The sequence below is a fragment of the Gallinula chloropus genome (genome assembly GCF_964237585.1).
Source record: "Gallinula chloropus genome assembly, chromosome: 1".
Lineage (NCBI taxonomy): Eukaryota > Metazoa > Chordata > Aves > Gruiformes > Rallidae > Gallinula > Gallinula chloropus.
Window position 1 is genome coordinate 7460281 of NC_140085.1, and position 58987 is coordinate 7519267.

Sequence of the window (58987 nt, forward strand, 5' to 3'; positions counted from 1 at the left end):
TGATTCGGGAGGACCTGCACTGATGGCAATTCAATGCCTACATTGACCATCCAATGTTGGCCAACCCATTTGAAATCCTTCCTCATTTCTTGGCTTAAATGACCTTGTTGGTGGTGCAGTGTCATTAAATCAGCTCTCCTCTTCCTGATGTGCCTGCATGGCAGGGCCTGGATGATAGTTATCGAACTTAACAGAGGACTGAAGGAATGTTGGAAACATAAGATTGTATTATTTTCTCATATGTTGTGCATCCCTTAGTGCCCTCAGCTGCTCTGCATGTGCCATTCCGTGATCAATGTGGCAACTGCTATTACCAAAGGGCTGAGAGAAGCGATGTCGTTGCCTGGTGGAGGGGAGATGCTGGAAGGAATGTATGTAATTCTGGGTCTCAGATGGATTCCATATGCTCATCAGATCTGACGGATGCTCATCATTTCTGACTGATTCTCAGGACCTTGTCCTGACAAATCTGATAGCCAAATGCTTTATTGGAGACATCTGTCATGGAGGATTTAAAGATGATGGTTCCAAACAGCTTTTACAAATTTGTCTATCTTGTTGACATCACCTTTAAGTGTCCTCCCACCACCCCATGCAGAAGCTCACTGCTGGATGGGGGGGGATGGATGAATTTATTTCATCTCAGCCACAGGATGTGATTTTTTGAGCTAGGTGACATTTGCTGGTGCTGCAGGCTCTCAGGCACAGAAAACAACCTTGTTCCCCTAGATGTCCATGGAAATGAGTCCAAGACCAGTTTTTTTTTGACCAGACTGTCCATGTTGGAGAAATTCCAGATCGGTGGTGCTGGGGATCCCACCAGTGGCCGGTACTAGTGTGGTCCATAAGACTGGGGCAGTGAAGAGAGAGGTTTGTCTGAGTGTCTGCAGCTGAAGAGCTCTTAACCATTCGTTATAGCCTGCCTGAATTCAGGTGGCTTTTCCAGAGGAAATAATAGATTTGATATAAAAATGCTCTCATCAGCCTCCAGCTCTTTGCTCTGAAGATGGCAATGGTAAAAAAAAAATCAGCAAATAGAGAAAAACAAAATGTTTTTCATTTGCAGAGATCGTTGACAGGTTGGAAACTATTTTTTCCACACGCTGAGGCAGAAGCCAGCACCAGCATGAAAACTTTCAACCTGAACTGTGTAAATGCTGCAACTGGAAGAGTTGTAAAATCACCGCTCTCCTGACAAGCAGTGCTGGTTTCAGCTGCATTTATACAACCCATTTCTGGAGGCAGGAATTAGCTCTTAATCTTGTGTTCACGGGGAACAAGATTTTTGTGTATGTGGAGAACCATAGATTGTAATCCTAAAACTAGTGTGGATGACCTATATATGCTCAAGGGAACAGAGATTAGGTTTTAAGATGCTTCCTTTTACTAGAAAAAGGTTTTCTTTGCTGCCAGCTTCTAACATGCTACATCTATGGGTGCATGTAGCCATTTCTAACATCTCTGAAACAAATAATTCAAAGAGAGCATAACCCATGACCTGCTTTCCTCCAGCAAGATCTGCTTTTCCTGGCATCAAGAAATGGGAAAAATAATTTATTGACATCAGCCTGTGACATTCCCTCTTCCTTATCTCTTGAGGACAAGTCTCCAGCTAGCAGAGTATGTCAGAGAGAATGGTAAAAGAAATATTAGAAGGAAGAAACTGAAGCAGTTGTCCCATTCCCATGGAAATGCATGGGAACAGTTGAAGCAAACATCCCTCCACAATGTGGTAATGTGTTTGTCCTCAGATGGTGAGCAGAGATCACACGTCTCATCCTCTCTGTCATCTGCCCGGGTTTTACTGGCATGGCAGATCAAATAAATCCCTTTTTCCTCAGAGGCTCTCTGCTTTTCTCTGGACAGGAGATGTGGAACAGAAATGTCATCTGTGATATAAATAAGCAGGCAGGACAACCTGCTGCTCTGTGATTTTTCCTCCTCCCCTTCTTGCCTGGTCCAGCCCTTCCCCTGTGTGCCCCTGGAAGTTTAGTGCAAAAGTCTCTCTGTCCTCCTCCCAAGCCACTGGTGATCCCACAGGAGCACCCCTGCCCATTGGAACCACCCTTACCCTGAGATAGGGTGAAAAAGCGATGAAGGAATTAGACTGTGAAGGTTTGGAGAGGCATGACCAGAAGGTTAAGGGATGTGATTCTCTCCCTCTACTCCACTCTCCTGAGACCTCACCTGTACTGCGTCCACCTCTGGGGTCCCCAGGACAAGAAAGACATGGAGCTGATGGAATGAGTCCAGAGGGGGCCACAAAGATGACCAGTGGGCTGGAGCACCTCTGCTGTGAGACAGGCTGAGACAGTTGGGGTTGCTCAGCCTCAAAAAGAGAAGGCTCCAGGGAAAACTTAGAGCCCCTTCCAGTACCTAAAGGGGCTAGAGGAAAAGTGGAGAGGGACTGGTTACAAGGGCAGAGAGGGACAGGACAAGAGGGAATGGCCTTAAGCTAAAGGAGGGGGATTTAGATTAGATATGAGGAAGAAATTCCTCTCTGTGAAGGGTGGTGATGCATTTCTCCACTGACAAGCTATAGATGCCTCTGGATCCCTGACAGGGTTTAAGGCCAGGTTGGATGGGGCTTTGGGCAACCTGGGCTAATGGAGGGTACTCCTGCCCATGGCAGGGGGTTGGAGCCAGATGATCTTTCAGTTCCCTTCCAGCCCAAACCAGTCTGTGACACTCTCATTAGATGAATAATATGAAATCATTTTCAATCAGGCTGCTGGTCCCCTCCTACTCTATGAATTCATGAGACAACCCACATGCTCCCTCGGTACTCTGTGGGAAGCTAATGAGACGCCTCCAATGCCATTCTTCTGCCCAAGGTCTCATACTCATGGAGCAGATTTTCTCTGCTGAGTAACAGGCAGTTTAAAGGCCTGCTTCCAGCTGTGGGCCCAGGACTGTCAGGGAGGCTGCAGGCAGAGAGGACAACCCTGAGCGTGTGGGCTCCAGCACTGACTCAGCTGAGCAAAGCCCTGGCAGAAGAAAACATTCCCTTTGGAGCTCGTGTGAGGTATACACGGGCTGGGGAAGAGAAGCAGATGACAGGGCAGATACTTACAAATTTCACAGGCAGGATTTGACTGAATACTGTAAAAATTATGGTTTGGATTAGGGCCTATCTGCTAGAGTAAACAGAATAGAATAGGGAAAAAAGAGTTGTCAAAAAAATCCTCTCTGTGCTCCAAAAAACTTGTCTACTCTAAGTGATCACTGAGAAAACACAATGGTTTTCCAGCCCCTGCTTGTATGAAGAGGGCTGGGAGAGCTTCTGGGCTGTGATGCTGCAGGGGCTGGCTTACCTGCCCAAGTGCTTGTCATCCTCCATGCATGGACACAGCAAAGGGATGACATCACCATGGTTTCCACTATGAAGCATCCCCCAGCTTGCATCCTGGTCATATGAGAAGCACCAAATCATAGCAGTCCCTACAAGGGACCTGGGTTTTGTGTGGAGACCTTGTAAAGACTCAATAGTCAGAAAGAGCTCTTCATGCAGAGGAGCAGAAGACACATCCTTGGGCTTTGCTCCAGCCAAGAGTTCATCGGTCTCATCCCTTTTGTTCAGCTACATGTGTTTCTGTGTGAATAAGTGATCCAAATTTCAGCACCTAGTGCAGATAAATCTGATTCACCCTCTGCAAGGAGCTACATCCCTCACTGATGTGCTGGCACCTCCTTTTCCCTGCCCCGTTTGGGCAGTCAGTGATTTCAGAAACTAGAGCAGGAGCCTAAAATCAAGGATCCCCACATTTTCTTACACAGACCTGCCACTCAACTGCTGCATTAAGTGATTTACGTGTGTCTTGCTGCCTTTGCCTGACTTTGAATAGAAGGGGATCATGCAAGGCTTTGTTTAAAGCACTTTAGGGACTACATGTAGGCAGTGGAAATGTGAAGTATTTTGTTGCAGTTGTTCCCAGACTGTGATCTATGGGATGCACTTTGGCAGCTGGTGGCCCTCCAAAACCATACAGTTTTGGGTTCCCTTTTGACTGCCTTCCTTGCAGAAAATATCCTGAGTCTGTAAGAGCAATTAGAAAAGGAGAAGAGGAGCCAGGCTACGTTATGTGTTCTGGATGGTGACAGTGATGGGTTGAGCTCATGTCTTCTCTTCACCACGTTGCCAGGTTGCAACTCTAAAGCAATGCCTCAAGGTCAGCAGCAAGCTTGCTTGCACCACTCCTACCAGAGAAGTGATCACTTAGAATCATAGAATAGTTTGGTTTGAAGGGACCTTTCAAGGTCATCTAGTTCAATCCCCCTACAATGAGACAGACATCTTCATCTAGATCAGGTTGCTCAGAGCCCTGTCCAACCTGAACTGGAATGTGTCCATGAATGTGGCATTCACCAGCTGTCTGGGCTCATCACCATTCTCACAGTAAAGAATTTCTTCCTAATATCTAATCTGAATCCATCCTCCCTCATCTTATGGCCATTCCCCCTTGTCCTATCACAATAGGTCCTACTAAAAAGTGTCTCCATCTTTCTTATAAGCCCCTCATGAGTTTCACATGGGGCCATTTCTGGGTCTTGTCTAAATCCCTCTGAGTGGCATCCCACCCCTCAGGTGTGTCAACTGCACCACTCCTTGTCATCTGCAAACTTGCTGAGGGTGCACTCAGTCCCACTATATCATTGATGAAACTGTACTGGTCCCAGTACGGACCCCTGACGGACACCACTTGTCACTGATCTCCATCTGGATGTTGAGCTGTTGACCTCTGGATGCAACCATCCAACCAATTCCTCATCCACTGAACAGTCCACCCAACAAATCCATCTCTCTCCAAGTAAGAGATAAGGATGTTGGTGGGGACCGTGTCAAAAAGCCTTACAGATGTTCAGACAGACAACATTCATAGCTCTTCCTTTGTCCACCGATGAAGGCATAGAAGGCACCTTCAGCCCCATGGCACTTCCCTGCATGCACATGGTTATATTTTAATGTTGTAAAACAGTTATTCACCACCACCATCACCTTGTTCTGAGAAATGGGTCCTTGTTTCTGGAAAAATTCAGTAAAAAAAGAAATAAAACATATTCATGAAGCTGACAGACAGAGGAGGAGATGTCATTGTGCACAACCAACATTAACATTACAGCAAGCAATTGCCAAGACACTCTCATGAGACAAAACCACCCGGCACCTCAGGAGTGGTGTGATGCCATCAAGCCCACCAACCAAGTCACCAAATCTTCACCCATCAAAAGATGATTCCTTGGAAAGACAGCATCGATCCCGCCCCGCTACATCTGTGTTGTGCCTGCCTCCCCAGGCATTAGCTCAAATCCCACCTGGGAAATGTCCATTGAAATGACTTGATCTGTTTCCCACACAACAGATGCAACTGGAGCCAATGAGCCCTCCCAGCACAGCACCACGTATGCTGGGACACGCTGTCCCACTCACTGTGTTTGTTTTAGGGGATTAGGAACATGCCTAAACCCAAGCACATGTTGGAAGTGATGTTTCACACGCAAAGCAGTCTGGTTTGGAGGGAAATAACAACATTTCTGTGATGAAATGAAAATAATTGGGGTTAAATGGGGAGGAAAATGAAATTTCCTTGCAATTACTTGGATTTATTATAAGAAAGAATTACATACCTTGTCAGTTTTATCTGCTGTCCACAGTTTTCCCTTTATATTTTTTCTCCTACTTTTAGAAATGAATTTGGGCTCTCTGCCTCATTAATGAGAGATTACCTAGCTTGGCAAGAAGTTTTGTGTATTTGAAATGGGCTTTACTGATACAGCTCTGAAACACTGATGTGCTTTTCTGTTCCAAAACCCCCTTCTTACAAAACCCAAACAGAATAACATGGCTGTTTCCTTAAATTACCCTTCAGACATATGGAAGGCCTTCTCAACAGTTCTGGTGCTAAGAAGAAAGCCACTAACATTGTCAGCTCTTCATAAATATACTTTCTTTACTATATGGTTCTCCCTGAACTACTCATGTAGAGATGTCAAATCAGTATGATGCTTGGGATTCAAGAGAAACACCACTGCTTATTTGACGTGTTTTGCTTCATGAACATCCACTTAAACCAAACCAAAACATCTTCCTATTGTAAAGTCTAAGGACAGAAGGTGGTTTCTGGGTGCAGATCAACATCCAAAGTATCCACTTCAGCTCTGGCAAGACATATAAACTTTGCAAAAGCGTAACCAGTGACTGAAATAGCACAACAGAGACTGGTGGTGGTGAAAAGAGGAAAATCCCAAGATTTCCTGTCTGTTTCCTGCTGTCATTCTCCTTTCTCTGTTCTTCTTCACCCCAAAAAATACAGTTGCTCATCATTTGAGGCTACTGTAGTTTGGGGATTTTCCTTGTCATCTCTCACCATACATTTCTTATTTGGTGCTTTTCTTTGCGGTGAAGAATGAGTGACAACCTCCTCTTCATTTCTGCCTCCCAGCCTCATCCACATAGGTCTTTGAGAGGAAAATACTTTGGTCATGCCTTTCACATTGATTTGGAAAATGGATGTCCTTTCTGTGGGTTTCTAGATTAGCTGGTCCCCGAAATAGTGACAAAGTGGGTCTGAAAATCAGTGTCTGTGTCAGATTCTAGGTGATGTATAATAACCAGAATGGATGTAACTCAAATTCCTCCTCACACTTGTGTTTCCTGCCCATACAGCCTCTCCAGTGACTCTCTGGATATTGTCACCAGCAAGGACAGGCAATTGATGGTGACACTTTAAAAGCATTTTTACTTGGGTTTGGCATCCCCTGTTACTTGTTGAGAGGGGTAATTTGTGATCTGATCTGACTGCTAGACCTTATCTCTGGAAATGAAAGACAAAATAACTCACAAGGAACCCACTTTTTTTTTTGGTATTGTACCCAGAGGGGACATTTGGATTTTGCCTTTGGGGGTTTTGTTCCCATTTTCTTTGCAAAGTAACAAAATTCTCACAAAACTGACACAAAGCACAGAATAGTTTACTTTCTTTTTTTCTTTTTTTCTAAGATAGAGAAAGGGGGGAAATGGGAAGAAAATTCCAATCTTTTCATCATGAGACAAAAACATCAACCAAAAGAAAAAGATTTTCAACACTGCATTTGGAAAATTTGTAAGAATAGGAAAGATGCAGCTATATTAACTATACTTTTTCAGCTTTATACAAACACTTATAAAACAGGAATGGATACTAGAGGGAATATTTTTATTAACAAAAACATTAGGACACAAGCTTTTAATACCTATACCAGGAAAAACAGATCATGTATTTAAACAGCAGTTTAGAAACCAGAAACGAACCAAATAGAATTAGTTACTTTCCTATGGATTTAAATTTTGGAGTTAAAAATCTCTTGATGGCTTCTAGGGAAGCCTTAGGTCTGTAGTAATTCTCAGGAAACAGCGTTGCTGACTACAGCACAAAACAACTGAAATTGTGCTGATTCGGTAGGCAAAGCCTTTGAAACCAGCAGAGCTTGTGGAGGAGTCAGAATCTTAAGAAATGCCAATATTATTTCAAGAGGGAGGGGAAAAAAGGGGAAAAAAAAAAGCAGCTCTCTTTCCAAAAGGAGCAAAACTGGAAGGTAATTAAACTCGGCAGCATCCTAGACGCCAACACAAGGCTTAACTTCAGAGTTCAGCTTGGACTGAAGCTCATGGTTGGAAGCTGATACAGGCTTTTCCTTGTGCAGAGACAGGTGAAGCGTGGTCCAGCAAGGCTGTACCCTGAATGTACTCTAGTTTTGGTGCTGAGACACAGCGTGGGCACCATGAAGTGATCTGGTAGCGCGGTGGTTTGCACGTTGCTACTTCTAGGGCCTCACCTCTACTTTGAAGATCATCTGGATCGATCCACCTTGTACAATCCAGGTTTAGCCCTGGTAGATTGTTGGTGTTGCCCAGGGTAGGGCAAGGGCCAGTTGCCCCTGTTAAAAAGTGTGAAGCATATCTTTGGTCTCACACTTGGAGTCAGAAAAACGACTTAGAGAAGGGAAGAAAAACACAAAACCTCTTCTTATACCTTTCTTTCCTTATGGTGCCCTGTTACAAAGGGAAGCTGGTTGAATATCAAGACCCAAAAAAAGCTCTGGTATATTAACACAGGTGAAAACATTACCAACCACAGATGCTGATGCCTTCATCTATGCTGCTTGAGCAAAAATCAGTTTGTAAATGTCTAATAAAGGACTTAATGGACCTTTTTTTTTTAATGAGATAACCAGAAATGGGATTTACTTCATATTTTAAGAAATTAGACTATATCAAATGTGTAATAAAAATATTTTCTATAGGATTTAAAAATATATACATATATAAACTGCCTTAATTTTTAATGCCCTGTTGATAGTGATGTGGTCTCTACAATATCTAAGTGTAACTAAGGAAGGCTGCCCAGCAACCTCCATCATACCTCAGTCAGTGATTACAGAACTTGAAGCCTTGTCCACACAGTAAATTAAACCTGCTTGAAAAGGGGACCTGAAATTTTCTACTTGGCCTGATCCAGAACCCACTAATAGTCAGGCTAAGTCCACTCCTGACTGCCAGAGCTAGATTAGGTCCTAGATAGAATCCCAAAATGACATGATTTCCAACTCTGTTAGCTAGGCACTTGAAGGAGTTACTAAGACCCTTGAAGCACTTGCTGGTAAAATAAAAAAAAATATTAGATATTTTATTTAGAATATTAAGGAATATTTAGAAATCATCTTGAGACAATTCAGGTGCATCTATACTTCATTTTGAAGAGACCCCAAGCTGACTGTGTTCCGGACATAGCCTTGCTCAGACACTGGATGTAGACTTTAGGCAAGCTTAAGGGAGGCTGAGAGCTTAGAAACTATGATGGAGCAAAGCATTCGTGCCTGCATCTTTCCTACAGCATCCATCTCCATATGTTCCCCTGGCCTCGCTGGCCCAGCCCATGTGGAGTTTGCATCAGATCTTTCCAACATCTCCTGTGTCAAATGCCCACAAGGGCACATGAGGCTGAGCTGGCACTTTCATCAGAGGCAACCTAAAACTGGTGATGAGGGTGGAGGGGATGCGGGAGGAGAAGCACAGATTAGAGTCTGGCCTTCTGTCCACTGGGGACGTGGCTTTGGGCTGTACCTCCAACATCTAGCCAAACACGATTTGCATTCCTGTTTCATCTAGCACTGTGTCTTAAAGCAAGTTCAGCTTCTTTTTCCATGCAAGATTTGAAGCACAGTGCAGACAAGGTGTGAGGGCCAGATCCTGATCTAATGCAGGCAAAATTCGCCATTATCATTGGGCTGAGCACTTACCCTTGCATTATACTTTAAGGTAGGTAGCATGGGAATTCTCCTGCTTCAGAGAGTTAATATAGGGGATTTGACCACCTGCAGAGGAAAGTTTCTCACTGAGCTTCCTGTTCATCTGCTCCATGTGCCTCGTGTTTTTCCTGGCTTGCCGGAGGGACCTCTTGACTTTCTTCACTCGATCTCGCAGCTGCTTGTTGCGCTTCTCCAGCGTCGCCACTTTCTGCTGCAGCTTCTTCACCCTGTCCTCCTCCTCAAACAGGGCTTTCTGGACCGAGGAGCACATGAGCTGGTGGGACAGCAGAAATGAAACAGCAACAGGTGAGCTTTACCCAAGATTGTTAAAGAAAGAGTTAATTGTGGTGTTCCTTGAAACATCCCACAGCTCTTCAAAAGCAGAATGCTTTATCTTGAAGTTCTATTCTTTTTTAATAACTTTTTAAGTAAAATCCTCCCTCTGACTTCTGTATTCAGATAAGACTAAACATTGTAGATCTTAATGATAGTAGTGATCCATGATTACTTTTAAAAAAACAGTTTTACAGACCTGTCCAGCCCACTGAGGCTACACTGAATTTATGGAGGAAGGCTTCCCTATTTCACATAATCATAGAATGTGTTAGGTTGTAAAGGACTTTTAACGGTCATATAATGCAACTCCCCTACAGTCAGCAGGGACATCTTAACTAGGTCAGGTTGCTCACAGCCCCATCAAGCCTGACTTTGAATAATGGTATATTTCTGCTATTAAACTGAAGTTCTGGTATGAAACTGGAATTTGGGCCAAGGACTATCTCTTTTGGAAAACTCCAGATCTGATTCAGCTTAGTAGCGCTTCAGAAACCTGATTTTGACATGAACCTGCCCTTTGCTCTTTATGTCAACAAGGACAGCACCTGCAAAACAGAGAACTGCCTGGTTTTGCTATTTCAGGAACTGAGTTGTCTTAAATATCCCATCTCAGCAGTCTCTAGCAGCATTCAAGATCCCATAAGTTTAACAGAAGTGATTTTTGGAAGGGGGTCATTGGCTGAAAACAGCCCATGCCATTCTACCCGCTGTCAAGTTATTGCAATATTGTAGGGACATCAAGCTCTTGATGTCCACTCAAGCCTGTGGCTCTTAGGCAAAAAAAAAAAAAAAAAAAAAAAAAATTGCCATCTTCAAAGGTGCTGCACTCAAGGCATCACTAGAAGAGCAACCTAGAGCGTTTTCAAACCTTCTGTGTTGGATAATGATCCAAATCATCTGTTGGACAATTGTTCTTCCTCTACTACCTCATCCTCAGGTAACTCAGGGGTCTACCTCAGCTTTTGCAGTGTTTATGTGACTGTGTTTACAGTCTCCTGTTTCTGACTTGTTTCCTGTTTGTAGGTGCAGCAGTGGGAATGGGATGAGCAACACCAGCTACAAAAGCTCTTGACTATTGTCGATGGCAATGGAGCTGTGTTCCTGATGCACCAGGTCACCTGGGATGGGATTCAGCTGCCTCCTCTTTAGCAGCTAAAAGTGAGACTCAGGTCTGGGCTCCTCTCTTTCTGTTTTGCCTGTAATGTCTGCAGGGAGAGACACTCTTCAAGAGGGTGACCTCCACCTCCCAGGGCAGTGGAAGGAATCACATTTAGAACTCAACTCTATCATTTTACTGACTACAAAGGCACCAAGTTCTATGTTTGCTACCTGAGTAACATTTTCCAAGCAGCAAAAGCAGAGGTGCTTGGGGTTGCTTAAGGATAACCTCACCATAACGTTCCTGATCTAGAGGAGTTACCCTTGAAATCTGTTTCTGCCCAGGGTGATGTCCCCTATGAAAAGCAACCTGAGATATTCATGGTGCAAGTGGGACTTCCAGCTGATGGCTGCAGTGGTGCACTTTGAGGAAAGGCAGTGAATTCTGCAGGATTTCTCTCCTGTATACATCTAGATGTACTTTTTTTTTCATATGTGTCAAGCACTCCTGCGGCCTGGATGAGCTTTCTCTGGCAGAACATTTGGAACAGACAAGGAATCTAAATAAACAAGTAAATCCTCACTGTGATGATGAAGGGTTACATGTTTCTTTCCATCTTTCTTTGTAGTATTTTTAAATGACCGAAATCAGGGGAAGGAGCCTGCTCTGATGATTAATATTTCATTGGCTTTGGAAACCCCATCAGCTGAAAACCATGGCCAGTCAACACGAACACAACAACTGCTTCTGTTCACCATAAGATCTTGTTTCTTGTGTGAAAGCACTGCAGAGCTTTGTTAAAAGGTAAATGCTTGCCCTGACTGTCCTCTCATTAGGGGTCTTGTACAAGTGCGTGGTAGGGAGACTGGAAGGTCACAGATAGAGGGACAGAATTTGCACTGAAGAGGAGAGGGTTTGGTTTTTATCACAGCTCATTCCAAGTGGTATTTGAGAACAGCCAGCACCTCTTGGCTTTTGTGTTTGCCAAACCCTCGCAAAACCACAAGCAGAACACTTCTTGAATTTAAATGCCTGTGAAGGAGAGCACTGAGTTAGGAAAAGACACTTTTTGGGAAGAGAGGAGGTGGAAACTCTACTTCATGAGGGATTGCTGTCATTTTCCATTGATGTAGTGATAGGCATGGCATATGACAGAGTCCAGTGCAAAGGAACAAACAATTCATGTAACTGAAGTGTGAGGTGGTGTCAACCCAATCGTGTCTCATCTGTCTGGGCTGGCTGGAGGGGGAATGGTAATGTCTGATGGCAGGCATCAGGGCTGGCATTGTCCTCATCCCAGAGGCACTCCCAAACCTTCTGAGGTTGGTCCTCTGACAGCAGAGGTATTCCAGCTCCACAGAGCCACTCAGAAACTTCGCAAACACCATCCAAAAGCTGGCCAGATTGTTTGCTGATGCTGTTCTTCCAGTTCCTGACTATCCAGTCTGAAATCCACAGTTCAATGCTTAAATTGCCTGTAGATTTCCATTCAGATCCCTGGAACAGCACAATTATGAAAACCTGAGGTCCTCTCAGACATACACAGCTCCTCTTACCAACGGGGCAGGCAACAGGAAAGGCACAGCTTGATAACTGGATGCCTGCCTGCAATCTCAGGACAACCAGCTGAAAAATAAACTCTTTGCTCCTTCTGCAAGGGGAAAAATAAGATAGTGGGCTCCTCACACTCTCACCAGCTGGTTGCAAACAGCATTTTTCGGAGCTCTGCAGTGGGGATCACAGCATCACAACCTGATTTGGATTGGAAGGGATCTTTAAAGTTCATCTAGATCAGCCCGCCAGCAGTGAGCAGGGACATCTTCAACTAGATCAGGATGATGTTTCAACACGAGTGCTGTCCCACCCTTGCTGTTACTGCTAACTTTGTGTTACTACTCCCTTCACATGGGTGCAACCAAATTATTTTTAAACTGGTGCTAAGACCTGAGTAACTGCAGCAGCTGGGAGCTCAGCACAGCCCATATTACTAACCCAGCTGTGAAACAAATGGGTGAGAATTTAACCAGCCTTCGGTCCCTGTTGCTACTTGAATACTTCTTGTTTACAGCCAGATGAGATATCCCTGCATTGTGCAGTCATTCCTATGCAACATATCTACAGACAGGAATTTCACACCCTGTTTTCTCTGGTCCCATGTACCCATAAATGTGCATGGTTAGTATTGGTGACCATCAAGATCAGGCCTTAGTCTGAAAGCACTGCTAAGACCTACAGAGAGCTGGATTTTATTTCTGAGAGCAGCCTGTGCTCCATTACCCATCACAGTTTGCCATGTCAGGTGCACTAGAGAAGGTGGGCAGTGGGGGTTTATGCAGTGTTTCAGGGAGAATGAAATCTCTATCCAGCTAGTGAAGTCACTGAGGAACCAGTTCCACTTGGTGCCACTGAAGGAAAGGATGGGAAAGGGTGGATAATTGACAAGTCCTATTCCCACAAGGTAGCAACAGCAAGGTATTTATGTGAGAGCCACACTTAGCATGTCATACATGCCCACAGACCTGGGAAATGGAGAGAAGGACCAGGAAATGGCTCCTCAGAAAATCTTACTCTAGGTTTCCTTCACAAATTTCTTTCTCTAGTGACTCACAGTTCAAAAGAGTTATTTGTTCTGGAGATATCTGCTTGTTCCACAGTTTTGTTAGCAAGGCATCCTCAGCAGCAGTTAAACTTGAGTCTAGGTTTCCAGGAGATGTAACAAGAAAGGTAGCACCTTAAGAATCATACAGGTCCTTAGGATTTAGCTCAGAGAGCTGACAGCTGTGAAACCACAGATTAAATATATTTAAGTATTTGTCTGAAATATCTTGTCACAAATATATCTAGTTTTAAGTTTCACAGCATCTAGATGATTTACAAAATCTCTCCATCTGCCAAGCAGATCAGCACTGTAACAGATCAAACTGATTTTGTGAGCGTCACATTACAGGCATGTCAGCTCTTCACCAACCCCCCCAAATGATTAATTTGTCTGATTGACAGGCACACACATCTGCTTTCTGTAAGCTTCATTTGAATGGGACAGTGGCTAGAAAATGCCCGATGGATAAAGCCATGATGGCAATGTTCATCCACCCTAAATCGTCCATAAGTGGCTGAAGTTAGCATTACAGAGCCCAAAATACTCACACCAAGCAGTAGCACTTGAGTCTTGCCCTTCATCTAGCAAAGGTAGAGAGGTTGAGTTCCAGCTAGCTCCTCATGCACACTACCTATGGGTAGGACTGGAGCTCCACTACCTAGAAGTATTTCATTTCAGGTCTCCTAAAAATATCTTTCACAGCAGACTATTTTTTTACACTGCTGGAGCACCTCTCCTACAAAGACAGGCTGAGAGAGTTGGGGTTGTTCGGCCTGGAGAAGAGAAGGTTCCAGGAAGACCTTAGAGCAGCCTTCCAGTACCTAAAGGGGACCTACAGGAAAGCCTGGGAAGGACTGTTTATAAGGGCAAGTAGTGATAGGACAAAGGGGGATGGTTTTAAACTAGAGCAGGGGAGGTTTCGATTAGACATTAGGAAGAAGTTCTTCACTATGAGGATGGTGAGACACTGACACAGATTGCCCAGAGAAGTAGTGGAGGCCCCATCCCTGGAGATATTCAAAGTCAGGCTTGATGGGGCTGAGCGACCTGATCTAGTGAAGATGTCCCTGCTTACTGCAGGGGGTTGAACTATATGACCTTTAAAGGTCCCTTCCAACCTAGCACATTCTATGGTTCTATATAGGCTGTCACCAGGCAGGATGACTGTAGGAACGCCTTCACATGTGTGACAGTCAGATTTCCTATGCAGGAGCATGATGTGTTTAGAAGACCTGGGCATGAGTCACTGTGGTTTCTTGTCCTCAAACCTCTCTCCTGACCCGCACTGTTTATGAGAGCAGTGTCTAGCTGGAATACTCCCTCAACATCCCAGGCTGAGCATTGCCCCAGCGCAACTTCTTGGGAGTGTCCACTGGAAGTAATGACACCATGTTTCTCTGGAAACGAAGCCCACACAGTGCCGGTTGAGGAGCACAGCTCCTCCTCTGCCACAGAGCATCCCGAGCAGCAAGCTCACCACATCACCACATTGGTCTCCTCTCACCCTTCCCTGCTGTAAATCTGCTCTCTCAAAAAGGTAAAAACAATTTGCTGTACACTAAGCTGTTGCTGTGTGCTTTAGTGCTGTTCAAGTTGTATAAAACATCTTAAACCTAAGCCCTGTGCAGCATTGAAGTTCCTACCTCCAGCTCTATTCATCTCAGCACAGCAATAACTCATTAACTCTCTCTTGAGGGGCTCAGGAGCCAAACATAGTATGTTTTTTGGGGTTGTTTTTGGTTTTTTTTAAACTCCACCAGGATTTATTTCCCCAATCCCTTCTATGCTCTTAGCAAGAGGAAGGGCCCTGTGCTCTGGGGAAGCTGGTATGGATATGATACAGCTTGGAAAGATTATCTTCACTTCTCCTGGCCAGGAACATCTCCTTTGAGCCCTGTCTTGCCACGGCCAGATTTCAGGCTCCAAGCATCACTTTCTTCTTTTGTTCAGTCCCTTTGGGCAGGCTGTGTGGGAGTGAGCATGTTGGATGGAAAGAGGGATGGTGCAGCACAGGATAGCAGGAGAGGTCTGGCAGCTGAGGGTATTGGGTTTGGGATGGAGTGACTTAACCACCAGTTATGGGGACTTTTCAGCCAAGACTAACATTTCTGCTGAAGCGTGGAAAAGCCCCTGTCAGCACTGTTAAACCATCATGTTGGGTGAAGCAGCAGGGGTATGGCAGTGCTGGGTTAAACCACCTCTGATTGCTGCAAGACTGCACCTTTCAGAGCTACCAGATCAGGGTCCTGAGGGCAGATCCAGCATCACTAACATTAACGGGGGTGAGCTCTGATTTCTAGGACTTCACATGAATCACCAAGAATGTTCACTCTTATTGAATGCTGGGTCACCATTTGAGGTATAAGGGTTGTGGCACAAGTCTCCATTTCAAATATTAGAGCTGGGGACTTCATAGGGGTATGGAACACTGCCCACAGAGAGCCCTGCCAGGCTACACCCACATGTCCAAGGGGAAACTTCTTCCCTACCTTAGACATCTAGCTCAGGTGGACCACTTTTAGGGACCCCTTTCCATTGCCTGGATAACTTTCTAACACTGAGATGGACCCCACCCCCAGTCCCTGAAATGGCAGCTGGCATCACTGCCTACCCAAGGCAGGCTGCAAGGCCAGCACATGGATAGTTTCCTTGAAGTGTGGAGAACCTTGCCCTGGAAACAAACCCAAATCTGTATCCACAGGCAACTGGGAGTCTTTAAAAACAGCCCTGTTTGTTCCAGCCTCCACCACTGCTTGGCAGAAAACCACACAAAGAACCATTGGAGGACCTGCCAGGGCCAGGTCTTGGCTGACATCTTGGCAGGTGTCTTGGGTGATACTTGGCCTTCACACCCCTCTGAGCTGAGAAGGGCCCATGTACCTGGAAAATGTGAACAGTGTTTACAAGCTGTGACGTAAGGCCCAAGTGCCAGCAGCTCCACCAAGACACTGACTCAGCAAAGAGGATGGCTGCTTAGGAGGAAGTGCTTTTCACTAGGTAAAACATTTGTACCCTACTCTTCTGGTCTTTTTTTTTTTAAACAATGATCTTAAGCTGAACAATGGATTTTTTTTAAAAAAGAAGATTCTTCCCTGTGATTTAGCACTTTGAAAAACCAGACCTTCCTCTGTGACAAGGTGTCTTGAATTGCTGGTGGCTCTCATCTGCAGTGGGTGTTGCAGGCGTGAGTTTCAAAACCATACACTTTGCCTTCAAACTCACAGACCTGGTACCCCTGCTCCCAGGATGAGGGTGGTTTAAGAGGACACATGGGGATTAGGAGGCACTTTGGAGCTGGTGAAAAGACTCTCAACCCTGGAGGTACCTGGATGGAGGTCCCTGGCTCCAAAAACACAGATAGAGTACGTCCTGGGGCATTGCTTTCCTCACTTTGAACCCTGAAGCCTGAGATGCTGTTGAAGGGGAAGATGCAAAGATACCAGGTGACAGTCAGACCCAGCTTGTCCTGCCAAGATTGGGGATGAAAGTGGAAATGTGTCTCCATGGTATTTGGTCTGGTCACTACCAGTAGCCAGAAAGGGATCAACACCTTATTCCCTACACTTGCAAAGGAAAAATGGCAATGGTTTAACGAGAAGAGAAACCACACTAATCAAGAAGACAGGAAACAGAGAAAGAAGGCGTCGGGTACAAGCCAGGCTGCCTACCACAGGCACCTCACTTGTGCCAAGTGAGCAGATAAGCCAGTCCTGACAGCAAATCCCTACGTTCCCTGCCCAGGCAGTGGGAGACAGAAGGTCTCCGGGAAGAGAGAAATAAATCAAGAGGGCAGGACCTCACTCTGGGACATATCCAAGTCCCTTTCTTCTCCTCACTGACCACGCAGGCAGTGAGGGAGGCACATCAAGAGCCAGCCTGCTGCTTTTCCCCATAACTCCAAGGCGGAGGGGCTCTGCTCTTGTCTTGTTTCCTTTGAAAACATTCCTCCAAGCGATTCGCCCAAGATGCCACAGGAATGTGGTGGTGGATCTGTGAGGGAAGCAGCAATGAAGTCTCTCATCTAAGTGGTTTAGCAGGAGCAGCCATCCTCCTCCTCACCCGGTTGCAGCCTCCAGGCACTGAGGTTGGTGCTCAGCCCCACCAGCCCCATACCTTGTGCTTTCCACATTTCCAGGAGCTTCCCAGCCTTCGGCACTGGTCCCAGCTTGAGGCTGGGCAAGAACACCTGCTCAGATAGGTCAGGGTTGGGGGGAAATAGAGTCTAACAGCCATCCCAGAGTGTACCTTCAGGGGCTGGCAGTGCCACCTTGCCATGCCTCTTTGCTGAGGCTCATTTTACCCCCTCTGACTCCCTCCACCAAAACCACTCAGGGTAGACGGTGAAATAATGAACCATGGAGCAGCACGTGCCTCCGTAGCGTACAAGAGCAGACACAGCAGTCAGACACTACTCCTGGCCCTCCACCCCTGTTACAGGGGGTGCACAGAGCTCACTGCCAGGCCAGACAGCTCATGGGCTTTGCAACACAGATATCTACAAACTGCAAAGAGAAGCCAAAGCAATACAGCACAGCATCTGCTCTGGTTCATTCTAGGTGCCACACATGGGTGGGAGATGTTCCTGATACACCCCTGTCCTGTTCTTGGGGAGTACAAGGGGCCCATGTGGATTAAACTGCTTATAGATAAATAATTGAATGATAAAGTGCACTATGCAGGTCTCAGCCATTCTGAGCTAAAGGAAAATGCTTAGAGTAAGGAAAAGAAAAATCTTTTCTCTGTTGCAAGAAGCAGATTAGGTGCTGAGAGCAAATGTGGTTTTAAGGCTGCAAGGCAGGTTGCTTCATAGATTTCTGCACTTTGCTCTGCCTGACTTCTGAAACTCACAGAATCACAGAATCACAAGGTTGAAAAAGACCTTTGAGATCATCGAGTCCAACTGCTCTTGTCCTATGCTAAACCATCTCTCTAAGTACCTCATCTCTCTTCTTTTAAATACATCCAGGGTCGGTGACTCAACCCCTCCCTGGGCAGCCTGTTCCAGTGCTCAATAACACTTTCAGTGAAGGATTTTTTTCCTAATGTCCAATCTGAACCTGCCCTGGTGCAGTTTGAATCCATTCCCCCTTGTCCCATCACCTGTAGCTTGGCTGAAGAGACCATCACCCACCTCTCTACACCCTCCTGTCAGGTAGTTGTAGGCAGTGATAAGGTCTCCCCTCAGCCTCCTCTTCTCCAGGATAAACAACCCCAGCTTCCTCAGGCACTCCTCATAGGATTTTCCCTCCAGCCCCTTCACCAGCCTGGTTGCCCTTCTCTGGACACACTCTAGGACCTCGATGTCCTTCTTGTAGTGAGAGGCCCAGAACTCGACCCAGCACTCGAGGTGTGGCCTCACCAATGCCGAGTACAGGGGCACAATCACCTCCCTGGACCTGCTGGCCACACTGCTTCTGACACAAACCAAGATGCCATTGGCCTTCTGGGCCACCTGGGCACACTGCAGACTCATATTCAGTTGTCAGTCCACCAACACACCCAGGTCCTTCTCTGCCAGACAGTTTTCCAGCCACTCTTCCCCAAGCCTGTAGCGCTGCACAGGGCTGTTACGTCCCATGTGCAGGACTCTGCACTTGGCCTTGTGGAACCTCAGCCCCATTGGTCTCAGCCCATGGATCCAGCCTGTCCAGATCCCTCTGAAGAGCCTCTCTACCCTCAGGCAGATCAACACTTCCTCCCAGCTTAGTGTCATCCACAAACTTACTGAGGGAACATTCTATCCCTTCATCCAGGTCATTGAACAGGACTGGACCCAGGACTGAGCCTGGGGAACACCACTTGTGACCGGCCTCCAGCTGCATTTAGCTCCATTGACCACAACTCTTTGGGCTCAGCAATCCAGTCAGTTTTTTACCCAGCAGCAGGTGCACCTGTCCAGGCCAGTGGTTGCCAGCTTCTCAAGCAGAATGCTGTGAGAAACAGTGTCAAAATGACCAAGTTACCCTTTTGTTTGTTTTTGTTTTGTTGGGTTTTTTAATTTATGTCTCAGTTTGCAGTTTCATCTGGGCTTCAAAAGCCTCAGTAAGAGGCTTTTTTTTTCCTATTACTTGCACAGAAACTTTCCATTTCCACTACTACCCAATTTTACAAAGCTTGCTATCCACTTTAATTTCCAGCTCAGCTTTTTCCCACCTAGTATTATTTATTATCACAATAAAACTAATTAGGTCTGATATGCCTAAAACTACTTTGCCAATACACCTTACCCCAAGTGTATTGTTCTACAACTGAAAGTTGCGGTGTGACCGTGTCTCCATCTAACCTTGTTTTACTTGGCTTGTATTTCAGTAGGATTAGGTCACTGTTCCCCCCACACATACACACAGCAAATTAATTAAATACCAAGGAAGGGATAAAACCAGCAAGACCCAGAAACCAAGTGTATTGTGTCCTTCCCTCTCACTGATGGGAACGCAGGGAAATGAGAAACTGCTGATCAGAGCAGCAGGGCACCTTGTGCTTTGCTCCTATTTATTGAAATGTCAATTTTTGAATGAGCTGACCTCTATCTCATGTTACAACAGCTCCTAGAAACTTCATTTCACTTAATGGTCCTGTTAAATAGACAGGATACACCCTGCAGCAGGGTAGCAGTGAAGCAAGTACAATACATTGAAATACACTATCCCCACATGCAGCTGAAGCTGAGAACCAACATAAGCTGCTGAGAAAATGTCTTTTATCTCCACCAGTACTGATCTGCATGAGAGCAATATTAGTTTAAACCAGGTCTATAACTGGTTTGGGCTGTTTAGTTTAAGTAGGGTTTACTTTAGTCTAATGTATTACAACTTATAATACAAAGGTGTTTGATGCTCCGGTGTGGCAGGTGCTGACTGAGGTTGCAGACTGAGGTTTAGATTAAATAGAGCTGTTAGGGGTACAAAATAAACAGCTAAGAGATATGGTCTGGGCAAAGATGGGGCTCATGGCTCAGTGAAAAAAGGGCTGATTGAGGGCTTAATGAATTCAAACCTTCCTGTGGGTAGAGCAATTCCAGGCCTCCATGTACCCCCATAAATGCTCAGTGCCCACATCCTCTCTGCTGAGAAGAGTGGGGAAGGGCTGGGATCAGTAAAAAATATAATAAAATAGATTTTCTAGGCAATGTAAAAAAAAACATATCCTTGTTTCTCTGTCACCTCTGAGTTGAAATGAGGAAAGAGAGAAGCAGAACAAATCCCAGTGGGCTGTGGATGGGTATTCGCAAACAACCACAATGCATGAAGTGCTGCCTCTGGAGAAAACACCAAAGCAGGCAGTTTTACTGAAAGTGGAGCCCATGTCTCCTCCCCAGCAAATACATCATACCTAGGCAAGCTTTATGCACAGGAGGAGAGCCCATGCTGAGAAAGGCAAATGTTTAAAGTTAACGCAATGTCTATAAAAGTCATGTTGCCCTATAAATCCCTCCACTCCGGACGTTTGGCTTCATACTTCACATAAGCTGCGGCAGCTTAGCTGCCTTTACAAACAGATAGGATTTCCTTGGCTGCAGGCTTGGCTGGAAGCCCTGAGCATGCTCTGCTGCTGTGCAAAGCTTCTGGATTTCAAAGAGCAAATCCAGGTGCCCCAGGGCAAGATGCTGTCCTCTGGAGCCACTGGGAAGCAGGGGTGTCCATATAGCTCCTGAGCATCCGTAGGAACTGCTGGAGCTGCTTTTCTTCATTTGTCAAGTCTGCTCAGGTGCAGAAAAGCAGAGGGAGTGAAAAAAGCATACTCAGACCCATATTCATGTGGTGGGTCCCTTGGAGTAGTCTTTGCACCGCCTCACTTCATGCATCTAACCTAGATCCTGGGTAGGAAATCTTGGTTTGCTGGACTCTTTCTAAAGTCAGTGGAGAGACAGAAATTCCTCCAGAGGATGAGTCAGAGAAACTAATATAGAGCAGGGAAGCAGGCACTAAACCAGAGATGAATAGCATGGAAACAACTCCAACACTGTGCTTACGCACACAGCCGGAGGCGCCCCTGCCACGGCAGGAGCAGGACAAGAGGCTCTAATGAAGCCTTTCCCTGTAAACAATATAGGATCTGTGGAACCTTGAAAGAAATGACGGCAGCAGCATTGAAATCAGACTGGATGAAGCACAGGGGCTTGACGAAGGGCTTCCGAATCTGCTCCTGAGCTGCCCTGCAAGCCCAGCGCAAAGAGGAGAGACCTCAGCAAGAAGCTGATTACTGTGCAGCCCTGGGAGAGGTGACCGAGCAAGAGGTGACCGAGCAAGAGGCACCAACATGGCAAAGGACCAGGCTCAGCCCTCATCCAGCCACGGAAGTGCCTCAGGTCGGCACAGCGGTGAAGTGGAAAAGCTTTGGCGAGGTTGAAGAAGCAAAGACAAAGGGATGGAAAAACAAACATCTGTGATCTGCAGGCACTCTCTGGCTAATATCAGCATGCTGCGAAGGAAACCCAGGAGGCAAAACGCCTGAGAGGCTCATCAGCAGCTCTGAATAACAAGCTCCAAGCACTAACAAACATCTGGCTGATGGAAGCTCTCTGCTACTCACAGATATTCCTCTCCCACGGGGCATCTCAGAGCAGCATGTCCACAACTCCGGCCGCTGCGTGGGCTGTAAATCCTGAAAGGACCCTGGACCACCCTGGATGTGATAAATGGGCAACAGGCTACTCTGACCATTGCAGGGTTTGGAAAATAACCGGTCTCAAAGGTGAAGAGACATGATATTTAGGGGACCACCCTCCAGCTTGCCTGTGCTCAAAGAGCCCTAAGCACTCAGGGCAATAGCAGCTGTTTCCACAGGAGTGACAAGGGGCTGTTTCGCTTCAGCACGGTCTCTCAGGCAGGGTCCGGTTCCTGAGCCAGCATTGCAATTCTCCTCAGTAGAAATTTCAGGTCAGGGAAATACTGGGTCACATTTGAAATCCAGAATCATATTTAATGTCCCAAGTGTCTCCCCACCACCTTCCTGCTCTGCATATAGACACGGAAATACCAGGAACTCCCATCACGAGCCTGCTGAGCAGAGAGGGCTTTTCTTCATAGCATGTATTGGGCTGGAAGGGACCTTTAAAGTTCAACCCCCTGCAGTAAGCAGGGACATCTACACTAGATCAGGTCACTCAGAGCCCCATCAAGCCTGACCTTGAATATCTTCAGGGATGGAGCCTCCACTACCTCTCTGGGCAACCTGTTCCAATGATCTACCACCCTCATATTGAAGAATTTTTACTAATATCCAACCTAAATTTTCTAATTTAAAACCATTAGCCCTCGTCCTACTGTTCCATGCCCTCATGAGCAGTTCTTCCCCAGCTTTCTTACAGGCACCTTTCAGGTATCAGAAGGCTGCTATAAGGTATTCTAATAAGACAGGTTACAATGCCCATGTGAAATAAGGTCTTAAGGTAAGCATGAACCAGGTCTCCCCATACACATAAGCCTGGAGCCCTCCTTCCAGCCTGATTTCAGAAGGAGGAGGACTGCAGACACAGCTACACCGGACAAAATGCTTGTGGGACTGACAGATGCCCTCCAGTGAACTCTTCCCTGCAAGCATCTAAATTACAGAGCACGCACTCCACTGCTGGTTAATGTTACAATGGTGGCTCTCAACTGTTTAATCCTAAGGTAATAATTGTGTTGGAGCAAGATAATTATATAGCAAGTGTCACACCACTGCACACGAGCACAGAGAGATACCTCTGAGCCACAGTTCAACCACACAGTACTTTGTTTTTCGGCTCTTCTGTGAATATTTGCCCTGTGGTCTGGAAATCTTGCAAAATCCTGCTGCATTTACATGTAAAATTTGCTATTGTTCCCCGATAAATACTTAAGAGGCAGGCAGCAAATGATCCCTGTAAGTCCATGTTACCATGTGTGTAGGTATGTGCATATGAAGGCTTTAAAACTGATTATGAAAGTAATTTTCTCTAACAGTCCAAAATTCTTCTGTGGATGTTCTTTTTTCTTTGCTTTCATTTCTCTGACACAGAAGCTACCCATGCTTGCATGGGCTTTGCACTGAATCTCTTCTACAATAGCAAGAGCCAGGACCTGGACGGTGCTGAAGATCTGAATTGCCTCCCATCCTTCCTGCAGCAGCACTCACAATATCCACACCAGGCACCATCCACACAACCCCACGAGAATCACCTGACATCACAGCATCAAAAAAATCCACCACAAAACTCACCAGGAGGAAGCCAGGAGTTGGGCCCCTGTCCAGCCCCTTAACTAAGATACTTTCCTTGTCTTTTGGCAACAGTGATTTTGGAAGAGCAAAATTGTAATTATTTTGAACTGCTGTTATCTGAACAGTTTGTTCTCATTAAGCAACACGCACACACTTCACACCTAATCAAAGAGGACAGATACAAAGAATGTCCTAATCAGAGGAAAGAAACTGGATGTCTCCGCAATGACTGGGCAGGGAAAAGCAGAATGAGCTTCCCTGTGCTTTGACTCCCGGTCTCCAAAAGTGGGGATTACACATCTGTGATTTGCAGTTTTCTGAGCCAATACAGTTCAAACCAGGAAGGCCTGTATTCAGAGCCAGAGTGATAGGAGAGCCAGGGCTCACCATGGGATCCTTTGCTTACCCACAGAATGATCTTTGTGCTTCTCTCTGCAAAGAAGAACTGTGAGAACCCAGACTAGGAGCCCAGAAACCACATTTCTGCATGAATAGTACTGCTGGGCATTGCTTACCACCACAGCCTTGTCTCTGGTGCTCTGGAAACCCATTTTCCAGTAAGGATCCTAGAGAAATTGCCCAGCACTGGAGCTCATGACTCATCAGGCTTTCAAGAATTAGGGATTTAGTCAATAAAAATTTATAATATAAAGCTGCATCTCTGAGTGTCATGGGTTGAGGCATTTAAGCCCACATTATCCAACAAGAGGAAGAACCTGGCAGTGTGAATTCTTGGCTTAGACAACTGAGCAACATCCATGGGATTTGGATGTATGCTGCCTTACGTTCATGACAGATGGGAGGAATTTTCAAAGCTGGGAGGATCACAGATCCCACTCAAAGTCATTGGATGCTTTGGAAAATCTCCCCACACATCTACAAGATTTAGCACTAACTTGAGTTTTCATTGAGGAAAACAATAATGGTGGTTATATGTGCTGCAGTCCTAAATCCTTATTCCTTCAGATACTGAAGACAGGAGAATGACCTACAGGTGATATACCCAAGGCTTCAATTCCAGAAGTTTAAAACACCTGGAAAAGTGGGATCTCTGTGACATTGAATAATGATTATTTTCTCTGTGTTTTTAATACTTATTTGTAAACCCTGTTTGCCTGCAGGACAAGGACAGGTGTCCAACAAAAGTTGCATGACATTGTACAAGTGCCTGGTAGGTTGAAAAGGATTAAGAAATAGTGGACTGTCATTCCACTGCCTGCGAAAAAAAATCCTTTGGGAGCTGAAGGGTGTCTCTCCAGCTAAAACCTGGGCCATTTAGTGTTTGATTAAACACTGTCATGTCAGTATCTGTCACCAAGTTGGGACAATTGTGCCCCCTGCTTGATGCATTATTGGGAATTGGAGAGGGCATGGACACGTTCATACTTCTGCTGAGCTCCAGACGTAGCCAGCGGAGGATGCAGATGGATGTGGAGCTCAGCAGAGGATGCAGATGGGTGGGTGTTATAGCCCCAAGACCAAAGGTTTCAAGCATGATCAAAGGGACAACTTCCAGCAACTGCCCCTCCCTGGGACATGGATTACAAAACCTTTAGGCACCAGACACAGGTGACAAAATGGGTGCAAGTAGTTGGGCAACAACATGCCAATGGTCACAAGTCTTGTTACTCTGGACCCAAGGGTCAATAAACCCACAGTGGAAGAATACACAGAAGGGTTTTTACAGGAAGGGACAGAAACATTTATTCTCACTCTTTGTCTAGACAGAAATTAACTGGAGTTTGAGGGAGTGTGGAAGAACACAGCAAGAACAGGGCATTAAACCCCTGGAGAGATTGGTAGAGACCTCTCTCCATCAACCAGATGTGATTTAGGGTTAATATTTGTAAACTGCAACACAACTTCAGCTGGAAAGCCTGGATGACCAATTTGTTTAATCTGATTCCCATCCAGACAGATCTATCAGTTCTGCCCTGGCCTGTTTAATCCTGTTAGTAAGTACTCACTGTACTAGCATACAGCACCTACACTTCTGGTAGCAGCCAGTGTTGCTGAACAGTGACCAACATTGCTCCCTCAGGATATTTGTGAGGCATTTCAACTGAAGAAAAAAACCCAAAGAAATCATTAAAATTGCATAATTTCAAGTGGTTTTCCTCACATATTATCTCCATCCTAGAAATCCTGCCACTTCCTAATGTTTCTGTATTTAATCCCTTCCTAAAATAACCTTTTTCCATTGAGAAATTTGCAAGCATTTGGGAGGGGGAGAAGTTGTTTGGTGTTTTGATGGAAGGAGAGAAAGTAAATTATTTCCTGGGTGAGATTTATGTGTCAAGTTTATAGCTTGCAGCCAAGTTATAAAATCTGAAGATAATTCCAACTGTCCTCCCCAGTGATTTTTATGAAGTAATTCCTGATATGTGCAGAAAAAAAACCCAAGGAGATTCTGTACTATGGAGGTTTTCAATGGAAATGAGGAGACCCATCACTGGGTGGAAGGAAAGGGCAGGAATATCAGTCTAGACACAGCTGTCAGAAAGCAGAAACTCAGCCACATGTTACTAAAAACTGGTGAATACAGTGATGAACCTGTGTCTCTTAAATGCTTTGGATGCAAACTGAGAGCAAGGCAGAGGTTGCACTTGACCATGGACAAAACTAAGCTGACTTTTGCTTGAGGCATCAAAGTTTTTGGCAACATAAGAGCAAATGCCTCAGTGTGATACCTTAATGACGCTCCTGATCTGCTGAGACTATTCAGTTAGATGCTGGAAGGTCTTGTGGTCATGTCTTCCAGCCAAAAGATGCAGAAATCTCTCACTAAAACCTGGGCAACATTGCACTCTTCCATCCCTTCTGTCTCATTTTCCATGACTCACATTTCCCATGACACACCAGTGCAATGGTGATGGCCTGATCCATGCCTGAGCAGTCAGGTGGCTGGAGTAGTTGCCCCTGGACTGGCTCAAAGCAAAGAGGAAAGAGACAGCAGAAGTGAGTAACTGTGTGTGCCAGAAACCCCCAGTGAGACTTGGGTGCCTGAAACTCAAAGTCCCCAGTGAGACACCATGAAGAGTCTGGGGCCGATGGCTGCGTCCACCTTAGGAAGTCAGTTAGAGCAAGAGGAACATGTCTGCACACTGAAGCTCTATATGTGTTTGAGGTGAGCAAATGTAAAGGGAGAGAGGATGAGAAGGTGCATGAAGGACCAACTGTGTATCCCTTGGGTTCCCATTTGGAGTTGGTGTACCCCAGACACATGCCTGGAGCAGCTTGGCTGTGTTTCCCCCAGGAGGAATCTACTCAGTGTGCACCAAAATGTCTCTGTGAACTGAACAAATATATGCCAAACAAAACTACCTGTCTCCTACTCAGCAGGCCTGCTCCCTGTCATGAAGGAGCTTGCAGTGATTTGTCGTGTCTTCTTGTTGACAAACCTAAGATAGCTGCTGTTCCCACAGGTGTTTTCCCTGAGCTCCAGGGCTTGGGAAAACTTCAAACATTAGACCTCACAACCACTGCACAGCCTGAAATGGTTTCACACTTGCCTCCCATCCTTCCTGATGGGCCAGCTCCAGCCTCTGGAGATCTCAGCACTGGGCTGGCTGGCGGGGGCCCCTCGCAGCTCGGCTGAGGACAGGAGGTGGTGATGGATGTGCAGTGCAGCTCCGGGATTGTGTAATCCAATTGTAACTCAGAAATAGCAGCTGGCAGCTCCCCAGAGAGGCATCTACCACTGGAGCACGCTACATTTCTCCCTGCAGTTTCACTTGAAAGTTCAAGCAAGGAGGAGGGCTGGCTCAGCTCTAAAATAAACCGCCTATTTCCCTCTACTTGACACACTGCAAATCCTTACTGGTGCTGACATCCACGCTCTCCCAAACTCCCACATTTTTTAGGAGCAGTTGAACCAACAAGTGCTGGGAGAACACAGAGCCCGTGAAGCCACCTTGGCTGTGATTTAACGCCTTCTGGAAAGATCCTAATGCAAGACAGACGTTCATGGTATGTTTGCACTTGTAACGAAGCACTGGCTACGCTTGAGGTTGGTTATAATGAGCTCTCCCCAAAATACCACACATGAAATTCAGGCAAAGAGACAGGGAAAGTGGTTTCAGGGTTACATGTGAAGGAAGGCAGATGTCTGGAAGCAAGAATTAGTGAGGATTCCTGTATTGCCTCCCAGCTCTGCTAATGAATGCCCACACCTAAAAGCTAGCTAAAAATCGTTGTGAGACTCCAGTTGTGAAATGAGTCCCTCAGATACAAGCAGAACATTAATTTCAGGTGCAACGTGAGGCTGGAGCCAGACTGAGTTCCATAAAAGCCACAGATGTTCAGACCTACCAAAAAATGCCAAGAGAGTTTGCCCTAAACTCCTGCTTCATGTGAGGGAATGGGGAGTGACATGTCAGAAGAGATGCTTGGCTACAGACTGAAGGCAACGGGTCTAAAGCTTGCTTACATGACCAGAGAGCAACCTGGATAGGGTGACAAAAAGGAGATAAAAAATAATGCAATAGCAGCTAAAGAAACTGCCATTTGTCCAACAGCCTTGGAAATTCTGTGGTATCAGTGTTGGGTGGGTGCAAACTCCTGACTTAGGCCACTGATTTGGATACTCATATTAGGTGAAGGCTACTGAAAATGTATGCCACATCCTTGTGTATGACTTTGATTGTGGAAAGAATACTTCCCACACATCTCAAAGCTTAGTTATTCAAAGGCCTTTTCAAACAATTGGAATAACACTGAGGCATATGTAACTTTAATCAAGAAACAAGACAATATAGGGATAATCCAACATAAACAGCAGCTGGTTCAATTATTAGGGTGAACCCCAAAGTTCAGGCTCCTCCTTGGGTTTGCAGACCCTTTGACACACCCCAAACCCAAGCCTACTCCAGACAGTGGTGAAAGAAGAGCTCAGAATCCAATGTTCCATCTCTATCACTTCTCAAAGTAGACCCATACCCTAAACTAAAAAAGTGACTTCAGATTTCAAAGTCATTTATTAGTTTATTTTTGTACATATGACTCATAGTTCATAAGGTCTACACAAAACCACATACAAGGGAAGAGGAAAAGGGTGGAATCCTGTGATAAACTCTACATTACTTGAAGGGTAAGTATCTTCTAGTATCAACTTCCCCTGAGGTTAAATCTCAAGAAGGGGTTATGTGAACCTAAGCAGTCCTGAGTAGAGTTTTGAATCTTGAGCAGTGACACAGTGGATGAAGATTTGGGTTGCCAGGACTTCTGGTTAAGAAATAATGAGGTTACAGTAATGGCCATAACAAAGCACGTCTGTGGGTATGGATGGGCACTCCTTAATCCTCACCCTACATGGTGTGTTGTGCACTAAACCACTACAGGCATTACAGCACACAAATAATTCACACACAGCACCCAGGAGGCTTGCAGAAGTCCCGAGGAAGAGGACACAGCTCCACTTAACTCTGACAAATCACAATCAATTCACTGTTACAGGTTTTTCGTGTCTTCAAGGGCAACGTGGTGTTACAAGGCACCCTTGTTCCTTGTAGTCAGCAGAGTCAAAAGCTTCCTGAAGGCTACGTCAAAAATTCCTCTCCCTATTTCCATAAGGACCAAAATAAAAACCTCAGAGAAGCCATGAGCAGATGTTATTCCCACCTCCTTCTCAACAGCTGCTGGACGCCTCCGAGTGTGGGGCTGTGCTGGCAGGATCAGCGTGATGCATCGCCGTGTCCTCAGCCGGTGGCAGGTCAGCGGCGTCCTGCAGACCTCAGTCTCCTTCCTGCTCCTCTTTTAAACATCACAGTGTCAGCTGAGTTGAACCAGTCTTCTGGATGCTTTCCCATTTCCTTAATACTTCAGTAACAGCACTGAGAGCGCGAAAGGACTCAGCGCACGCTTTTAAAGGAAGCCAGGCCTGACAAGCACTACTTGGCCGTCACTGCTGTGATGGAGATGTATCAGCCCTTGCTTTCCCCTTGTTTTTAAAGCTGCTCTGCAGTGTGTTTTATTGCATGTGATGGAGAATCACAGATTCACAGAATTGTATGGGTTGGAAGGGACCTCCAGAGATCATCAAGTCCAACCCCTCCCTGCCTAAGCAGGTTCCCTAGGACAGATGGCACAAATAGGCATCCAGACGGGTCTTGAATATCTCCAGAGAAGGACACTCCACAGCCCCCCTGGGCAGCCTGTCCCAGGGCTCTGTCACGCTCACTGTGAAGAAGTTCTTCTGCATATTGGTGCGGAACTTCCTGTGCTCCAACTTGCAGCCATTGCCCCTTGTCCTGTCCCCACAGACCACTGAGAAGAGGCTGCCCACATTCAGATATTATAAAAATTTATCAGATCCCCTCTCAGTCTTCTTTTCTCAAGGCTGAACAGTCCCAGTTCACTCAGCCGTTCCTCGTAGGGGAGATGCTCCAGGCCTTTAATCATCTTCATAGCCCTCCACTGGACTCTCTCCAGGAGATCCTGAACTTGAAAAGGTTCCTGTTATGAAGTGATTTTAGGAGGTGGCCTCCATAAGGTACTGTCTTCCAGCTATGGCCGAGCTTGGTGCCTTGGACAGCTTCTGACCTTGCTGTCAAGGCTATTTCTTGTTCATGCCGGTGGTTGGGACCCCTTTGTAACCACAGCTGTACAAGGTTTCCCATTGCCCACAGGGACACAAATCACTAAGGACGGGGCCTGGGGCACGGACACTGAATTCTCCATTACAGGGAACATAGCCTCAAAAAACAAGTTTTCTGTTAGTCAAACTAGAAAACAGCATGCCAAAAACTCACATCTCATACAGGTTAATGAGGGCAGCACAGATCAGTCCTGTTTGAACCAGACTAGGTCTGATTTCCTGTACAAAACTGCTGCAAGTCATCCCTCGTGCTCACCGAATGACCTCAGCAGGTGTGTATCTTTCCTAGAAAAAAGATCTTTTTGAGTGATGGGGACCCCTGGCAAACTAAAGGTTAATTCAGTTTAAAAACCCCACTGCATTTAATTTGGGGTAAACAGACGTATTTTGCTAAAAAATTCCAGTTGCTGGCCAGGAAAAAAAAAATATAAATTAAGGGAAAACAGAACAGTTCTGGTTTGATTTCCAAGTCAGGAAATCCTCCCTGTAATTGCAGTCCCGCAGGTAAGTCATACTTCCCACCACACTCCCACCCACACCGCATCCAGGTGTTCAAGGAGCTGCTCCTTTCCTCTCCAGAGAAGCACGCTGGCCTCTAGCAATTGCTAATTAGCACTTTGCTGATCGACGAAGCGCCGAAGTGCGTTTGGTTCTGCATCGCCGCGAACTCCATACCCAATAATTACATTTTTGACAGGCTGCCAAGGTCCTCACACACATCTGCACGCTGCCCACACAGTTGTTAGGAAGAGATTTATAATAATTAATTGCAACATTCCTATCACACATCTCCCCACCCGCTTCCAGCAGCGGCATGTAAGTCCAACGCTGGGCATGCCTGACTCCCCTCCCTGTTAACCGGGTTCACAGCATTGGAATAAAGTCAGTTAAGAGCATCTTCTCTATGCATCCTTTGAAGATTTGATTCATTTTTTTCCTGACACCTCAGTTGAATTCTAGGTGAAGAATCATGCTTTCTTTCCTCCTTTGTCCTCTTCTCCTGCTTTCCCCTGGTTACTCGTTCATGCCTTCCTGACTAGTCTAGACAGCGCTACCACTTATGATTTTCCTGAGATGGATGATTTCCAAACTGCACAGCTCGCCCTCCTATGTGGGCCAAACTTCCCAAAACTAAACCTCTTCCCACAGATCACTGTTTTCCTGGCTTGCAGTTGACTTCCAGAGCTGAAGAGGTGGGAACTGAAGGCTGCGCAAGATATTCAGCACCTCCAGGACTCTTCCCAATTTCCAAAGACATCTACTGTCCATGCAGCATCCTGTCAAGCTGCAACCCCCTCCCTACTTTGTGATCACCCTTGGAGCCTCCCAAGCTGCCAACACTGATGAGTCCCTGCTGCAGTGCTCCTCTTCTTGGTCTTTATGCTGTCCTTCCTTGGGAAAGCAAAAAGCCCTGTTGAAATTTTCCTTCTCCCCAATTTGCTTCTAATCTGTTTTGTATTTTATTCTTTCTTTTTCTTCCCCCACCCCTACCCCCATGTTGTTTTCACATCCTTCTCAGTTTTCACTTTCGCAGGTTGCTGGCACTACTGACATCCATCTGCACTTAATCTTTTTGGGGTTAAGTCTTACACACAAGTATTTGCTTCCCCTGTTGGCACTTCCAGCAGTCTAGGCAAAACTTTGAATTTTCCCTGTGGCAATAGCAGTGGGAGGTCCCAGACAGTCAGGGAAGGGGATTTACTCCCCCTTTTCTCATGGACTTGCATTGCAGAACATTTGTGGTAGCTGATTCGCATCCAGGGTAGGACAGAAACAACCCCCTCTGAGGCTCAGGCATCAAGCAAGGTCTATAGCCTCGAGTCCTTGGCTATGAGAGGATGTAGGGTAGAGGACTACACAATCATGAGTGGGAGGGAAGGAGTAAACAGAGACTGACAGTATCTTCCAGCCGAACAGGGAGAATCCGATGACATAGTAGGAACCAGGTTCAAGGCAGTCATAAAGTGGTGATTCTCAACAGGAGGCTGGACAGCTTTATGGAAGATAAATCCACTGAAAGTCACTGAATATATAGAAACAACTAAATATATGGAAACTCCTTCCACTGTGAAGAGTCCTTCACCTGAAAACACTGGCAGCTAGAAGAGCACCAGCAGGAACCTCCATGTATCGTTACCCATGTATCGTTCTTAGACTCCTCCCTCAATGCCTGCTTTAGGTCTCGGTTAGTAGGGGGTCTTTTCTGGAGGTGGGGCAGGGGAATGTTGACAGTCTTTCACTGTATGTGAAAAAAACCTAGTGCAATTGGTTCATTCCCACTCTTTCCCAGCCAAGCAGGCAGCGAGGACCATTTCAGCTCTGAAGATAGCCAGACATTAGGTACAGATGCCTGTACCCCCTTGGGCCACCACTGATGGGGTAAGGGCACCAGATGTGTCAGGCATCATGGGGATCTGAACAACCTGATCTAGTAAAGATGTCCCTGCTTACTGCAGGGGGGGTGGACTAGATGACCTATAAAGGTCCTTTCCAACCCAATACATTATATGATTTTATGATTCTATGTAGGCAACCTGATTTTCACACCATGCTTGTTCTTCGCAATCCACAGACTTTGTGTCCTTCCTCCTTGTTTTTTCCTTCTTTGCCATCAATGGGAAATAGTTTAGAAGGCAGTGCTGGGACAGGTGCTGGAAGGGAGCTCCCACCACCTGGGAGATATGGCAGGACCAGCCGTTTGCCATTTGACCTGAAGGGGCCTGTGAAAATCCCCTACAGCTTGCAAAAGTCACCCCTCATTAACACCAGAGAAAACCCCATCCCCTCTGCCTACCTAACAAACTCATGTCAGGTAAAAATGCACTTCCTCCACCTCACTGGGATTCCAGGCACAAGTTCCTCATCACTAGAACAGTACTTAAACCCATACAAAACCAAACTCTTTGAAGATTTTTACAGAGACACTTTTCATCCATGTATTTATCTATGTAGTGGGATTTCTTTCTTTGCTTTGATTCTTTAACCAAGGCCCATGCAGAATGTGGTTAAGATGAGCAGAAAACCCCACTTTTTATAGACCTTTGTCCCACTTCAAGTCCTCCAGGTCTGGATCAGTCTCTGGATCACACACCCAGTTCTAAGGAGAGGATCCAGTTGCCCAACTGGAGGTGCCTACCCTCATTTTGGAAGGTGTGCACTGCAGGTTGTATGCATATTCATCTGCCACCAAAGATGGTTGAGAGTCTTCCATAGGTCCTGTGACATATCTGCCAGCTCTGCACAGCCTAGGATAATTCAAAAGGCATAAGGACCCTATGGACATGTAAAACTATTTTGTTCTAGGTATCTACATCCAAGGTCTTAATGTACAACTAACATTGTCTATGTTGTCTAGAATCCTTTATCCAACAAGCCCTTAGCTAATAGGCTAACTGATTCTTTAATTTAGAAATATGATGCTTAAGCTTCTTAGATATTGTTGGATCTTCCACTTCCAAGTTCAGCTCTCCCCAGAAATCACGCCATGTAAGGAATGAAAAATTCTGAATAATGGTTTGAGGCAATGTAAGCCCATACAGTGGTTTAGTTCCTGACAAGACCAAATTTCCCTAGGATCATTGGCATCTTTCAGGCACTGTAGTACTTCTTGCTTCATCATGGCAAGAGACAACCCCAGGTCCTGCCCTTTTCCTTTTCCAGAAACGGAGTTTTTCACAAAAACATGTCTCCTCTGGCTGGCATGGGACAGTCCTCTATGCAAACCTCATAAACAGAAGCAACGTTGTGGTTGACTTGGCTGGTTCTTCTGCATGGTATCTTTAGTTTTCTCCAGCCCAAAAGTGCCTAAAGTGCCTCACATCAACTTCTTCCATCACAGCCATGGATTACACACTTCTCAAATTACAGGGACAGTCTCAGGAGGAGGAGAAAGTGGACTACATTCCTTATCACATGATTCCTCTTCCTTTACAGTCAGCATGAGTTTCAGTGGATGTGGGACAAGGTCCCAAACTGCTTTACTATAATTTGATTTCCATTTCAAGCTTTTAAATTCAAACTAGCCCATATCTCACACTTCTTTTGCAGCCCAAATTTGTATTCTTTACTTTTTTTCCTCAGAAGATGCTATTTTGCATCAATTCATGGCTTTCAGTCCTGAAGCACCTAAGGACGCCTGTACTCCACTCAGCTGCTGGCTACAGCACTTCAGAGCCCTGCATGCAAGGAAATTCAGTCCTTACTAGCATTTAGGGAGCAATACTGAAGAAGACAACCTTCCTAACTCCTTTCAACACCTACTTTAAAAAAATCCAACCAAGAAGCAAACCCCAAACCAGAATATTTATGCCTAAAGTACATGGAAAAAAGAGTATGTTTGCAGTCTCACCTGGAGTATATACAGAAAACCCCCTAAAATCAGGGTTGAAGTAATTCAAAGAGCCCTGTGTAAGGAGGCAATCTCACATGATGGCTCCAACAATGCTGCCTTAACTAGAAAGCTTATTCTAGCTGTTGCTGCAAGCTGTGGAATGTAGGGCTTTCCATGGTCGGAGATATTGTTCCTGTTTGATAAAGTATTGATAACATATGTGGCCTCTTTTCGTTTTTTTTTTCCCTAACACCATTTTGGAAAAAATGCTTTTAGCTTCCTTTATACATTTTGCACCATTTCCTAAGTCAGTCTGTAATTGACCACAAACATTTAAAAGGGAGGCTGGGGCGGGGGGGGTGCAGTGATTTTGGAATTTCAAAACACAAGCAATTACTGTAAAGCAATTTAGAAGATTGGATTTAAATCCACAAAATAAAACTCAACATCTTACATGCATGCAGAAAATCTTATCCAAAAGGCTTTGTAAACTAGAAGATAGAGGCTCCAAAATGCACCATAAGGTCCAGCCAAATTCAAGCCACAGCAATGGATGTGGAAGGAGGACCCCAGGCAGGCCCCAGTCCTTGGTTCAAGCTCTAGACTTTTCCAGAATCCACTGAATCTAAGCCCAGAACTGCTATATCTGGGAAAAGCAGAGAGACAAAACCATTGCCATGGCCAAGGTGTTGCAGCATAAATGGCCCGGGACCATGTCAGTCCTTTTAGAGGTTAAGCAGTCCATCAGGGCCAAAGCCAGACCACAACATGAGCTCAGACAAGCTCTGTTTCTGCAGCATTAATATATTGTCTTTATCCAAAAGTCAGGCAGAATCTGAAAACAGTGCTTTGCAGGGCTAACCTCACCACTGGGCACAACATGGAAGCTCTTTTGACTTACATATTGGGCTAGGCAGGGATTTCCAAACCTCTGTGCTGCTCTAGAGAAGCCAGGAACACTGAAAGGGGCTGACACTGCAAGGACAACTTGGAGCACAGGAAGAACCAGTCACAATATTTGGAATGACCACCTCATCATGCTTTATATGCCACAAGATGCACATTGATTAACTTGTCACTTCAGTTTCAGTTTATGTGTGGAGAAAGCATCAGTACTGCAAAGCAGAGGACACAACGCTGGGATCACAGACTTGTAGGGGTTGGAAGGGACCTCCAGAGATCATCAAGTCCAACCCCTCCCTGACAAAGCAGGTTCCCTAGGACAGGTCGCACAGGGAGGCATCCAGACGGGTCTTGAATATCTCCAGAGAAGGAGACTCCACACACCCCTGGGCAGCCTGTCCCAGGGCTCTGTCACCCTCACTGTGAAGAAGTTCTTCTGCATGTTGGTGCAGAACTTCCTGTGCTCCAACTTGCAGCCATTGCCCCTTGCCCTGCCCCCACAGACCACTGACAAGAGGCTGGCCAATTCCCTCTGGAACAACAGCCACAGTTCACTCAGCCTTTCCTGGTAGGAGAGATGCTCCAGGCCTTTAATTATCTCTGTAGCCGTCTGTTGGACTCATTCCAGGAGATCCCTGTCTTTTTTGTACCGGGCAGCCCAGAAATGGTTCCAATACTGGATCACACAGCTCTGTTTCCTCAAGTGTTTCTGTAAGCAGTAATTTTGTTGGCAAGTCTCATATTTAAAAGGCAACTCTCATAATTAAATAAAACGAAATGTGATTCAGCTGCCCACCCTGTGACACCGAGTGACACCTGAAATGCCCCCATGGGCTCCAGCTGCCATTGGAGAAGGTGATGATTCAGTGATGAGCAGCAGGTTTCCTGGTGCTCCTGGTCTTGTGCCCTATCTCTCAGATCCCCTACAGCATCTCAAACAGCAACAGGGAACTAAATTGCTCCTGTGAAAGTAGGTACATCAGCCTGACTGCTAATTCCCACCCAGGAGTAGAACTACTGGTGACACCCAGTTAGCCTCATCTCTGAGCTTTCCGCACTTGAGGGTGGAAAAAATAAAGAACTCAATTTTTTTCTTTTAGTGGTTTTCCTTATTAGAAAAAGGCATGTTACACTAACTGAAAGCACATTTCTAAGATGTTGAATAGGATAATACCACATTTGAACACCTGCCTGGTGCTGGTAATCTCCTAGAGTAGGCAGAGATAAACAGGAGACAAGTCTGCAACAACCTCTACTAGAGGTTTGGAGGTCCAAATTGCTCTGAATCTTCATTTAGGCAGATTGAGAACCTGTCTCCTCTCCCTCTGTCTAAGGAAAGAGAAAGAAAAAGGGAAGGAGAGAATCATAGAATCACAGAATCATAGAACAGCCAGGGCTGGGAGGGACCCTAAAGATCACCAAGTTCCAACCCCCTGGATGGGCAGGGACACCTCTCACCAGACCAGGCTGCTCTAGGCCCCATCCAAACCAGCCTTGAACACGTCCAGGGAGGTGGTATCCACCACCTCCCTGGCAACCTGTTCCAGTGCCTCACCACCCTCATAGTGAAGAATTTTTTTCCTAATATCCAATCTAACTCTACCCCATTCCAATTTAAAACCATCCCACCTTGTCCTATCACTCCAAGCCAAAAAAGTCCCTCCCCAGCTTTCTTGTAGGTGACCTTTAGGGAAAGAAGAAAAAAAGAAGGGAAGGCAAGGCAAGGCAAGGGAGAAGGCAAGGCAAGGCAAAGCAAGGGGAGGGAGAAGGCAAGGGAGAAGGAAAAAGAGAAGGAAAAGAGAAAAAAGAGAAGGAAAAGAGAAAAAAAGAGGAAAAAGAGAAAATAGGAAACAGAAGAAACAGAGGAAAAAGAGGAAAAGGAGAAAAAGGAAGAAAAATAGGAAAAGGAGGAAAAGGAGGAAAAGGAGGGAAAAGAGAACATTCCCTAGGATCTGTAGAGGGAGGGACAAGATGTTGCCCCTGGGCAATACTGAGAGCAAACATTAATGCTGCAAGAGGCACTTTCCCAGCTGTGGGGCTGAGAGCAGCCCTGGACACTGCCAGAGCGTGTGTTAATGTTTAAAGCCACATGTGTGCTTCGGAGCAGGTTAGAGTACACAATCAGCCCTGGGCAAGCCTGAGACCTCCATTTCAAAACATAGGAAATGCTGTAAATACCACAGCAAACCCAATTACCAGAGCGTGATAAACACCACTTGGTCTGCAGGGACCAGGGGAGGCTTCTCCTGTTTCAGACATTTCTGACAATGAGCAGGAACCAGAGGTCGATCCTGAAGCCCAGACACAAAACAGGCAGAAAAACGCCACAGGGATGCCTCCAGTCTGAGACTGTGCTTTGAGCCCTTCTCTGTCCTAACACTGTGATGGAAGGAGCCTGCTCCTTCACGTCCTCGACATCTGCAATGTGTTTCTGGAGCAACAGCAGTCCGTAAGGAGCAGGATGTGTTCCAGCATCTCCAGAGTGCCACTGACTCGGAGGCGCCAGGACATTTCCCATCAGTCTTTCAGCTGCTGCTAGACAGGGGTTAATTACAGGAGGGTTTTGTCACTGAATGTGGTTTTTGAGCCATATTTTACTGCAGTGGGGAAAGATTTTGAGCATGAAGTATTATTTCCAGGATACATTTAATCTACAGTTTCGCACCTTTGGGAAAAGAACCAAGAATCACATTTGTTCCCCTGCCCTTTGAAATCGAGACTGAAGAAAACACAGGCTCAATGAGGATTTCAAGGGACAGATCGTGAAGTGTTCACTGAACTCAGACAAAACATGCCTCAGCCTAAAACATGTAAAAGGGCAGAAACCAAATCACCAATGGCAGTAACAACCCTTCCCTGGGGGTCTTCTGTTCTTTTCCAATCCTCAGGCTTTTCCCATTGTCTGCATTCATGTCCAGCACTGCTGTAGCTGTCTGAAGGGCTCAGGGAACATGCAGGTGATTTTTAGGAATAAAAAAATCATCCCTCTAGGCTGTCTGTTCGAATCCAGCTGATGGAGGTGAGCTCTGAATGCTCTCTGGTGCCTCCTGGAGATGCTCAGCCACAGGGGGGGTGGGAATCTAAACCCTCTGCAGAGGGAGCAAGTCATTACTGTCACCACAGCCATCCAGTCTGAGGAATAAGAAGTGGACAGGGACCAAGTGCTCTGAAACCCTATAAAATCACTCCTAGAGCCACGTCATGGATCTTCCAGTGGATCTTCCTGTGGAGGCAGGCAGCAAAAGGAAAGTGTTTTTTCCTAAGAGACTCACCGCACTCTCCAGCCTGACCCAAGTCTTGTGAATGATGGAGATTTCAACACATCAGCTGGTTACACATTTCGGTGGGTGATTTCCTCACTCCCTATTTCCATGTTATTTTAATTTTCTCTCATTTACATCTCTTATCTTTTTCTCTGTCCTGACTTACAGATACCTTCCCAGCAGAGGTACTTTACAGGGCAAAAATAGGCTACCTCTTCTCACACATAAGCCACATACACAGAGATTCCTCCTTTAGGTTGTCTTCTAGATCATGAGTAAACACCCTCCCACACATCTAGGACCTCAGAGATCTTTTAAAGCATGGCCTGACATCTGGCAGAGCTCTCCCATGGTCACTGTGGCTAAGAATCTTTCTCATTACACCTCCTCTTCCACACCCCAATTTGATGATGATGCTTTCAAAGTAATAAAAAGAGCTTTCCTGCTCTGCAGAAATGGAAAAGAAAAGAAAGAGGATTTTGAATGGATGTGGTTGCTAAGTTCATACTTCAAAGGCTCTGAAACAAAACTTCTTTACCCATTTAATGGGGGGAAAGGGGACTTACAGCATCTGAATTTCTGTTCCTATCCTCAGCCAACATCAGTACAAGCTGCTAGTCCATTTTGACTTTCCTTCCTTTCTCTCCCCAGCTATGACCCAGTTATGTAACTAACTGAATTTTTTTTTCCACAGTAAAACATATAATCAGAAACATTTGGAAGGACCTGATGGTGTTCAGAGCCTGTCTAAAGGCTCTGAAGAGACAAAACACAAGCCAAACGAAGGAGCGTGCTCTGTAATGGGCTTACAGCGAAGACAGAGGCAATAAACTCACTGTGTTTTGAGGACACATGTCACCATCCACCTGAAGAAGGAAGCCAGGCTCCATACCACCAACATGCTTCAGTCTGAGCAAACAACCAAGCCCCTGTTGCTCATGTGTCACCCATCTGAACATATCCCTGTACCCCAAGTACGGCACTGTCTGTGCAACGAGGCTGGAAGACAGGGAAGGAGAAGGGCACAGGATTTACACTAGCCAGTTTACAGGCCAAAGAAGTGGTCAGACAGTTGTTTTCTAATCCCAGATGAGATGAATCAACCTTGAGAAGAGGAGGCTGAGGGGAGACCTTATCATCACCTACAACTACCTGAAAGGAGGGTGTAGAGAGGTTGGTGATTGTCTCTTCAGCCAGGTGACAAGGGGAAATGGCCTCAAGATGCACCAGGGCAGGGTCAGATCAGATGTTAGGAAAAGGTTCTTCACTGAAGGGTTGTCAGGGCCTGGAACAGGCTGCCAGGGAGGGGGCTGAGTCACCATCCCTGGATAGGTTTAAAAGATGGGTAAAACAGGTACTTAGAGATGTGGTTTAGCATAGGACAGGAACAGTTGGCCTCGATGATCTTAAAGGTCTTTTCTAACCTGGTGATTCTGTGATTCTGTGAAATCCTGCATGGTAGAATATTTTCTCTACTGGGCTGGGATACAGAGGCTAACATGCCTGGCTTGTGTTTACCATCCACACTGTCCCTGCATGGTGCTGAGGAGTAGGTTTGGGGGTGACAGTATGTAAGTAGTAGCTTGCATTGTTCTCTGATGTCTTGTCTCAACACAAAGCACCACACTGACATTCTCCTTTGCAGTAACTAGTACTTCTACTGGTTCCCCACTGATGTAGGAAATGTAAAAATACTGCAGAACAAGTCCATTAAGTGTTTTCAGATCTCAGGAAATATTTTTTTTTCCTTGCTTTCTCTGAAGTTTTTTGGGCAGAAATTCAGACCTGGCTTTCTAGCCATATTATTTCCCCTTCACATTACACAGTGTCATGGAAACTCGCCTCCCCCTCAGTATGTTTTTCCCTACCATCACTCATTTTACAGATAACTGGACTAACACTTGTAGCAGTGCACTTTAAAAAAAAAAATAAATAGAAGACCCAAAAAAAACCCCAAACAAATTGGGGCAGTGAAAGGAGGTAGTCACTGTGTCAGCTGCCAGAGGCACCTGCAACCATCTGAGCAACAACTATCTGAAACCACATTCTCCCAGCCCTCTGGAACCACCACCCGCTCTGGTTTGTCACTTTGCATCAGGTGCTGGAAGGGGCTGTGTGCTCCCAGTGCCGGCGGTGAGGCCAAGCCTGGCACCACATGGCAGCTCCTGGACGACTGCAACAGGGCAAGGACGCTTCTCAGGGGGAATTTGGAAAGGCACTGGGCTGGCAGAGGCAGAACTGGCTTTAAAAGGCTCTGTCTGCAGCTTCCATTAGGGATTCGAGCTACTGCTGCCTGGGAGCCAACTTGGCTTGCTGTTTGCAAAAACAAACGTCAAAATGCATGGGCTGGGAGAAAATATGTCCCAAATTGAAAGATCTCATCTACCTTCAAGCCACAGTGGCTGATCCGGTTACAGGCAGCATTACAGGTGTCCCAGCTGCCAGCTGCCAGCTGGATTTTGGTGACAGTTGGTTTTAATAAATTTTTTGCTCCATCTTTTTCTGTATCTAACTCACAGGTGGATGAGGAGAGAAAGAGAAGTGGAAAGAAAAGACTTTTCCTCTGATTCAAGGTCAGCTGGGGCCAGTAACTAAACCAAAGACCAGATCTGACCACAGTGCCTGTGGGAGCAGGGTGTGCATCAAGGATAGATCCTGGTCCAGGACTGCTGGCCCAAATGACTCACCCTTCCCAACTGCTGACCAATAGAATGCGTGGGTTTACACATACAAAAACACTTAACACATCTACCAACTCACAGATTTAAAGAGGGGTTTGTTGGGTCCCCATTACTGGGCTGAACAACACATAATTTTGGGACCTACCCCATCCATTTTGTCTGCTCTTGGCCCACAAAACTTACTTGACACTCACTCGGAATGTATGACCCAAAACAGCTGGCCCAAAACAATGTTTAGGAGAATCCAAGCAGGTGAAGAGCCAGGTGTACCCAGTTCTGATGTTTGCTTACCCCCTCCTGTTCCAACCCAATCAAAAGCACTGGAGTAGTCCCAGTAGGTGGGACAGCAGGAGACATATCTAAGCAACTTCCAGTAGCTCACAGGCTAAATCAGTACTTCCACTCTCAAAGGTTGAAAAATCATGGTACAAGTATAAATAATAAGCATAACTGGATCAAAAAACACCCATGATCTGCTTCTTTGGACTGCACATTTTGTTTTGCCTCAGGTTAGCGTGATAACCTATCCACCTTACAAGAACACCAGCTTCAACTCTTCTCCTAGGAGGCCAGGCCCCAGATACCCAGGGAAGCACCTTCAGTATGGGAACCAGTGTTGGGGAAGGTGATTTAGCCATGGACACAAGCACTTTCAAGCACATATTGTCTTGCCCCACTTCATGTCCCAGCTCAAATAACCACCCAGGTCCCCACCAGGTGCATCCCCTTGCCAGCCAGTGCTTTCACCCTTCACAGCCCATGTGCAGCGCAACATCCTCTCTCACCTTCCCACACTGAGGAGGATGTGAACAGGACAGGGCAGAAAAGCAGAAGAATCACCGAATTGCTCACCCAGAGGGAAGGAGTCAAGGGACCAGTCAGCCTCTTCATGTCTTCTTGTCACTAATTTCCCATGGCTGTGTCATCTCCACATTTCATTACAATATTCCCACCCCACCATCACACGTGGATGCTCAGGAGCTTAACTTTGAATTTTCCATTGCCCTCCCCAGGGAGAGCTATCTCCCACTCCCACCACTTCTGTGCTAACACAGAGAGAATGTGACCAACTCCATGAAACTTCTGTCTCTTCTACCTACCCTGAGACAACAGCAGCAAAATCCTACTGTGCAGGCTATGGAATTAGCCCCAGCTAGGTACCTGAATCCTTCTAATGCGACTGGGAAACACACTGCATCCATCCTTGAAGAAGAATCAGCAGTTAGAAGCTTGCAAAAAAAATCAAGGACTGTGGCAGGATTTATCCTCAGCAGAACCACCACAGGGCTTTCAACCACCTCCAGGCTGGAAACCCCAAGGGTACATCCCCCCTCCAGGAAGCCCTGGATCTGAAAGACAGGAGGGACAATGGGTCCCTTCAGCCTCATCTTTGTGTCTCTCAACGTGCAGAGCTCAGCCACCAACCACCTCTGCAGCCACCAGGAGTTGTCCATATCCCCCACAGAGGTGGAAGAAACCAGATAGAGAGCCAAAGCTGTGTTCTGGGGCTGAGGTCAGATGCCTGCTCACCACCAAGTTCATGTACAACAGCAGATAGCCTCAGGGCATGAAATACAGAATGATTTAGTGCTTTTGGCAGAACTTCTTTAAAGTGTGTCTCTGGATAATTAAAAGCAGCCTGGAGCCATGTGGGTCTTCATTCATTGCCAATTCCTGGAAGGATTGCTGTTTCGCCTTTCGGAGGAGGCAGCCATGTACACACACACACATATCCATGGCTGTCTAGGCATTTCCTTGCTCAACAGGCTGGAAACCGGATACTTTTAGGGATATCATGTACTTGGATGTGCCTGAGACATAGTCAGAGTGAGCTATGCTCTGGAATAATCTGTAGTGGTTGATAGGGAGCTAGTTGATCCAGACACATCAATCCTGATCTGGGACTCCCTTCACCTTGTCCTGCACCCTTGTTGGTATCAGGAAGGTGATGACTGGGGGCCTCACCTTGGCAGCTCCCCACTGGTCATGGCTGTCAGCAGGGACAAGAGTTCAGACGTGGGGAAAAGCTCCTTAGTCAACCCCGAATCCAAACAAACATCAAACACAAGGTTCCCGTGCTACCTCAGGTCAACCTTCCTGCATTGTACTGGGCAGTGAGCCAACCTGCTTTCTGATACAGAAATACTGTGTCTCTAAGAGACACTCTAAAAACAAGACAAATTTCCCCATTTTCTCCTGAGAAATGTTCAGAGCACCTTCTGGGTGCTATAAATACAAGACAGACCATATGCAGTGGAAACACCCATGGAGAAAACTATTGTGAACCCCTCCATGATCTTTTATTCTGTAGTTTAGCAGCCTGTGTGCATGTGGGAAGACAGAAAACTGATATGGAGATGCCAATCAGACCTCTTAGATTCGCCTACCACAGCCTGGGTGGGAAGATTTGGAAACAAGTCAATGCCATTTCTATGCCAAAAGACTCTCGGGGACGTTACACAAAAGTATCAACTGTCTCGTGGTCTCCTCTCCTCCCAGACACTTGTCAGCAGTTCTCCATCTCATCTAATATTGCTTACATGTATTCAAATCAAACACAGATTGCAGAGAGGGGGTACCCTCTGGGTGGGTTCCTGGGAGGAAAACAAAAGCACTGTAAATCACTACTAAAACAACTCAGAAGCGCTGTACACTTTCTATCATGCTGTTGGGCTAATGCAGCCACAATTGGCAGGGCAAGAAACCAAATATTAACCAAGATTTTCAATTTGGGATTGCCCTCTCTGGGCAGCCCATTCCAGCACCTCACCGCTCTCTCTGTAGCATCACTGATGTCCAGCTCAGCACAGTGACAAGAGGTCTGGTCGCTGCATCCAAGGCAGCTCTGTCTTCTCCAGAGGCTCCTGGTTTTGGTCAGGATGGAGTTAATTTCATTTGTAACAGCGGATGGAATGCTGTGTTTGAGAGTAAAAATGGGAGTAGTGCTGATAACACCCTGATGTTGTTAGTTGCTGTCAGACAGTCAAGGACTTTCTCAGCTCTTCATGAGAAAGGAGGGGCGAAGCCAGGACAGGTGACCGAGCTGACCAAAGAGAGTATTCCATGCCAGTTACGTCCTGCCCAGGATATCGGGGGCTGACGGGAGGAAGGCCTGGGGCGGCTCCGGGACGCGCGGTGCTTGGGGGACGGTCGGGTTCTGGGACGGCTCTGGGTGGCACGGCCTGAGTTGTGTGGTTTGGTGAGAAACTGCATTGTGTATCAACAGCTTCATATATTTTTGCTCTGAAGTTCTGTTAGTATTGTTACATTGTATTTTTCTGTTATCTTAGTAAACTATCCTTATCCCAACCCACGGGCCTCTTAATTTCTTGATTTTGGGGTTATTTGCCCCTTCCTTTTCCTTTTCCCTTCCCTTACTTCTCACCCCCACCCCCCCCATCCCCGCCCCCCTCTTCCCTTTAACCTGCTCTTTTCCTTTAAGGAGCAGACAGCTGCGTGGATCTTGGCCCTCAGCCGGGGTGAAACCACGACAATCTTTTTGGCGCCCAACATGGGGCCCGAAAGGTTGGGATAACGGTAGATCTGACCCTGACCCGATTGTAATTAAGTCAAAGTTGTGATAAGCGCTTTGGTTTAAGCAGTCTCTGGTCACGATGCTCTGGTATTTACTGATATCGTTGATCGTGAACTTGTGCTGGTATGTGTATAAGATTTTGCTGCCCTGTCTATTCTTTAGACAGGGAGGGATTAACAACTGGCAGCGTAGAGGCAAACCCATATGGGCTGCTGACTTATGGCAAGATATTGCTGCCCGGTTAGAGAAACTTGTTGTAAAGGTACCTCATGTTGATGCCCATGTACCTAAGAGTCGGGCCATGGAGGAACATCAAAACAACCATCAGGTAGATAAGGCTGCTAGGATTGAAGTGGCTCAGGTAGATCTAGACTCGCAACGTAAGGGTGAATTATTCCTAGCTCGATGGGCTCATGATTCCTCAGGTCATCAAGGGAGAGATGCAACATATAGATGGGCTCGAGATCGAGGGGTGGACTTAACCATGGATGCTATTGCACAAGTTATCCATGAGTGTGAGACGTGTGCCGCAATCAAGCAAGCGAAGCGGTTGAAGCCTCTTTGGTATGGAGGATGGTGGATGAAATATAAATATGGGGAGGCCTGGCAGATTGATTACATCACCCTCCCACGCACCCGCCATGGCAAGCGTTATGTGCTTATGATGGTGGAGGCAACCACCGGCTGGCTAGAAACATATCCTGTGCCCCATGCCACTGCCCGGAATACAATCCTGGGCCTGGAAAGGCAAGTCCTATGGCGACACGGCACCCCAGAAAGAATTGAGTCAGACAACGGGACTCATTTTCGAAATGCTCTCATAGACACCTGGGCAAAAGAGCATGGCATTGAGTGGGTGTACCACATTCCTTATCATGCACCAGCCTCTGGGAAAATTGAACAATATAATGGGCTCTTAAAGACCACCCTGAAAGCGATGGGTGGTGGAACATTCAAACACTGGGATACACATTTAGCCAAAGCCACGTGGTTAGTTAACTCTAGGGGATCCACCAATCGACCTGGTCCTGCCCAGTCAAAATCTCTACGTACTGTAGAAGGAGACAGAGTCCCAGTGGTGCATATGAAGAGTATATTAGGGAAAATGGTTTGGGTCATCCCTGCTTCAGGCGAAGGTAAACCTATGTCTGGGATTGCTTTTGCTCAAGGACCTGGTTGTACTTGGTGGGTAATGCAGAAGAATGGAGAAGTTCGATGTGTACCCCAGAGGGATTTGATTTTAGGTGAGACTAGCCAATATAATTAATAAGGTAGAAATTGTATTATAATAATTGCTAAATAACCCATTACTGTACATTCATTATTGCTATTATTGCTGTATTTTGTTGTATGTTGTACCAATGGAGTTACAGCCAGAGTCATACAAGTCAATGAAGGAAGAGTGCCACGATGACGGGACCAAGACCTGGTGTTCCAAGAACTTTTTCCTCCTTCCCTTTGAAAATGAACACTTTCGGTTCACAGACTATGAACATGGACCATGCCAGATATATCGGTCGAGAGCCCGAGATGCAGCATGCAACGATCCAATGGCGCATACTGACACCATGAGAGACTGTTGCGACGAATGAAGCCTGAAAATCATCATGGACTAAATGTTCATTCACTCAACAAACTCAGAGGAATGGTCCATAGACTAAGGGAATGATACCTGTATGCACATGTGTGTGTATACATGGGTGTACATACATATATGTGTGTCTGAAACCAGAAACTGGTTGTATCCAAAAGAAATGGTTGGATCTGGTCATGACGTAAATGGTATTGAATAAGGGGTGGATAATGTCCTGGTTTTGGTCAGGATGGAGTTAATTTCATTTGTAACAGCGGATGGAATGCTGTGTTTGAGAGTAAAAATGGGAGTAGTGCTGATAACACCCTGATGTTGTTAGTTGCTGTCAGACAGTCAAGGACTTTCTCAGCTCTTCATGAGAAAGGAGGGGCGAAGCCAGGACAGGTGACCGAGCTGACCAAAGAGAGTATTCCACGCCAGTTACGTCCTGCCCAGGATATCGGGGGCTGACGGGAGGAAGGCCTGGGGCGGCTCCGGGACGCGCGGTGCTTGGGGGACGGTTGGGTTCTGGGACGGCTCTGGGTGGCACGGCCTGAGTTGTGGGTTCGGTGAGAAACTGCATTGTGTATCAACAGCTTCATATATTTTGCTCTGAAGTCCTGTTAGCATTGTTACATTGTATCTTTCTGTTATCTTAGTAAACTATCCTTATCCCAACCCACGGGCCTCTTAATTTCTTGGTTTCGGGGTTATTTGCCCCTTCCTTTTCCTTTTCCCTGCCCTTACTTCTCACCCCCCCCCACCCCCCCACCCCCCTTCCCTTTAACCTGCTCTTTTCCTTTAAGGAGCAGACAGCTGCATGGATCTTGGCCCTCAGCCGGGGTGAAACCACGACAACAGGCATCTCTCTAGCAGTATGCACCCACACTTTCTAGCCATGATACTATTTAATCACTGTCCAGATTCAAAATCAGGGAGGTTGGAAAAATTATATGGACTTCCCCAACCTTCCTTCTTCTTTTCCCCTCTTCAGGGCCATGTTGCCTGACGAGAAGGAGCAAAACATGTCCTCACAGCAAACATCGTGCAAGTCCTTCTCTGGTAGCCCAAAGAGCTTTTGTGTAAGCTGCTGTTTCTCTGTGATTTAAGCCCTCACAGTCTTGTGAAGCATTGCTGAGTGAGAGCTGCCATCATTCTCCTGGTTGAGATCATCAGGGAAGAGACAGGCTGGGGTAATCACTGAGCAAATGTGCTGCTGCTTGCAGATGGATTCAGAGAGTGATCTGACCCAGTGGCTCCCAGCTTGTGCACATGGCCATTACTAAAATGCAAATAGCCCTGAAACTATTTCCTCGACCTCCGCAGAGGAAGAACACCTTTTAATTTCATTTTTGCTTTGCATAATAATGGTAAAGCCATTTATGCAATTACATTGCTTTTCTTAGCCAGTTCCCTTTTCAGATGCTCCAAAACTTTGCAGGTGCCCTAACCAGGTCATCAGGTTCTTACAGCAGCCAAAGTGCTACCAGAGAAGAGGACCCAGACCCAAAGATGCTAAGATATTTGTAGACTGCACTGCCCACCCACTCGTTACCTTGTTTTTTATTTGGGACACTGGCTAATCCCATAAAAGCTTCACTATTACCCAGCTAAATCTCTGAAGGTCTCTTCAGAAGGCAAGTCCCTTCATCTACATCAGCTGAAGTAACGGTGTGGTTGTGGCTCTGGTCCTCAAGCGGAAGAGGCAGCCACTCAGGGAGGAAGGCTTACTAAAAGATGTAATCTACCCCTGCAAACTCACCGGGATTAGTTGAAGCTACTGGTCTCCTTAATTTCTGAGGGCTTTACCACAGTGTTAACTCTCTCACAGTTGCTCAGGGTAGGTTTGACATGCTGCTGTTACTCCCTTGTTTATGATGCACAGAGGGTCATTTAGCAACTCTCCCACATGAATAAAACGGGGAGGCCAAAAGACCTCATCTCCCTATCAGCCCGTGGGCAAAGCCAGGAGTTAAAACCCCTTGGAATAATAACAACAAGCACTGCTTGACACTTTGTAGACCTCATTATCACCAGGCCTTGTGTCACTGTGGTGCAATCCCTCGTGCGCACACAAGGCAACAGGTCTTATTCACAAGATCCCAGCACCCTGCAGAACAAGGCTGAAATTCCATCCTTGACATTCCCACTGAGATGGTAAAACCTCTTCAGCAGGGCAAGATTTCAATCCCAACCCACTGCATCACCCCCAGCTCAGGAGCAGGCGCTGCCAGAGGGGATGACTCCCACCTCCCAGCTTGAGCAAGCAGAAATCAGCAACCTGTGTCTAGAAAAGTGTCATTTAGCATTTAGCCATTAAAAAACTTGTAATGAGAAAGAGGCACTGGCACATACAGATGCTCTCCGGGCTTTCAGGACTTTCCAACTCCTCCTCTCCAGCCCTGGAGGAGCATGCTGGCTGCACCACTGAATCCTCATCCTCATCTCTGAAAAGTCTGATCCCTCAGATTCCTCTGGAGCAAGAAAATGTCACAAGGCTGCTCCTGAAAAGCATCAGTAATGAACCACCAACATCACTGGTCGCAACACAGAATAACTGGGTGGCATGCAGGAGTTTGTGAGCAATTTTAGGGGCACAGCGGGAAAATAGGTGCCTGGAGTGTTTTCCTGAGGCAGGGGTGACCTGGAGGCTGCAGACTGTCCAGCACAGGACAGCCTGGCATGCCTTTGTTGGAGGCTCTCAGACTTTGAAAACTCTTTGATACTACGCCTGAGGATCTTCCCTCAGAGGGCTGACATGAAACTTGGGTAACAACACTGAGCTTTTAAGAATTTTAAGGCTTTTTAATTGTTCCTTTCCTTAATAAAAAGCACCTTATTAAAAGAAACTGCTGTGACTGCAAGATTCCTTGGATAGATGAACACTGCGTGCCTCCCAGGGGTGGAGAGTGGGAAGAATCGACTAAAACTATAACTCTGAAGAGGGAAAAGGAGGTTCTTGTGTTGTTATCTCCACCAACATCACCCCTGGGACTGGGCCAAGCCTGGGGCCCGGATACGTGCAACAAGCTGCAAGAAGTTGCGGTCACTTGTTAAAAACCCAGCCTCAGCCCCAGGTCTGGTGGGAACTCGGGGGTTTAGCAACAACCTTGCAGAAACAGCTAGAGTAAAGCAGGAGGTCTGAAAACATCACTAAGAGGCTGTGAGAAAAGTCAGGATGGAGTCCAGTTATTTACTGCCTCTGCAAACCTGGCAACCAAAATGCAAGTGCCTAAAGACAGGCCAGCCAGAGCTACTGATGCTCTCTGGAGTGGCCAGAACAAGCACCTGAGTGAATTTATGAGGCTATGGGGTTATTAGAAAACTATGGAAAGCAGCATCTGGCCCTCAGCCCAGACTGCAAGGGGCTTAAAAATGCAGCTGGAATTAGCCGCCAGCGACAGCAGTAGGCCCAGGATGGGGAATGTATTACACCCAGAGAGATGGCCCAGGGTCTGGCCTCCTTTCACCATGCACGTGGGGGGTTCCAAAAATTCAAAGGGCTTTCCTGCAGTGGAAAAGGCAGATCGTGCATTCCAGCACACCAAGAAGTTCCTGCACATCTCTTTGCTCTCCTTTGCATCATCAGACAGGTTTGCTGGGTGGAGGAGAAGGAGCCAACAGGGTTTTTCCTCATTTCACCCTATGGGACAGCCCAGACGAGGCTGCAAGGAGCATGGCAGAGAGCAGAGGGTGAGCAGGAGGACCACACATCAGTGGTCACTTTCGGGTCCCCTGCTCCACAGCTGGGTCAGGCACACACCACCAAAGGGACCTCTCACTGGAAGCAGCATTACATGAGGCTAAAGATGTTCACCCATCACAAGGCTCTCCCACCCCAGAGCTACAAACATCAACTACTCATTGCAACCGCACATGCACTGAATTCTCCTGAAAAATGTCCACCCCAGAAATATATCAAGAGTAGGGCACAGGGCCATAAAGAAATGCAGGGATTCAAGAAGTCCTTTGGAGTACGAGATCCAGCTGTAAACAGGCGATTTCATCACTCCTTTATTCCAAACCTACTTGAGCATGCTGGTTTTTGACAGAGCTGCTTTTTAAGATGTCCCTGCATGGAGCTGTCCCAAGACTCGGGGGCAGGACCTTAGCTGCTGACTCCCAGGATCAGACCTCCACCTCCATGCTCTGAGGATCTTGGCATCTCCATCTCTTGCCTCTGACTGCACAAAACATCCATGATGGATTTTCACTGGCAATTTATGTCAGTAAGCAGCAGTTAGTGAGACTCCTGATTCCACACTGAAGGGTGAGCCTCATCAGAAGCCCCTTTTGTCTCTGTCTAGGTTCTTCACAGCTTGACACCACTGTGGATGTCCTCAGGCTTCCTAAAAGCCTCTTTTCCAAAAAGCTTCAAGAACAATGCTTCATGTAATGCTCACTTTCTGTGCCATGAAGTCAGGACACACCACAGGTTTTGGCTTGGGGTCCCACACACTGGGAAGTAGAAACTGTGCTCACTGTGATGGGATATAAGCACACACAGTGGCAATCAGGAATGTCACCATCAGGTGTGACGAGCCAAAGAGAAGTAAAATCTTAAAGAGAGACATGGGGACCTGCACTGGGAAAAGCAGGAGAGCCAATTCCCAATGCCATGGTAGCCAAAAACACCATCCCCTTCCCAGACTGGGATATACAGGCGCCGGGAGCCTGCACTGGGCTGGGCAAACACAGATGCAGGAGCTGAATGGGAGCACAGTCAGCCCGAACTATTTTTAACTGGGGCAGAGGAAGCTTTTACTTTTCATTACAAAGGGGAGACAAAGTGTCTGTCAGTCTGCCCTGAATTTATTCCCTCGATGGGTGGGTGTTGAAGTATGTAAAGCCCCAGGCCCCACTCTGTGCGGCCAGGGGCTCTAATCCCCCCCTAATCTGCTCACAGCTGCCCGGGGCCAAAGAGCACAACAGCTGAAATGCACTTTGGATATGTAGGCTTTCCGGCTGCTCCAATGGGAGTTTCTGCTTCTGCCTCCTGAATTCCACCAAAACCAACCAGTGGCATCCACTGCAGCCATAAACGAGCACCAACCCGTCAAGATCCTCTGCATCTCAATAACGGTGCAGAGGCATGGCAAGCAGACACTGGGAGGTGGCTCCGGTGGTCCCCCAACACTACTTTGCTCCCCTGGAGCAAAATCTGTGGATTTGGCAGTGGGAAAGCCTTTGCTTGCCAAATGCATTGCATGGGGCACTGGGGAGCCTGCAGGCTGGCAGGGGGGAGGCAGAGCCGGGACCAGAGCTCTCTGCCTCCCCCTTCTTGGCCAGCCAGGGTTACAGCTCCACAACCTAACTGTAAGAGAACTCTTTTTTTTCTTAAACATCGATTCACGCTGCTGTCCCCAAATATATATTTGAACATCACCATTCCCAGTTCCCCCCCCCAAAACATCAGCAGAGAGCAGACACTCGCTCATGGGGCATCCCAAGGAGGTGCCACTGTCCAGATGGCCATGTGGCTACTCAAACTCTGCATGCCAGTGGTCAGCCACCTGGTGAAGGGACAGGGCTCAGCCAGCTACGGAGCTCCCCCCGCCCACCTTCCAAACAAGCCACTAGTGCATCTGCTGCTGTACACAAATACTGCCCCTTGGATGAATCCGCAGAAGATGCAAGTGATGACACATGTCCTGAGCCCTAAAGAGACACTTGAAATGTTCTAGGCTTACAACAAACAAAGCCTTGCTTTGTTTTGGCACTAAAACAGCTCTCCAAGTTTTGCAGATGTATATGCACATCCAGAACATGCACACACATAACTGCAGGTTGCTCCTCATTGCCAAGGAAGTATTTACTATTAAATTATTCATTTTTATTAAAATCCCTCCTTTATTACACACACTACAGCCTCACAAAGGGGCTTAGAAGCCACTAACAATGTGTGTGGTTGGACTTGCCAAACTAAAAATATACTTTTTTAACAGAGGGTGAACTACTAGTTGTGGCCCCCACTTTGAGTGGAGAAAGAGGCATTTTATTCAGCTTGTTCAGTGTCGATATCGTGCAGACCAACCGTGCCCTCAAGACTGTTTTTTCCAGCTGCTACAAAGACAGTTTAGGGCGACCAGTTCACGAAGTAGAATTTTACACTGTTGTGTGGAGGTAGGCAAGAATAATCCCTTGTAGTCTGTCAGGGGCCTGGCACTGCTCTTGCTACATGAGATGAACACTGAAGTACAAAAGCAAACCTCTGCCCCCAAAAGCTTTCAGCTGAAGTTAAAGTCTGGGGTCTAGGGACAGCAAACCCAGGAATGACATGGGAGGAGCAGGACAGGATAGCAAGTAGTACTGGTTTTCAAGCTATTGCTCATGAACAGGTTGATACCAAGCTTTCCTCAGCTCCATGGGAAGTGAAAAGGGCTAACAGAGAGGTCAGCTTTGGAAACAGAGTTCAATGTCTCCCCACCAGTGTGTGTGCTACTTTTCCAGTGATACGACCAAAGAACCAGGAAAATCAGGGACCTGCTGCTCTGCCTTCATACATGCACATTTCCAGACAGCATGGGAATGCCTGTGCCCACTCTGAAAACAAGCACCAGAGAGCAAACAAACCCCTTACCCGGTTGTCCTCTTGAATCTCCCAGTCACTGGAGAAACTCAAGACATGCTGTGCCTGTGAGCAGTTAGAAAACTGGAAAAGGCTGGCAAACATCCTTCTGTTCTCCTGGGTGTCCGGGAAGATCGCCTCCTGGAAGTTGACTCCATGGGGCAGAAGGATGTAGTTCTCATCCATTCTGAAACACAAATTGCATGGGCAGCCCACTGTGAGCCTGAACTTGCAGAAGTCACTTTGAGTAACTTTAACTTTCACGTTCGTACTTTAACCTGGCTCAACAAGTGCCACTGAAGTTGCAGACACAGACTTACAGCTGGCACGTGGCTCTCAGCTCTCCTAATGCTTACCTGCCAGGATGGCCATTTCCACCACAGAGGACTGGAGCCGGCAGCAGCTGTAAGGTTGTAACAGGCTCCTGCTGCCCTCCAGACATTAACTGAACCCCCAGGAATGAGGCAGACCTATATTTTGGCTCTCGGTTCCTACTGAATTTTCATCCCTTTGCCCTTGATCCTGGAGTTTAAGTACTCCAGGAGTACTTAAGTGTTTAAAGTCATTGCTACAGGCAGCATCAAACTGTGCTTCCCTACGCACCCCGCGTAAGAAAATACCAAGTATTTTGAAACAAGGCACTGAGTAGTATTTTGCAAGCGCTCTTGGAAAGGTCACGGCGATGGCTCCGTTCCCACATTGTGGTTTATTTTCTTTCTTTTTTCTTTTTTCTTTTTTTTTTTTCTGATGAGCCCAAAGTCAAAATTTTGGCCGGCAGTCGGGAGAGCCGAGAGAAAGCTACTGGGTGAGTATTCGTGGATGGGTTTTAAACTCCCCAATGCCAAAGTTTGGAGAACAGGCGCTGGCTCCTCTCCAGCGCCGTGACCGTCCCACCGTGAAAACAAAAGCGGCAGCACCCGGGAGCTGCTCGACAGCAGCTCCCCGTACATCTGCTGCTCGTTCACCGTGGAATATTATGGGTTTGGGTGGCTTTCTCCCCCCTCTCCCTCCTCTCCCCACTCCCCAGGTGGATGCGCACGGACAAGGCGCGGTGGGACGGAGAGGACCCTCCCAGGCAGGGGCGGACGCGCATATTCCCCCCAGCCACGGAGATGCCCCGGAGCTGGGATACCGACCTCCCACCCCACCCCGGGACTCACCGGAGGAAGAAGAAGTAAGAGTAGCCCTGCATGACGGTGTGCGAGTGGCAGGAGAAGTAGCCGAGGCCGGTGAGGTTGAGGCGGGAGCCGGCGGGCACCTCCAGCATGCTGCCCCACGCCTGGTCGCACAGCAGCTCGATCTCGGCCGAATAAAAGAGCCCCCCCGGTTCCTGCTGGGGGCCGGCGAGGGGACCCCTCTGCCAGGGCAGGTAGTTGTAGGCGCCGTAGGTGTCGGGGTGCAGCGCCAGCACCCGCGCGTAGACGATGATCGCGGCCAGCTCGGCTCGGCAGCCCTCGCTGAGCGGTCGCCACTCGGCCGGCAGCTGGCAGCCCCCCCCGCCGCCCGCCCGCCCCCCCAGCCCCAACCCCAACCCCAGCACCAGCAGCGGCAGCAGCCGCGGCGGAGGCGGCATCGCGGGAGGCTCCGCGGCCGGTCCGGGTGCGCAGGGGAGGGGAGGGGGGTTTAGTGGGGTGGAGAGGGAGGCTGAAAACAGGGATGGGCTGGGGGCGGCCGGCCGTCCGGCGCGGAGGAGCTGCGGGCTGCCCCGGAGGTTGAGGGGAGCCTGGGGAGCCGTGCGAGAGGGCAGGCGTGGAGAAGGCAGGGAGGCAGCGAGGCGGAGATGCGGAGGGGCAGGGAAGCGAAAGGGCGGGGGATGCAAAGGCACGGGAGGGGGGAGTGGAGGGTGCCAGGAGGCAGGTCCCCAAAGGGCTGAGGTCCAAGCAGGCAGCGGTGCCAAGGGGCAAGGATGTGAAGGGGCGAGGGGGTTGTACAGGGGCAGAGAGACGCGAGGAGCGGAGATGCGAAGGGGAGGGATGGGAAAAGGCAGAGATGCGAAGGGGGCAGAGAGGCAAAGGGGAGGGATGTAAATGAAAGAGGTGCAAAGGGGGAGGTGAAAAGGGAGGGATGCAAAGGGGAGGGATGCAAAGGCAGAGTTGCAAAGAGGAGAAATGCAAGGGAAAGAGGTGGACAATGCAAAAAGATAAGAAGTGCCGAGATGAGAACGGCAAGCACAGCCCGGGGTGGGGGCAGCTGCCATCAGGCATCCCGTGACCCCTGGGTGGGCACTAGTGACACCCAGGGCTTTGGGATGTGAAGGTGGTGTTTCGTAGGGTGCTGGAAGTGGCAGTGTCCCAGGGGAACGGGGGCTGGGAAAGAAGAGCCTGGGAAACTGAAGATGAGTGGGGAAGGAAAGTTTGTTTCCCTGGTCACCCACTTCTTCCACTTCAAATGAAAAGGGACAAAAACTGGCAGGTGGAGGAGAGCAGTTCTTCCTAGCAGCCTGCAATTGGTTTCCAAAATACATCCAGTGAATAAGGTAAAACCAAAAAAAAACCCCAGGTCTCAATATATTTTCACTTCCCACTGTTTCCTCCTAGAACTGGCTGAGGCAGCTTCGGGCTTCTCCAGCCTTTTGGCAGATGGCTCAGAGACTTCCCTTCTCCCTGCATACAAAGTGCTGTGGAGCTTCTCCCAAAGATCCCCCGGGGGCTTGCACCACCCACAGCCTTAAATAGCTTCTTTCTATTTCAGTATTCTCCTTTTCCCACATCTGATCTCACTGGGAATGGGCATAGGACACTTAAAAACATCTGTTAGAATACAAATATCATGAAGACATGGTCCCAGTTAGATGTCCCTCTAGCTGTGGTGGTTACTAGAAGGCTGACAGTACATCCTGGCTGGTTCCTTCAATCTTACCCTCCGTCTGTCTGTCTGCACCTGCCTCTCCAGTGCTCTACAAGGACTAGAAGCTCTTTGGAGCAGAAGGTGCCTTTTCATTCCATGATCATGCTGTGCCCAGTACAGGGGATTCCTCGTGCATGACTGGTGTTCAAAATAACGTGCAGAATAATGAATCATCAGTTAAATAATGCTGAGCCAAGTTCATGGCAGTGAGACAGTTCTTCTTCTGTGACAAGTGTCCCCCTCTGGAATAGCTCCATCTGACTCTGCTGTGCACAGAAAATGGGCTGCAGACTTTAACAAAGGTCATATTCATATTTCATGACGACATGGTCCTACAAGGTCTTTCATCATGGCTTTATGCAAGAACAGCAAAGTTGGTTCTTGCTAAAACAGAAATGGAATTGGGGTTTTTTTCCTAAACAAAAATTCTAGAATGACAGATAGAGCTGTTCTAACTTTTTTTTGTAATGTATTTTTTATAATACAATAAGTTTGCAGGTTACACTAAGCTGGGAGGAAGTGTTGATTTTCCTGAGGGTAGAGAGGCTCTTCAGAGGGATCTGGACAGGCTGGACCAATGGGCTGAGGTTCAACAAGGCCAAGTGCAGAGTCCTGCACATGGGACATAACAACCCTGTGTAGTGCTACAGACTTGGGGGAGGGTGGCTGGAGAGCTGTCTGGCAGAGAAGGACCTGGGGGTGTTGGTTGCCTGCAGACTGAGTATGAGTCAGCAATGTGCCCAGGTGGCCAGGAAGGCCAATGACATCTTGGCTTGTGTCAGAAGCAGTGTGACCAGTAGGTCCAGCGGAGTGTTTATCCCCCTGTACTCAGCATTGGTGAGGCTGCACCTCGAGTGCTGGGTTCAGTTCTGGGCCCTTCACTACAAGAAGGACATCGAGGTCCTGGATTGTGTCCAGAGAAGGGCAACCAGGCTGGGGAAGGGGCTGGAGGGCAAATCCTATGAGGAGTGGCTGAGGGAACTGGGGTTGTTTAGTCTGGAGAAGAGGGAGACCTTATCACCACCTATACCACCTACAATTACCTGACAGGAGGGTGTAGAGAGGTAGGTGTTGGTCTCTTCAGCCAGGTGACAGGTAATAGGACAAGGGGGAATGGACTCAAGCTGCACCAGGGCAGGTTCAGATTAGATGTTAGGAAAAAGTTCTTCACTGAAAGAGTTGTCAGGCACTGGAACAGGCTGCCCAGGGAGGGGGTTGAGCCACCATCCCTGGATGTGTTTAAAAGACGGGTAGATGAGGTACTTAGGGATGTGATTTAGCATAGGACAGGATTGGTTGGACTTGATGATCTTAAAGGGGTTTTCCAACTTTGTGATTCTGTGATATTTCCTGAAGATCAACAAACTGCTTCACAACTTTCAGGAAAAAGGTTTAAAGGCAATATAAAAAGAATTTTTTTTGAAGAAACCATCCTTGGGAAATCCCAGCAGACCAACAAGCTCAATGTATTTTTAATGTTAACCATTGTGAAAAACTGCTTTTGCTTTGGAAACTGAAGGGACTGAACTGTGGTAAAGAAGGTTTCACAGTTTTATTCAGTAGTTTTCAGATACATAAATCAAAACTAAGGAGAAAAACAAATTCATGGAATCATAGGGGTTGGAAGGGACCTCGAGAGATCATCGAGTCCAATCCCCAAATTGATGTTGATATTGACCTCAGACAAAGCTGGGGCAGTCACTGAGGCATTTTGTGCAAGGTAGGGTATATGGAGGCCTCACAGAATGATTTGGGTTGGAACAGACCTCAAAGATCATCTAGTTCCAACCCCCACTGCCAAGGGCAGGGATGAACCTCACGTGCTTTGAGACATTGTCCAAGGCATGGGGGTCACATGAAGAAAGAGAGAAGCACTGCAAATGATTAAAGGGATGTTGACCCCATCCACTGTGATCTCCCCATGTCTCTCCATCGTCTCTCCAGCTGGTGTCAGAGCCTGATGGCTTCATTAACATGAATCTTGTGTTGAGTGTGGGTAGCAACACAGAAGCAGGTTATTATTCCAGCACAGCTGATGAGGAGGTATCACCCCAAGCTGCTGAAACATTTGTGGCCATAGGTTGGTTGATTTTGTCCTGGGAACCAAATTCCCGGTTTGTGTGAAAGGCAGTTTCTGTTTCTGCTGTGTATACACACAAGATTGATATCTTCTGGGTAGAAGAGTTTCACATTTAAGCTTCAGCTCTGTTTACTGTGTGTTGCAAGTGAGTAATGGTCAACTGTCCTCAAACCACTTTGGAAACGCACAATCTAAGCTGTGATCAGTTCTGCTATTCCTCACATTTCAGTTAGCCACCGTGCAGCCGCTGGGAAAGAGGGCAGGGTGAGAAAGAGAGCGACATGGGCAGATCACACCCAAAACAGGGATGTGTCTTTCCTCAATGCCTCTGTTACTTGTCTAAATTAAACTGCTTCTATTTGGCGAGAGTGTCGGACTCAGTGAGCTGTCTGAGAAAACACAACAGCGTTTGCTGGTGTGTGCTGGCTCTGGGTGACGCTCTGGGTGATGTTCTCCAACTCTCTTTTTGGTTGTAACTACCAGAGTGTGGAAGCAAGTAATTAATGTAGTTTGGAATTTCTCTCTCATCCCGCAGAGTGGCGGTGTTTTGAGGATACAGTGGGAGTCCACAGAGCTCCCTTCAGAGCTGAATGAGCTGACAGGGTGCCTTGGCCATAACTCTGGAGCACACACAGTAGGTATGTGAGTCTTCATATAAAAATAAAAATAACCTGATAAAAGTGCCTGATTTCCTTGTTCTCTTCCATTTACGTTCGCTGGTGCTGTGCCCAGTGCCATTGTACAGGCTCAGAGTCACTTGTCTTCTCCCATGCCCTCTGTGAGATGTCCCCAGCTGAGACCCCTCCCTGTCAGGGGGCTCTTCAGAGATTCATCAGTGTGTAACCTTTCCTTCCCATCCCAACAACCCGGTCCCCTGGGCTATTTGCTGGTTGAGTTCATCAGCAGCTTTCAGATCAGTACTGTAGTAAAGAATCAGAACTGCCTACGTGTGTATCACAGCCATTAATGTGACTTTCCTCTTAAATTTCTCTCCACAGAGGCACCGTCAATTTTATTCTCTCTTCCTTCCTTTCTGAGGCAGGAAAAAGTAGCAGGAGCACCTGAATCAGTTCCAGGAGTCCTTTCTCTTCCAGCTCTGGATAACAAGGAA

General features: G+C 47.0%; 1 protein-coding gene across 1 annotated transcript; it reads right to left on the minus strand.

Annotated features, from left to right (window-relative positions):
* Nucleotides 1–8948: 8948 nt before the first annotated feature.
* Nucleotides 8949–54522, minus strand: CCDC3 (coiled-coil domain containing 3; the record flags this gene model as incomplete). Its single annotated transcript, XM_084262061.1, has 4 exons — nt 8949–9011; nt 9277–9559; nt 52962–53136; nt 54110–54522. The coding sequence occupies 3 exons, from the start codon at nt 54520–54522 to the stop codon at nt 9284–9286; spliced, it is 864 nt and encodes a 287-aa protein (XP_084118187.1). The 3' UTR covers nt 8949–9011; nt 9277–9283.
* Nucleotides 54523–58987: the final 4465 nt, after the last annotated feature.